Below are 72,089 nucleotides of genomic sequence, written 5' to 3'. Positions count from 1 at the left end.
CAGTCAATCCGACCTACGTCCTCGCCTTGAGGAACCCACTCAAGGATTCCACTAAAAATCTGCTCCTTTAATTGGGATGGAACTTCCCGTTACAATCCACTGCTTACAAGAGGCGTAGCTTCCTCCTCACCCTGATTCACAACCTGAACTGTTAATACAATATAATGATTACAATTTTTCTACAAAATTCAAAATGCTTCGAACCAAGCTAGTGAGTACAATTGAAATCTTAGTACATACTCATATGATATAACATGAAGCACTGTGAGTTTATGCGATTTGATGAATAAAGTCTTTTGCAATAACAACTATATGATCTTCGTATAAATATTAAATCCAATAAAAATGCTTCAAAGATCTAAGTCGTATTTATGATCTCTATAAAAATATTTACACAATAATTTTTCTCCAAAAATCTAAATCAAATATACGATCTTTATAAAATATTTAAACAATGAGTTTTCGGTAAAGATCAAATATATTTAACGGAAACAAGCTTAAGATGAAATCTTTGAATAAATAATGAACGTGATGATTTTCAAAGATTCAAGAACTTTAGCGAATCCTTTTCTCAAACAAATTTTTGCAAAACATATATATAAGAACACAAAATCTGTCTCTCAAATAATATTTGATAATCAGTTTGTGAATGAATAAAAACTTTGAGAGTAAGATTGAATATCAAACCAGATACTTTGTTCACCAAACTTCAATACCCAAGTTGTTTGTCAAAAGATTTGAATGAATGCTCTTTGATCTTGAAACTCAACGCACGAAATGCCCAAACTTGATGTGAATGCTTTGGAGTGCAGGCAAGATGTGTGTAATACGTTCAAGGCTCTCAAGAAGTGTGCAAAAGTGATGCTCTAGGGTTTAGAGCTTAAGTTTATAAGTGTTCTCAGGTTTTTGATGAAATTCTGGTCGTTGGATCATTTAAAATAAAGGTTTTTGTCTGTGTCCGCGCTAAGACACCATTCTGCGCCACGAGCTTCGTCGACGAGGAGATACATTCGTAGACGAGAACACAAGTTCGTCGACGAGAGGACTGTCTGAACTTTTGTGCTCTTGGTATTTTCTCATCGACGAGAATAGAAAGTTCGTTGCCAAGTGGCCTTCATGCGTTCGTCGACGAGACCATAGGGTTCGTCGACGAGCTGCCTTATTTAGCCCGATTCAACCTAGGATAATTGAATGTAGATTTTCATATAATGCATGTATCCTAAGGTTCATCTATTTGTTATTTTAAACTTCCAATTATATCATGCGAGATATGTAAATACAATCAAATACTAAATATCCATTACAATTGAAAACTTTGGAACTTCTTCATCCTTTAGCTCTTCTAGTTCCATGGAGTATGCTAGGTCGTATACGCTTTAAGTTTCTCATGGCTTCCATGACTTCCTTACTGTCCATGCATGCTAAGTAATGATCTTGTTCACAATCTCAATGCACAGGTAAGATACTATGTGATTTGTCCTTATCAAAACAGGATTTGACTCATAAAGTCAACAACCTCTTTTAAATTCAAGATTTATTTGCCCCATGTTAGAGTAGTAACCAAATTCTTATACGTGTGATCAGACACAAGTAGGGAATTCAATAGCATCAATGTCTTGTCTTCCTCCTCAAACTTCACATCAACGCGCATCAAATCACTTGTAATTTGATTGAATGCATTGATGTGTTGATTCAAATCCGAACCTTCCACCATCTTAAGCCAATACAATCTTTACTTAAGAAATAACTTGTTCGATAAAGACTTAAGACATATATCGACTTTTCAATTTCTGCCAAATTGTTGTCGGAGAATCCTCATCCACGACGTGATACAACACGTCATTAGCAAAATAAAGTCGGATAGTTGACACTACCTTCGCTTCCAATTCATTTTTAACTTGTTTCATCTATGTCTTCCGATTGAATTCCGTATAAAGCATTCACCATACCTTGTTGTACTAACAGATCCTTAACCCTTCTCTATCATAAACCTTTTCCGTTCCATCAACTTTACGACTTCAAACTTTGTAAAAGAAGTTTTAGAAACCATTACAACAATGCTCTAATACCAATTTGTTGTGAAAAACGAATTGCGTAGTGGAATAAATAGATCTTACGATGCAGCACTCAATGGTAAAATATACAAAACAACAATCACACAGATTATAATGAAAGCAATAAAACAAGGACACGAAAAATTACGTGGTTCAGCAATGCCTACATCCACGGGAGCAAACGGCAGTGTTTTTCACTATCCTCTTGTCCAAAGACACAAACATTATAGAGTTAGAACATATATATTACCCTCTCAGAAGTACCCCCCCCCCTCCCGAAACCCAACCTATCCAACGTCCCAAAATTCAAAATTCAAAAATTAGCGCCGGTAACCCGAGCCAAAATGTTGACGGTTTCAGATATACCGTTAATGATTTAATACCGAGAGCAAGCAGTCGTAGAAACAAACTCAGACCCGTCGACTGTTTCACTTTACTAGGCCAAACCGTTGACGGTTATAGGGAAATCATCGATGGTTTCCTCCTGCAAACCAACATTCTATTTTCAATCATGTTTTCTCTTTGTATATGTGTTCTACTCGGTATATGAGTCACATATCATATTAGATGGCATGCAATAACATTAGCTATTAACACAACTAAGGAGATGATTGAAAAAATAATAATTTAATGAGAAAAAACCTTTTAGGGTTTTCTGATGTAAACTTTTGCCGAGTTTTTTTATGAAAATATTAAGAAAAAAAATCAAAAACACAAATATGAAGGAAATGAGAAAAATTTACACAAATGTACCCAACCAACTTTCCAAAAGTCGATTTGGGCTTTAAAAAAAAAAGTGTCAGTCATCAATTCTTGTCATTCATAATTTAAAAAAAAAAAAAATAGAACCGACTTTTCAAAAGTCGGTTCTTTACCTGCGCACGCGCACACACACACAAACCCACCCCCCACCCCTCCCCTCTTTAAGACCCCCTCCCCCCAAATATAATTAAATAATAAAATACATATTATTTTAAATTTAAATAATTATAAAATATATATTATTTTTCAAATTTTAAAATTTAAATAGAAATTTGTAAATAAAAATATATTTTTAAGTGTCATTTAATATAAAAAATATTTTTTACTTTTTATTTATTTTTCAAATGAATTAAAAAAATTAATTATTAATTTCAAAATATTAAGACAAAAAATGACTTCTTACATCCTAATTAAAATATTTAACATATATTTTAAATATTTTTTAAAAATATGAATTAAATTTTAATAATTAATAAATTTAATTACTGTTATTAGTTTTTATACAATATTAATTATTTTTTTAATCAAACTCCGCCAATACATAAATTATCTTTTAAATATTGAATGATAATTTTATAATTTGATAAAATTATTTTTAAAAAAATAAACAGAGATTAAATTGAAATTTGAGTACTACTTGCATGCGTTCGTGAAACGGGTTGGTGCTGGTGACGAGCGAGATGGGAGTTTTGGGAGGACCGAGAATAGGATTACATTTGGTCCCGGTCAGATGCACTAACGTACAAGCAGCATGCACCAGCGCTCCAAATATAAATATGATTACTATCTTCATGACATCGATACTTCCCAGATCATCACTCATCCAATGCTAATCATCGTCAATCACTTTCCATACGAATCATCGATCGTCACTTATGGATTTTGAACAAATAGGAAAATTTTAATTTATAAATTCTAAAATTTATAATTATAAAATTTGACCTGTGTTTATTTATTTTTTAAATAAATTTAAAGCTACTAATAAAAAATTAAAAGAAAATTTATTTATTAAAATTTTCAAATAAAAAAATAACTAATTTATATTAAAAATAATAATAATTAAATTAATTAATTAATTATTAGAATTTAATTCATATTTTTACATGCATGCAACCTCTTTTTTTATTTTAATATTTCCCTACTCTATATATATATATATAGGCTTGATTTAAAGTAAATGTGCATAATCTTTTTTTGCATGCATGCAAAAATATGAATTAAATTGTAATAATTAATTAATTTAATTATTATTTTTAATATAACATTAGTTATTTTTTATTTAAAATTTTGTAATAAATACATTTTATTTTAATTTTTTATTGGTAGTTTTAAATTTATTTAAAAAAATAAATAAACACGGGTCAAATTTTATAATTTTATAAACTAAAATTTTCCTATTTATTCAAAATTCATAAGCGGCGGTTGAGGATTCGCAAGAGAAGTGATCGACGATGATCAGCATTGGACGAGTGATGATCTGGAAAGTACCGGCACCGTGAAGATAGTAATCATATTTATATTTTTTGTAACAAAACTTGTACGGTTTGGGACGCTGGTGTATGCTGTCTGTACACTAGTGCATCCGATTGGGACCAAATGTAATCCCGTTCTCAGTCCTCCCTAAACTCCCACCTCGCTCGTCACCAGCACCGACCCGTTTCACGAACGCATTCAAACTGTAATCAAATTTCAATTTGATCTCTGTTTATTTGAGAGGGGGGGTGGTTTGTGCGTGTGCGTGTGTGCGCGCGCGCGCGTGCAGGTGAAGAACCAACTTTTGAAAAGTCTGTTCTCTTTTTTTTTTTTTTTTTTTATTCTAATTGATGATTGACGTTTTTTTTATTATTATTGTAAAGGCCAAACCAACTTTTGGAAAATCGGTTGGGTACATTTGTGTAAATTTTTTTCATTTCCTTCATATTTGTATTTTTTGATTACTTTTCTTAATATTTTCGTAAAAAGCTCAACTTTTGCCAACCTAAGGACATAAACTATATATAATAATTAAGACCATATATTCAATATTCATCATGACATCTTACCTACCAATTCTTTAATTTTCCAATTTAATTTGGGCATGTAGATCATGGGCGGCAATGAGGTAATTCAAACCCCTTCAATGGAATTGCTTGTGTATGACTGTAAAGACAAGCCATGCATATCTTAAGGAAAAAAAATTTTAAGAAAAAAATAAGTCATTCAAAAATACTAAGGTGACTTTCTCTTTCAATAAAAAATTCTCTAAATAATGTATTTCACATAATAGGGACTATATATATAAGTCAACACGGTCCACTATTTAAAGTACTTTTATCAAATGAAAAAATTGAATGGAAGCACACGCTCATCTTGTCAAAAGAAAGAAAAAAAAAAAATTCTTAGCTAGCTTAATAAAATAAAGCGCCTTTCCCATGCTTAAAAGTGTTTTTGCCAAATAAAAAGGTTGGATGGAGCACCATGCTAGTCTTTTCACAAGACAGAATTTTTTCTCGGGAAAAAAATGAAACCGATTAAAAATATAGCGCGCCCGCGTGCATGGTGCAGCTGAATGTCTTCATAAGCATTTATTTTTTTTGAAAGGTTCTTCATAAGCATTTATTAACATGTAGTGGGCAAAGCATGCGTAGATGATGGCCATTGCAGATCCTTTACGCCACTCACTCTTCCTCTCCTCATACAAGATTTTTTTTTGTTGTTATAATTAATGATTATTTTGGGGGTTGGCGAGGACCGTTGATGGGCAGATGAGATATAAATATTTAATTTTTTCTATATATTTTACAAAAGAAGAAAAATAAGAAAATAAAATTATTTTCCAATGTCCAACCGGACCAGTTCAAGTGGTAAGAGCGACTTGTGACTTTAGAGATCCCAAGTTCAGGGGTTCAATTTGTTAAACAAGATAACTCAGAGATTGGTGCTATCATCGGTCAATCAACGTAATGTGTGACTAGACCCATAGTTTCCTTTCATGATTATATCTCCTTATTTAGAGTGTGTTTATAGCTAACATGTTGTCGGGCTTAAGGTCTTTCCTCGTATGTCGCGCTTATTAAGTCTTTTCTTGTATGTAAAATTTCGTGGTATAGGTTTTTTACAATTTTATAAATAAGACATGTAGAGAATGATGTAGGCATAGATTGCTACACCGTGTTTGTAGAATCTTTCATGGTATCAGAGCCTACAGGCCAACGCACTTTCCTGCGTACCTGTACACTTCTGCAAAAATGTCTTCCTCATCCACCACTTTTAATCCCCCGACTATTGAACAGCTGATTTTGGTACATATGGATGGAACGAACTACCTAAATTGGGTTTCCCGATTCTTCCGGCTTTACGAAGTAATGATTTGCTGGGTTTCGTGGATGACACTGAATCGTGCCCAGCTAAACTTCTTCCGGCCACGAAATGCTGGAACTTCCACTTCCGAAATTAATCCAGCTTTTCTCCTCTGGACAAAGAAGGACCAATTCGTTCTCAACTGGATGAATTCCACTTTGGATGAGAAGATTGTGTCAGTAACATTTGGTCTTGATACTGCTCATGCGGTCTAGCTTGCCTTAACCAACAGGTATACCTCACAATCCCATTTCCGCATTAATTACCTGAAGCACCAGTTGCAGTCTTTAAATCATGAAGGGAAAAGTTGCGGGGAATATCTTTAGAATGCAAAGTCACGGGCAGATCAACAGGCTGCAGTCGGAGAACCTATAGGGGATGATGATTTAATTTGTCACGTTCTCAGTGGTTTGAATTCCTCTTTTTCATCTTAATCTCCATTGACGTTGTTTTGCATGACAAATCAATGAGGTTTGATGATTTTTCCTCTAAGCTATTGTCTTGTGAAATTCAAATGCAAAGTCAACAACCTTTGCACGTCCCACAGTTGCACAATGAGGACACTTTTGCTATGATGACTCATCATCTTGGAGGCCAAAAGAAGCAGAACAAACCCTTTCAACCCAAGATTCACAATCCTCTTGGGTAGAATCAAAATCAAGGCCCTCCTCGATTCCAAGGAAATAATAATAAGCAAAAGAACAATCAATTTCAATTTCAATTTCAAAGGAATTTTTAGTCATTCATAAACAATCAAAACTGGAAGAGTGATGTTTTTAATCCCTATGTCTGCCTGATTTTCCAAATGGAAAACCACACTTTCTTGGATTGCTTTCACAGATTCGACTATAGCTACCAAGGTTGGCATCCACCCACTCAACTTGCTGCCATGGTAGCTCACTCGAACTCTCTGCTGGAAGATAATACTTAGCTGGCTGATAGCGGGACAAACAGGAACATCACCAATGATAGTGGTGATATGGCTTCTCCAGCACCTTATAATGGCTCGGACACAATTGTCGTGGGTAATAATAATGGTTTGCAAATTTCCAGCACAGGTTCATTTGCCTTAAATACTCGCAGCTTCCTTCATTGATGATTGTTCTAGATTCACTTGGTTGTATCCCATTGCTAATAAATTTGAAGTTTTCTCTTGCTTCATTCTTTTTAAACTGCTTGTTGAAAATTTACTTTCTCGCAAAATCAAACAAATCCAAACTAATAATGGGGGAAAGTACATATCTAGGCAGTTTAAAAATTTATTAACTTCAAAAAGAATTCATCATCGACTCACGCGTCCGCATACTTCCCAACAAAATGGTATTGCTGAAAGAAAGCATAGACATATAAAGGACATGGGGCTACCAATGCTAGCTCAATGTAATCTTCCTAAAACCTTTTGGGTTGATGCTTTTTCTACAACAATGTTTCTAATAAATCGCCTCTCAACAACTATGTTGCAAAATAAATCTCCCTACCATGTCATTTTCGTCAAAACACCTAATTATACTAAATTTCATGTTTTCGAGTGTGCCTGCTATCCTTTGCTTCGTCCATATGGTCATGATAAATTAGCCTACCAAATAAAATTATGCATTTTTCTAGGCTATTCATCTTAGTATGATGGATATAAATGTTATGATCCTATATCAAAAAAAAAAATCTATTTTTCTAGGCATGTTGTATTTGATGAGAATGACTATCCCGCCCGAGAGTCCTCTATCGCTCGATCTCAAAGTAGTGCTACAGCTGAACAAGATTTGTTACTCATTTAACCTCAATCTAGACCAACACAATCTCTCACACAGCTCGTCATGATACCTAACCCCCTAGTTCTTAATAATCTCATTATCTCATCACCTAAATTTGTCACGATACTTGATCCTTTGGACCTAAATCCCATTGACCGTCTCCTGAGCCTTACGAACCCCCCTCTCCACTTAACCCACCTACACAAAATAACCCTTAGCTTGAACTATCTCCTACGTCACAACCCATGCCTCTTGAACCACGTATAGTCACTAGATCCCAAGCTAGCTCCTCTCGTCCCAAGCAATACACAGACTATCTTCTCTTCTATGCCTCAAAACATGCCCATAAAAGCCCTTCACACTTTGCTCGAAATTTCTGAACCATCTTGCTATTCACGAGTTGTTGTGTCTAGTGATTGGCACGGGGCAATGTAGAAGGAGTATTAGGCGTTGATGGACAACGGAACCTGGGAGTTGGTTCCCCGATCTTTGAATAGAAAGGTGATTCCAGTATGCTAGGTATACAAGATCAAGGAAACTCCATTTGGGTCAATTGAATGGTTTATCAATGGAACTTTACAGGAGGAAGTTTATGTTGAGCAACCACAAGGCTTTCAAATCTCAGAGTTTCTAGATCATGTCTGTTGCCTTCGAAAGGCACTCAACGGCCTTAAACATGCCCCTAGAGCGTGGTACCTGCATCTATCACAGAGCTTACTAGAATTGGGTTTTGTTGCCTCACAAGTGGATACATCTTTGTTCACCTATCACAAGCATAACATATACATCTACTTTCTCATCTGTGTAGATGATTTGCTTGTTACTGGAAATAATTCTGTCTTCATTGAGGCTCTTGTCACCAAACTTCAGGCCGAATTCAAAGTTAAATACCTGGGTTCCCTCAGTTATTTTTTGGGAATAGAGGCAAGTTGAGATAATACAGGTTTGCATCTGAGGCAAACCAAGTATATCTTAGACATTTTGCATCGCAACAGGATAGTGGGGGCGAAGCCTTATAGTAACCCGAGTGTCTCTAGCCCCAAGTTGTCTGCCCTATCAGGTGATCCTCTCCATGGAATTACTGCATATCGACAGCTTGTAGGAACACTTTAGTATTGTACACTAACTAGGTCGGACATTACGTACACCGTGAATAAATTGTGCCAACACCTTCATGCTCCAACTTCTGAACATTGGAATGTAGCGAAACGGGTTCTTCGATATCTAAAGGATACGATTGATCATGGATTATATTTCACCCATGGTGCACTTGATCTTCAGGCCTTTTGTGATGCTGATTGTGCTGGAGACCTAGACAATTGGAGATCAACTACGGGGTATGGCTTTTCCTTGGTCTGTGTTTAATTTCTTGGTGTGCCGAAAAACAAACCGTGGTGTCTCGGTCTAGTGCAGAGGTAGAATATCGCGCTCTCACAATGGTAGTTGCTGAGTTATATTGGATTAGAATGGGGTTATGTGATTTACAAATTGTTCTCCCTAAGGCTCCTGCTATATATATGGTGTGACACTGAAAGTGCACTTGCTTTTGCTGCTAATCTAGTGTTCCATGCACGCACAAAACACATCAAGGTTGACTACCATTTTATTCATGAAAAAGTGGTAAATCAAGATGTTAACATTCAGTACATACCATCCAAAGATCATATGGGTGACATTTTCACTAAGGGTCTTACCTCGAATTGCTTCCAAGTTTCTCAAGTCCAAGCTCATGGTGCATGAACCCCCCTTTCATTTGTGGGGGAGTGTTAAACAAAACAACTCAAAATTGGAGCTATCATCGATCAATCAACGTAATGTGTGGTGATTGACCAGACTAATTTCTCTCCAACGGACACATAGTTTCCTTTCATGATTGTATCTCCTTATTTAGAGTGTGTCTATAGCTAGCATGTTGTCGAGCTTAAAGTCTTTCCTTGTATGTCACGCTTATTAAGTCTTTCCTTGTGTGTAAAACTTCCTTGTATAGTTTTTTACAATTTTATAAATGAGACATGTAGAGGTGTAGGCATCAATTGCTACACCATGTTTGTACGATCTTTCACGATTCCCCCTTAAGGCATTACGCTGGTGAATTACCAAGGGTGCATCAATGGGTAGAAGGCTTTCATTCTCTTGGGTTTAGTGCCGCACCATAGTGTCCAAAGTGGCGTGATGGTGGCTGGAGTTCTCGGATTATCAAAAAAAAAAATTTATTTTCCAATAATCTGTGTTATGATAGTTATTTTCTCCTAAAAAAGAAAAGAAAAGAAAAGAAAATAGAGAAGGACCCAAGAGAGGACAAGTCAATCAATATTTTTTTTTTTTTTTGTATTTGTAAGAAAAATAAGCAATTTTTTCATAAAAATTAATATTTTAGTAATACTTCGTTGTTTGTTTGTAGAAAGGAAGGTTTTTTTTTTTTTTCCTACTCTTATGCATGTGAAGGATAACTTAGTTTTGAAGTCTCCCTTTGATATCTTCCTTCGAGATGTATAGCCCACATTTGAATCAACAATTTAATGATGAGAAAAAAAAAGAGAAAGAAAAAATATATATCGTACAATGTTATCTATCTATCCCTCTCTAAAATAATGCTAAAAGTAAAATTTGCCAAAATATAATTCAAGATTGATTAATAAAAAAAAAAATGTCTAATGAAATACAAAATGGCTCTTGTCATATAAACTTGTTACCTAACCTTGAAAGTTGATCTCGAAAAGGCTTAATGAACTAGGATTTGCTAGAAAACACCATGGGTGAATTTGGTTTTCCCTAGAAGTTTGTCTAGTTAATTATTGTTAAATAAAACTAATAATATAAAATGATAAAACTTCGATACAAACAAATATAAATATAATCATGATTCACAAATAGGCTGAGGTACGGATATCTCACTCACTTTAAGGAGATTCAAGTCCTCTGCAGTTATTTGGTTTAGCCCACAAACCAGTATAACAGAACTCCTCAAGACTTGTCTCCCCCAAGATACAACAGTCCAATTTGAATCGTATAACTCTCTTCAATTCTGTACAAACGGAGGAGTCTAAAGCTCCACAAAAAAAAAAAAAATACCTTTCTTTTCTTGTCAAACTCTCTAAACTCAAAAGAATGATGATATGATAAGAATGAAGAGAAAAGATTGGTGTGTTGTGCCAAAGTCTCAAGGGTCTATTTATAGGTACAAAAATGACCCTTCATTCTCCATGTACTTAATAAATAAGATATGTATATATTAAGTAGATACAAACCTAGATTCAGGGCACATTCATATAATTAATCTTATGCATTTATGAAATACATGAATTAGTGACCATAACCCAATCAAAGGTACATCTTCTTTTCCAAGATAACAATAAAATAATAATAATAATAATAAAAATACACTAATAATTATGAATGACATCATAAGACCCAGCCTATCTATCTTATGGAATGGAATCCATCTTCGAAACTTTTCCCCTAGACATGGTCTAAGTCAAGGTGATCCTCTCCCACCTTACCTATTTGTACTTAACTAATTTGCACGAAAAAATTGTGATTGTTGATTGATCGAGAAAAAGGTTTGAAGGAAATAATGGAAACCAACTCAATGTAATAGACTGTACATTAATTTTCCTACTGATTGTTTGCCAAATGATGTTTTTTTAGTTGTCATGGTGTCAAAATAGAAGTAAGCTAGGACCATTGTTAGCACCAAAAATGAATTTCGTAATGTATCAAGACTCAAGACTTTTTTGACATATATTAAAGGTTATGACCTAAGATCAAATGTCTTTCATAAGCATCATCACCTAACTTTAATTAGTAGCAGGGATTTTGGTAACTAAATGAGGTTGTCAATTTCATTTATCAATATATATATATATATATATTCTTTTTTAATGTCTCAACCACATGCAAAAGAAGCTTTCAAATTCAAAGACTAATCTTCCTAGCTTCGCAAGCTAAGTGAGATTGGCTTAAACCACTCTAATCTTCATTCTTTTGTACAATATGCAACATGCATCTTGGTTACCTCCATCAGTTTGTGATCCCATCGACAAAATCTAAAAAATTTACATATGGTCTTAAAAAGAAAGATGAGAACCCTTTAGGCCTAGTTTGGAACTTGAAAAATATGAGGAAAAGGAAATAAAAATATTTAAAACAAAATTGAAAAAATAAAAAATAAAAATAAAGAATATATCAAATCAATAAATAAAATATTAGTCTTATACACCACTCACGTTTAATTTTTCTTAATTTTTAATTAATTAGAATAACCTTTTATTTTTAGTAATATTTGATGTAAAGAGAAAAATACAATGGAAATGAATTTCCTTCTTATTTTTCTTTCCTATTGTGCAAATTAATACGTAGCGAAAAAGCAAATCACACAATGCAGCAACCAACGATGAAATATACAGAAAACACAATCACACAAATTATATGAAAGTAATAAAATAATGACAAGAAGAATTACGTGGTTCGGCAATGCCTAAATCCACGGGAGCAAACGATTGTGAATTTTCACTATCTTTTATTCAAAGACATTGAGTTACAACATAGTATATATAACTCTCCTGGAGGTTTTCCCCCCAAAACCCAACCTATTCAACTTCTTAATTCAAAATTCGAAAAACTGCGCTGAGTAACTAAACAAAATTGTCGATGGTTTTAGACAAACCGTTGACGGTTTAATGCTGAGACCAAAGTATCGATTTGACTCTACAAAGTCGTCGACTATTTCCTCTCACCCTGAAGAAAACTGTCAACGGTGTCAGAAAAACCATCATCAGTTTCTTCCTACAAGCCAACTTCTCTGTTTCCACCATGTTTTCATTTGTACATGTGTTCCACTTAATATATAAGCCACATACTACAACAATCTCCACATTGGTGAATATACACCCCTTAGGAGAAAATTGAAAGCATAACCTGCAGTTCCACCTGGGACAATAGGTTGGGACCGCCTCCCATCTAGCAACTGGAGACATTAAGCAAGTCCAAGCAATTCTTAAACTTATCCATGGTAACAAGCTTTGTCAAAACATCTACTACATTCTCAGAAGTGTGAACTTTCTCAAGCACAAGTTCACCAGAAGAAACCACTTCCCGAATCCTATGAACCTCACATCTATATGCTTGATTCTCTCATGATACATCTAGCTCTTCACCAAATAAATGGCACTCTAACTATCACAACGTAGTTGAACTCCACCTTACTGAATACCCAGCTCCTTGACTAATATTCCTATAAGCCACAATGTTTCCTTGGAAGTTTTAGTGACTGTCATATACTCCGACTCAGTTGTTGATAGTGCAACTAGAGATTATACCATGGACCTCCAACAAATAGGTCCTCCCATTAGGGTGAATACATACCCTGTTGTTGACCTCCTGTCATCCAAGTCCCCTACATAGTCTGCATCCACATATCCCAGACTAACGGATCACTTTGTTGTTTGCCGAACATGATGCCATAGTGTGAATTACCTCGCTAGTTTCTGAAAATCTACTTGATTGCATCCCAATACTGTCTACCTGGATTTGAAAGAAACTTACTCACCACACTGACAGCTTGTGCCAGATCCAGTCTTGTATATACCGTAGCATACATTAAACACTCCATTGTACTAGCATAAGGGACCTTTGACATGTCACAAATATCATCATCCGTCTTTGGGCACTGGGCGATAGACAATTTAAAATGATTCGCTAATAGTGTACTTACAAATTTTGCATTAACCATGCAAAACCTCTCCAATGCCTTCTCCACATAACTACCCTGAGATAGCCACAATCTCTCTTCAGCTCTGTCTCTACGAATTTCTATCCCAAGAATCTTCTTAACCACACCCAAATCTTTCATATCAAACTCTTTACTCAACAGAGCCTTCAACTAATTTACCTCAGTCATATCCTTTGTAACAATTAACATGTCATCACCATAAAGTAACAGAAAAATGATTGAACCATCATCAAGACTCTTCACATACACGCAACAATCATACTCACACCTCTTGTAGCCAATCTAGATCATATAGGAGTCAAAACGTTTGTACCACTGTCTCGGAGACTGCTTCAGCTTGTAAAGTGATTTCCTCAGTTTACAAACCAAGTGTTATTATCCAAGTTGACTAAACCCTTCTGTATGTACCATGTAAATCAGATCCTCCAAATCACCATGGAGAAACATTGTCCTTATGTTCATTTGCTCCAAATGCATATTGAAATGCACCACCAATCCCAACATTACCCTAATAGAAGTGTATCTGGCAACAAGGGAAAAGATCTCATCATAATCAACCCCTTTCTTTTATAAGTAACCCTTTGCTACTAACTGAATCTTAAACTTTTCTTCTTATTTTTTTGATACCGCTTCTTTCTTCCTATATACCCACTTACATCATATCACCATTTTCCCCTCTGGAAGCTCTATCAACTCCCATGTTTGGTTCTTATGCAGTGATTCCATCTCCTCCACCATAGCACTCATCCATCTACTTTTCTCTTAGTTGTGCACCACCCCTTGAAAAGTAGTAGGATCCTTGTAATTGGTAATGAGAGCATAAGATATTAGATCATCAAATTCATACTTAGGCGGTGGCCTGATAGTGTGTCCGGGTCTGTGTATAGTTATACTATGATCTTGCTTGTCACGCCCCAAACCTGGTAGGGGTTTAGGGTGCGACTTTCTATAAATATTAATGAATATAAACAGCGAAAGTAAATAAACCTCAAATATTTTATATACCACAGTACTAAACAACTTTATTATAATAGTATTTCCAATATCAAAATTAACATCTTTTTAAAATTCCAAAACATTAAAAGCATAATCAATTTAATATTTATCCTAAATAGCTCTTTCTAATCTCACTCATGCTTCTGTTATGCCACTCTAATTTTTGGTATACTCCTTAAGGTCTCTGTAATGTATAACAATAATTGGGGTGAGACAACGCTCAAAGAATAAGAAAGATTATTATCAGTGTGTGGTTATAATGAGTTTTACGATATCATAATAAATAACATTTAATATTATAAGTCATGTTTACTTATATAAAAATCTATCTTTCGGTGACAACATATGGTACCTATCAGAGCACTCACCAAGCACCCTACCCCTTTTGATAGGCCTACTCAGCAAGCCTTCAAACTAAAGTCTCAAGGATTTGGGCGTTATGTATCGTCGTCCCCTTTTGCCTTGATATCACCAAACATATCCATTATATATGTAATAAAAACAACATCATATAATTTTACCATATCTAACATGCAACGTAATTAAATAAAAATAAGCTCATGCCGCACGATTTTCGTTTAAGTATTTATTCATTTTTAATAGAATATAATAATGTTATAAATTATCCCAAGATAAATAAACTTGGGAACATTTTAATAAAAAATTAACATAATCAAATTTATTTACATTGATTTACTCCTCTAACATGGTTAAAGATGAATTCCTAAAATGAGTTGGGAAAGAGTGAGAGAGTGAGAATCTTAAATATATAAAAATTCTCCATCTATCACTAAATGTTTTTCCTCACTTTTTCTTTAATTTTTTTCAAAAAAACTTTAATTTTTAAAAAAAAATTTAATAAAAATGAATTTACGAACTGATCCTATTATAGGGAATTGGATAGTAAGGATTAAAAAATAAAATATAATAAAATATATATTTAAAATAATAAAGGTGAGAGAGAAAGATTGAGATGGACAAATACAAAAGAGAGAGGGGGCTGCTGTCATTGCCATTAAATTTGGGGAACTCAATTTGAAATTTGGTTGGGCTTGCTTTAATGCAAGCATGGGAATGGGATTAAATATTAATAAAGAATAGGTTGGGAGTTGCTCATGTGTGCGCATGCATGGAAGTTGGGGGAGGGGGAATGTGGATTGTTGCTGCCAGTAACTTTTATATTGATGAGGATGGAAGTATCATCATCCATCCTTAACTCACGTCCATACCCTATGTATATATATATATTATATTATATTATATTATTATATTTATTATTTATTTATTTATTTATTTTGTATTATTATTATTATTATATATATCATTGTATTATTTATTTATTTATTTATATTAATTAATTAAATTTTAATTTTAATTTTAATTTAATTTTTTTAAGGATTTTTTTTTTTAGAGATTTTTACCCTAATCATGTATATATTTTTTGGGGGTCATTACATTCTTTTCTTCTTATAAAAAATTTCATTCTAGAAATTTTGGTAAATATAACTCTAATTAAAATATAATATTTAAAGCGTAACAAAATAATAGGTTTAAAAAATATCCTAATCTACTAATTCCTACTTTTATCATGATTCATACTTATATTCTGATAAAAGTTATTCCTAAAGGGCTTTATCTTGTCACGCCCCGAATCCGGTAGGGGTTTAGGGTGCGACTTTTTATAAATTATTATACAGCGGAAGTAAATAAATTTCAAATACTTTATATACCACAGTTCTAAACAACTTTATTACAACAATATCTTCAATATCAAAAATAACATCTTTTAAAAATTCCAAAATATTAAAAGCATAACCAATTTAATATTTGTCCTAAATAGTTTTTTTTCTAATCACACACACGCTTCCACTATGCCACTCTAATTTTCGGTATGCTCCTCAAGGTATTTATAATGAATGATAATAATTGCGGTGAGACGATATTCAATAAGTAAGAAAGATTATTATATATGGGTGGGTAAAATGAGTTTTACGGTATCATAATAAATAACATTTAATACTGTAGGACATGTTTACTTATATAAAAATATAGCTTTCGGTTACAACATCTGGTACTCATCAGAGCACTCACCAAGCACCCTACGCCTTTCGATAGGCCTACTCAGCAAGCTCTCGGGTTAAAGTCCCAAAAATTGGGGTATTACGTATCGCAGTCCCCCTTTGCCTTGATATCACAAAATATATCACTTATATATGCAATTAAAACAATATCATATAATTTTACCATATCTAACATGCAACGTATTTGAATAAAAATAAATTCATGTCACACGATTTTCGTACTAAAAGTATTTATTTATTTTTAACAGAATATAATAATACTATAAATTATCCCAAGATAAATAAACGTGAAAATATTTTAATAAAAAACTGACATAATCAAGTTTACTTATATTGATCTACTCCTCTAATACGGTTAAAGATGAATTCCTAAAATGAATTGAGAAAGAGTGGGAGAGTGACAATTTTAAGTATATAAAAATTTTTCATCCACTATTAAATTTTTTTTCTCACTTTTTTTTAAAATTTTTCTTTAAATTTTTTAATAAAAAAGAATTTAGGTATTTATAGGGAATTAGGTAAAGAGTAAAATTATAATTTAAAATTCTTAAGGATTAAGAAATGAAATATGATAAAATATATATTAAAAAGAATAAACGAGAGAGAGATTGAGACGGAGGAAGACAAAGAGAACGGGGGGCTGCTGTCAATGCATCTAAATTTGGGAACTCAATTTGAAATTGAGTTGGGCTTGCTTTAGTGCAAGCACGTGCGTGCATGCATGGAAGTTGGGGGAGGGGGTATGTGGATTTGTTGCTGCTAGTAACTTTTATTTTGATAAGGATTGATGTTATGTGTTGTGTGTGTGTATATATATATAAATTAATTATTTAAATTTTATTTTAAATTTTAATTTTAAATCTTTTTTAAAGGATTTTTATCTTAATCATGTATATATATTTTTGAAACCATTACACTGCTGGTTTCTTGAGTAGAACCCCTTGCATTCTCAACAATGTCATCTCTGTCCTATGTTTCTAACTTCACCTACACCACATGCTTATTGCTGCTATAGTTTTCTATCATCTATTTCTCTTCTTCTTCCTCCTAAGTACGTTGTACTATTGCTTTTTTTATCAAAAATCATGTCTCTATTAATTACCACCTTTTTTTCATTGGATCCCATAGTTTGAACCCTTTCACACCTTTATGATACCCCAAAAAAATGTACCATCTAAACTTTGCATTAAACTTCGATCTCTCCTCATCCAAACCCTCTCAAATCAAAGTAGTCTATCGCACTACGTATCCACACCTCCTCCGCAACTTTCTCATCTAGTGATGTCTGTGGTGATCGGTTAAACCAGAAACATGACATACCACTGCCACTGCCTAGAAGTTCTTTGCAAGTCTTGCATTCAACCTGAGACACCGAGTACTTTCAGTTATAATTCAGTTCATCTTTTCTGTCACACCATTCTGTTGTGGTGTCCTATGTACTGCAAAATGTCTCCTTATGTCATGTTGCTCGCACAACTCCATGAACCTCGAATCAGCGTACTCAGTTTCATTGTCTGACCTGAGGCATTTAATCTTCCTCATAGTCTGATTTTCCACCTCATCTTTCCCCAATTTAAACTTGACAAATGTCTCTGACTTGTGCCGCATGAAATACACCCAGACCTTTCATGAGTAATCATCGATAAAACTCACAAAATACATATGTCAACCCCATGATGCTACCCTCACTGGCCCCCAAACATCCGAATGAATGTAGTCAAGAATTTTCTTCGTCTTGTGAGTCGTTGTTTTGAATTGCACCCTATATATTCTATTTTCCAAGAACACAATACCTGCAGAAATTCAGCTTACATGTTTTGACACCCTTCAAAAGATTTCTCTTATGAAGCTCCTTCATCCCACACTCACCCATATGCCCTAACCGCATATGCCACAAGACAGTATTACTTGACTCAAATTTTGTAGCTGCAGCTCCACCTATAACTGTAGTACCCAATAATACATAGATATTCCCTGCTAACCTCTACCCCTTTATCACTATTAAGACACTTTTACACACCTTCTGCGCTCACGTGTGTGCATGCATGGAAGTTGGGGGAGGGGGTATGTGGATTTGTTACTGCCAATAACTTTTATTTTGATAAGGATGGATGTATCATCATCCATCCTTATCTTAACTCACATCCATATCATATGTGTGTGTGTGCGCGCGCGCGTGTGTGTGTATATATATATATATAGGATTTTTACCCTAATCATGTATATATATATTTTTGGGTCATTGCACTACTAGTTTCTTGAGTTAGAACCCCCTGCATTCTGAACAATGTTATCTCTGTCCTCAGTCTCTAACTCCACCTACACCACATGCTTATTGCTGCTATAGTTTTCTATCACCTATTTCTCTTCTTCTTCCTCCTGAGTACGTTATACCATGGTTTTTTTATGATACCCCAAAAAAATGCACCGTCTAAACTTTGCATCAAGTTTCGATCTCTCTTCATCCAAACACTCTCAAACCGGAGTAGTCTATCACACTACATATCCACACCTCCTCCACAACTTTCTCATCTAGTGATGTCTTTGGTGATCAGTTAAACAAGAAACATGACATACCACTGCCACTGCCTAGAAGTTCTTTGCGAGCCTTGCATTCAACCTGAGACACCGAGCACTTTTAGCTATAATTTAGTTCATCCTTTCCACCACAACATTTTGTTTTGGTGCCCTATGTACTATGAAATGTCTCCTTATGTCATGCTGCTCGCACAACTCCATGAACCTCAAATCAGCGTACTCAGTTCCATTGTCTGACCAAAGGCATTTAATCCTCCTCCTAGTCTGGTTTTCCACCTTATCTTTCCACAATTTAAACTTGACAGACATCTCTGACTTGTGCCGCATGAAATACACTCAGACCTTTCAAGAGTAATCATCAATAAAACTCACAAAATACATGTCAACCCCATGATGCTACCCTCACTAGCCCCCAAACATCCGAATGAATGTAGTCAAGAATTCCCTCTGGCTTATGAGTAGTCGTTTTGAACTGCACCCTATTTTGTTTTCCAAGAACACAATACATGCAGAAATTTAGCCTACATGTTTTGACACTCTTCAAATGAGTTCTCTTATGAAGCTCCTTCATCCCACGCTCACTCATATGTCCTAACCACATATGCCACAAAACAGTATTATCTAACTCAGATTCTGCAGCTCCAGCTCCACCTACAACTATAGTACCCAGCAATACATAGATATTCCCTGCTAACTTCTGCCCCTTTATTACCTCACTTTCACAAGCCCTTCACCTTGCGAAAACTCATCGCTAGCTTTCTTTCTTTGATGAAAACCTAGCAGAGCGCTTGTAACCTTTTTCAAATTCAAGGTTTCTTTTCCCCATGTTAGAGCTGTAACCAAATTTTCATACGAATGAGACGCAGGTAGGGAATTCAATAGCATCAATGTCTTGTCTTCCTCCTCAAACTTCACATCAACTCTCATCAAATCACTTATAATCTGATTGAATATATTGATGTGTGTTTTTTCAAATCAGAACCCTTTGCCATCTTAAGCCAATACAATTTATGCTTAGGATACAACTTGTTCATCAAAGACTTGGACATATACCAATTTTCTAATTTTTATCAAATAGCTGCCAAAAATTCCTCATTCATGACATGATACAACACGTCATCAGACAGACAAAGCCTGATAGTTGCCACAGTCTTCGCTTCCAACTCCTTCCAACTTGTTTTGTCTATGTCTTCCAGTTGACTTCTGTATAATGCCTTCACCATACCCTGCTGCACTAACATATCATTAACCCTCCTCCGCCATAGTCCCAAATTACCCAATCCATCGAACTTGACAACATTGAACTTCATATAAGAAATCCTAGAAGTCATTATAACCAATTGCTTTGATACTAATTTGTTGTGCAAATTTATGTGCGGCAGCGGAAAATCGAATCACACAATGCAGCAACCAACCATGAAATATACAGAAAACACAATCATGCAGATTATATGAAAGTAATAAAATAATAACACGAAAAATTACGTGGTTCGACAATGCTTACATCCATGGAAGCAAACAGTTGTGAATTTTCACTATCTTGTGTCTAAAGATATTGAGTTACAAATACAACATAGTATATATAACGCTCTCGGAGGTTCCCCCCCCCCCCTCTCCCAGTGGAAACCCAACATATTCAACTTCTCATTTCAAAATTTGAAAAACTGAGTAACCGAACAAAACCATCGACGATTGTCGAGACCAAACCATCGATATAACTTTGTAAAGTCGTTGACTATTTCCTCTTACCCTAAACAAAACCGTCACCGATTTTGATATCAAACTTGATTTTAGGAGTTTCATGGAGGACATTAGATGCATGCTTAAGGAATTTAGACTCACAAATATGAAACACAATCACTATTGTTATGACGACACGCAACAACAAATGGCCAAACATGAGGTGCTTGTCCATTGAAGTCTTTTCCCGTTGCTTGTCCAGTTTAATGTATACTTTCTTTTAATTAATTAGTTAGTTGCTTTTTTTCACTTTCATTGTATTTAATTTTTTTAATTAAAATAAAAAACTTGTTGGCAAATCCTTAGTGGTTATATTCATCTTATAGTTATTGACTATTAAACGGATGCATTTGTGGAAAAATCTTAAATGCTTAATCTATAGACCTTTTTTCTTGGACCACATTACCCATTCTCATCTCTCGTGGAAAGTTTTGAAAATGATGAAAACTAACAATGAAATAAATTGAGGAGAATGGAATTAAACATATCACTTGAGTACTTGAGTTCATCATACTTTACATTCAACTATGGGTATTTTTTTCAAAACATATATATATATATATATATATATATATATAAATTTATTCACTTGTTGAAATTGTTATTTGGATTGTACAACTTGGAAATGGATGTCAATAGAAAATTATGGCATATTTCCTTAATTAATAATACCTGCATGTATCTTCATTATCCTATTTTTACTAAGGGATACTTAATCACGATGCTCCTCACATCTGTTTGTCGATTCTCAATATGCACTCTGGATGAATTTTACGTTGATAAAATTCAAATGAACATGAATCGTAATGTGATCAAAATAAAAATGAAAATTATGTTTCTTCAATTATTGTGAGATGAATAAAAATAATGTTTCGTCAAGATACAGGGCAAGATGTATCAGGCAAGTCATCAAGGATGAACGGACCAAGTTTACCCGTCCTAAATAAAGTGAGCAACTTCTTAGCTACCATAATGCGGGCTTCAGATGCCTTCTGGGGTATCTTCAGTGCCTTCTGCAGAGCTTCAAACTGCTGTTCAATGAGATTCTCCAAGTCACTCTCCTCCTCCAAACTGCCATTGAATTCTGAGAGAGTTACGTAGAGTGCACATTGAACTTCTGTCACGACGTTCTGTAAGCAGGTACATGATTTCAAGTTTAGATACAGCCTTCAAATTGGTCCAAGTTCAGAATTATTAAGGAATAAAATTTAAGCGAAACCTAAACCCGTATCATGACCAGTTTTCCTCACGCTAGAGGCGTCAGCTTTGGACAGGTAAACAAGGCATCAGGTTTGCATATGACAATATTCTCTTACCACATACAAACCTACCATCTTCTTTCTGTCACAGAAGTTCATTCACTGTTTTGAGTTGCACGTTTATGCAAGCAATTAAGTTGTAATAATAAAAAATAATAATAACTAAATTAAATTAGTGAAACAATTACAATAGAGAAGCAGAGGCGTGGTAGGACCACTGTCCTTGAAACTGATTTCGGGTCTGATCTCTCGGTGCAAATAATCACAAAGCGCACAATCTCCAAGATTACTCAGCTAGGCTCGGGTTTGTGTCCACTCACAAACTTCCGAGTTTTAGGAGTTATAGTATACGGTTACTCCTCCCCCTTGATGTTTCTTTTACTAGCTTTCTAGCTAGTCCCTTTGTCAGAGGATCTGCTAAATTTCTCTCTGATCTCATACAACTTAAAGTAATCACTCCAAGTGAGGTTAATTCTCTTATTATCTTCTGTCTTAGGCATACATGCCTTGTCTTGCCATTATAGGTCTTATTATTTGCTCGAACTATTGCTGCTAGGCAATCACAACATATAGACAGAGATGGTACCAATTTAACCCATGAAGGAATATCTGCCAACACATTCCTTAACCAATCAGTCCCATTTAGCTGTGTTTTCCAGAGTTATTAACTCTGCTTCCTTGGTGGATTTTGCTATGCATGTCTGTTTCTGAGATTTCCAAGAAGCAGCAGCACCAACTAAAGTAAAAGCCCGGCCACTTGTGGACTTGACATCATTTGTGTCTAATATCCAATTACATCAGAAAATGTTCTACAACTATAGGAAATCTACAATAAAATAGACCATAATTTATAGTATCCTTGAGATATTTCAATACCATTTTTAGTGCTATCAAGTGGTCATGCCTAGGATTATGATTGTAATATTAAGTCTATATACTGCCAATGCAATATTTGGGTGTATATAATTCATTAAATTTCTTTAATTGTAGACCAGCATCATATAGAGTTTTAACATGTGCACAATCTATATGATCAAAATTTTTTCCACATAATGTGACTAAGATAGACAAATACCAACCAGAGCTAAAGATCATAGTTCTCGAACGAGCAATTGAAAAGAATTGCAGACACTTTTTTTTTTTTTTTTTGAATTGGATCAATACTTCTTGTACTCATGTATAACTCCTAAACCTAGAATTACATCTGCTTGTCCCAAGTCTTTCATTTCAAAATTTGAGGTAAGAAACAATCTGGTTGAGTTGATAATTTCTAAAATAGTGTCAAATATTAACATATCATCAACATATAAACATATTATTACACAACTATTACCAAAATGTCATCAAACTTTTCATGTCATTATAAAGATACTTGTTTAAGTCCATACAAAGATCTAATTAATTTACAAACTTTATGCTTAGCACCGTATACCTTATAGCCTTCAAGTTGTTCCATAAAAATTTCTTCTTCTATATCACCATTCAAGAACACAGTTTTTACATCCATCTGGTCTTATGTGTAGGATACATATAGAAGTTAGGGCAATTGAAATTCTAGTAATTGTGACCTTTTTAACTGGCGAATAAGTAGCAGAAACATCTTCTCCTTTTTTATTACACCCTTTGGCTACTAATCTAGCTTTAAACTTATCAATACTACCATTTTGTTTCGACTTCTTTTTGAATACCCATTTACATCCCTATTGTTTCATGTCCAAGTGGTAAATCTACAAAATCTCACGTGTTATTTATATTTAGAGATTTAAATGCATCTTCAATTGCTTCTTTCTAAAACATAGCATCTAGTGAAGTCACAACTTGTTAAAATATAAGTGAATCATTTTCAACTAGAAAAATTGTTACAAAGTCAGATTCAAAAGTTGTTTCCTTCCTACATTTTTTTTTACTTTTCCTAGGTTCAGAATTTTTTACATCGTTGTCAACAATTACTTTTCCACAAGATGTTTTATCTATTATTTTATCTACTATTTCTTATTTATGTTTTAAAGGAAAAATATTTTTAAAAAATTCTACATCTTGTGCTTCTATTATTGTATTTGAATCTAACACATTATTATCAGATCTAATAATTAAAAATCTATAAGCAGCACTATTTTGAGCATATCCTATAAATACATCATTACTAGTTTTAGGATCAATTTTCTTTTTCTTTACTTCTTGCAAACCTACTTTAACTAAACGCCCCCAAAGTATCAAATATTTTAGAATTGGATTTATAGTCGATTCATAATTCATAAGGCGTTTTATCACTTTTCTTACATGGTATTCTATTATGTGATTAGCAGATAGAATAACTTTCCCCCACATATTAAAAGATAAACATTAACTAACACTACATTCATCATATCTTTCAATGCTCTATTTTTCCTTTCAGCTAAACCATTCTATTCAAGAGTATAAGGAGTTGTTACTTCATGTATTATTCCATTTTGATCACAAATTTCACTAAAAAGTATTGATTCATATTCTCTTCCTCGAACAGTTCTTAATCTTTTGATTTTCCAATTTTTTTTATTTTCCAACTCTACTTTTAATTTTAATAAAAGTATCTTTAACATCATCTTTTGATTTTAATAAACAAATTACTGTATATCTTGAGCAGTCATCAACAAAGGTTATGCAATATTTTTTAATGCAATATTTTTTACCACCTCTACTCATCTAACTATTAAAAAATCTCCTAAATCACTATGGGTGAGTTATAATAATTGTGAACCTAGTTGTCACAAATTTAAAAGGTTTTTTTAGTAGATTTAGCTTTTACACAAATTTCACATTTTTCTTTATTAGAGTTAGTTGAGCTTGCTATTAGACGTAGATTCCTCATTTTTTTAACAGAAGCTAAGTTTATATGTCCTAATCTATCATGCCAAAGATCTAAAACATCAACTACATAAGCAAAAGAACTAACATTATCATTCAACACCGTTACAAGCCAAGATCAATTTCTCTAACTCAAAAACTAGTTTAATACCAACCTTATTTAGGATGGATCCCAAAATCAAGTTTCTCCTAATATTAGGTACATGATGCACATCAGGCAATCTTAAGATTTTTCTAAAGGTGAGCTTCCCCTTCCTAGCATAGGTGAGGATTGGGCGTTACCCATAACTTCTTCTTCTTCTTATTGTTGTTGTTGTTCTAATTATTATTATTATTATTATTATTATTATCTTCTACTATATTGGCTTGGTCTTAGATACCACAACAACGATCACCTTATCTTCTGTTGTATTATTATTATTATTATTATTTTCTATGGTCTTAGATACCACAACAACGACTACTACTACTACTACTATTATTATTATTATTATTATTATTATTATAATCTACTATATTGGCTTGGTCTTAGATGCCACAACAACGATCACCTTATTGTTGTCGTTTATTACTACCATCCCTCTGGTGAAACCTACACTAAGGTGCATGATGTCTAGGTTTACCACAACATAAGAGTGTCAAACCTACACTAAGGTGCATGATGTCTAGGTTTACCACAAACATAACAGTTACCTCGTGTCTTCTTTATGTTGGAGGAGTTGTATCTCAATCGATTGTTAGAATGGTTGCTATTCTAATCGCCTCCTCGGTTGTTGATTCAGTTGTGCAGTCGGTTGTTGATTTGGTTGTTTCCTCTAGCATTGAACCTTCTCTTGTCATAGCTGCCCCTAGCTTGGTTCCCAATTCTGAAGTTTCCCCTAGATCTAGCATGGTCATCTTCCACCAAGTTTGCCTTTCCCATCACTTCATAATTTAGAACCACGATTTTTCTAGCTTCTTCTATCCTCAAATAGAAGATAAGTTGTTTTAAGTTCATATCCTTCTTCTTGTGCATCAAAGTTCCCTTCTTCTCATCCCAAAATGATGGCAATTTATCAATCAGAGAACCTGATTGAAATACATCATTTACTTTTATTCCCTCTACTAACATATTGTGCAACAATTTTAGAAATTTTCAAATTTGGTCATCTACTATTTTTTCGTCTGTTATCTTGTAGCGCACGAATTTGTTGCAAGCAAATTTCTTGGTTCCAACATATTTCGTGAAGTAATTCTTGTTGAAGATATCTCATATTTCCTTCGTAAGTATAGTCATACTTACGATAAACATCATAAAAATCATTCGCCAAAATATTGAGAATGTAGTTCTTGCACCTCTTGCTATCTCCCTCCCGCTTTAATATATAATATAATTATTATTTCCTTCTGGTTGAGGCCGAGGAGTTCCTACAACATAGACCACCGACAACGTTTTCAAGGCAAAATAATTTTTTGCTTTCCAACACTTGTAATTGGTCCCATCAAAAGATTCCACACTAGTGAGATCAACTAGTAGTTTATCCGGTGTAGGATTGAAGGCAGTCATCTCGATTTTAAGATTGTAAGAAATTAAGGTGTAATAATTAAAAAAATAATAACTAAATTAAATTAGTGAAACAATAACAATAACCAATTTCGCGCCTATAGAGAAAATATCTCTGTGCAAATAGTCAAAACGTGCACAATCTCCGGGATTACTCAGCTAGGTCAGGTTTGTGTGCACTAAAAAACTCCTGAGCTTTAGGAGTTATAGTATATGGTTACTCTATGTGGAGGAAGAAAAATAAATAAAAAATAAAAAAATAAAAAAACAAAGATAAGATTATAGAAGGAAGAAAAACAAGATACTAGAGATTACTGGATGATGAAGAGAATAAGAATCTAAGAAAGAGAAGACATGTTTCTTTAGTTATGTTTTGGAAAGGGCTGGAGGTAGCCTTTTTATAGGCAGCATAAAAGATTAACTTCCAGCTGGTTGTTGCAGTAGATTAATGGTATTTGACCATTCAAATACCACCATTAATATCTAACTGTTGGGGGAAATTAAAAAAAAAAAAAACAGCCAAAAATAACACCAAGAAAAAACTGTTGCCATTAATCCACAAAATAAAGAAAGAAAAAACTACTAAAATTTGAAACATCTCCAACAATATAGACTCTAGGTACTGTGTGTGCACAAAAAATACCTCAAATATCAACTTAATCAGTTTCTCAACACCATTTGTCACTAGACCAAATATTTAGGCTTGAGTTTTGGGAGGTTCAACTGTAATCACTCACAATTTTTTTGGAGATCTTATTAAAAAGAAGACAAAGTGCAACAATGAGCACAAGAAATTCTCCTTAAAAGACAACACAACATCAAAAGAAATCAAAACAGCCCAGCCAGCCAATCACACTGTAAATAAGAAAAAGAAATCCATTTGAAACATCCAGCTAGAAGAGCCCACAAGGACGCTTGATAATCCTATTCCAAAGAATAATTGAAGACACCTCTTCACCATAAAAATACAAGCATTACGCTCCAACCGAATCCCCTAAAAATTGCAAAAATCGCACACTAAACCATCTTTGCCCCTTCCAACACCTGAAATGAAATGGCCAACAAATCCTCGAACTCCAAATACATCCAACTCTCTCCAAATAAGCCAATAAGGTTATTCCACACCCTCCATGAAAAGGAGCAATGAAGGAACAGGCTAGAAGCTGATTCTGAAATTTCAAAACAAAGAGAATACATATTTAGAGACCTCCTCCTACTCCGCGGCAGATTGTCAAAGTTGACTCTAAAGAACAACCAACCAAATAAAAACCATAATCTTAGAGAGGACTTTAGCCTTCCAGATAGAACCATGAAGTGGAAAAGACAAGTTCCCCCTCAGGGGATACTATCAAAAAGGGTGTCTCTTTACTCCATTCCTTCCTAAAGTTAGGAATAGTAGGACGACTCCTAAAAAAAATACAAAAGGAACATTTTTATATGTTAAATGCTCAAAAAAAAAAAACCAAAACAAAAAAGGGAAAGAAAAAAGAGACTAACAAGAATACTCCCTAAAAGAATCAAGATTCCAAGAATGGTAATAAGGAGGTTAGCTCCAAGACCTCCCTATCATTAAGAGCCCTACGAAAATGGAAATCCCAAGAGAAACCAGCCCCATGGGAAATAAAGCATAAAGAAATAGATTCACTGTGCAAAGAAGATAATCTAGACAAACGGGGAAAAATGAACAAAGCAAAGAACCCCCTACTCAAATGTTTCACCAAAATTGAATACGATACCCATTTCCCACAATAAAATTTGTATAAGGAATAAAAAGGGGATATAACTGTGAAATACCCTTCTAAGGATTTCTACAAGAACATCTCAACCTCAAATCGGCATGCCACCCATTACCCTACAAAGCCAAATTTACTTTTAATTACTTTGTGCCAAAGGGAAGGCTCCTCTAAGGGAAACTGTCACAACTATTTACTCATTAAAGCAATGTCCTTAGACACCAACTTACCAAGACCCAACCATCCCCCACCTTCCTTTTTAAACCTACAAACACATTCCACAACCCCCCCCCCCTCGCCTTGCGGCCCCAACCCAGGGACTAAACAAATTATCTTTTTCTCCCCCACCTCATACCAAAGTAAATCTCTCATGATTTTCTAAATATTACTGGCTACCCTGACAAGAATTCTAAAGATGAACAAGAAATAAAGAGGAAACAGTATCACTTTTTCAGCAAGTCAATTACTGCATCCAAGTCAGGAAATGAAGTGTTACATTAACTAAGGAAATATATTCCCAGATAATGGATGAAGATAGTTGTTTCCATTAGTCACTTGCTTAATTCTTTTTCTTGAATACAAAAATTTTATTAAATTAGTCACTCGCGCTTGAAGGCTATCTAGCTTATAAGCTGGTTGTTGAAGAAGAACCAAAAATGTTAAAATTATATTGTTTTCTACGGCATAATAAACAACTAAACCCAGAAGAGGAAGAAATTTCAAACAAGACTTTCAAGAAAATCACAAACACACGGAGATATTGAAATAGTGGAACATCCAATAACTGCAAAGAGAATATATCACGAAGTTCTAAAATCTGTGCATTCTGGCCTCTCTAATAAAATTCTTTGTTTATTTTAAAAGAAAAAAAGGTTCTAAAACCAAATGGCTTCTTGCACTGATAAAATATTAAAAGAACTCAAACATGACTATTTTGAAGAACAAGACATTCCAAGTTATGCAAGACAGAGAGATGACTCAGGATCTAGAATCAAAGCAGAATAGATTAAAGTGACTAGGAAACATTAGTCGAAACAAAGTGAGTATAACTATTTTTAATGGACTTGGTTATTTTATATTAAAAAGTTACAGATCCTTCATTACCTCAATGTACTGCACATCAGACCCGGTTGGTGGCTTCCTCCTTTTTGGAAGAAGATCCTTAATATTATATCTTTCCTCAGATTCATGCTGAATCTCTTCAATTTTTCTGTTACTGAAGCGCCTCCAGTGAAGAGGAGTGGTTCGAGTGTTTAAAACCGCCAATAAGTATTGAGCAATACGCTCTTCACCAACAACTGAGTCTTTCACGGACCCTGTATGTGAATAATAAGCACAAGAGATCAAACCCCAAACTGAAAAGGAAAATAAAAGGCCAAAACAAATTGAAATTTTGCATGACATTGAGTAAATATACTAGAAAGTCTAACTCAATGCAGACAATTTCCAGGATATTTAATTCCAAAAAGATTTTCAACAAAATGAGTTATTGTTTTTCCCAGCTCAGGGAATGTTGTGCATATATATAATAACCAAAAGAACACAAAATTAACTAACACAAACCACTAAACTTCATAAAAGAAACTTAAAATATATGTACCACATCAATAAAGACCGCCAAAATTGCAGTAAAACTAAAGCTAATATTGATAATATATTTCCAAAACAACACATATCTTTTATAAATTAAAAATAATACATTTTCAAAGCATTGCAACAAAGGAATTAATATAAAACTGAATCAACAACTTGTAGGGCACAGCTACACCAGTGTTGACAATTTACTACCTGTAGCACACGCGCCTGCATTCCATGAAGGATTTCATTCTTACTATCTAAAAATTTTTGCACAAGAAAATCAAGCTACACAAATTTAACCTATTCTGCTACAGTACATGTATTTGTATAAATTTATATATGCATATGTATATATTATCATCCATGAACATGTCACATTTTTTTAAGATGCATGTATAACTCTCCTACTGCCTTAATCATAAAACACATCCAAGGTTGTGGGATAGCACTGACCCAAAACTAAGTAAGATATTTAATTTTCTATTTTCCTAAAATGATAATGAAGGATAGATGGCCACAAGTTGGTCAGAAAGGTTTGAGCCTATCTAGAGGCCCCATCCCAAGGACAAGAAGTGCAACCAAGATTGCTTTACTTCTTAGATAATTTAATTATTTTATCTTTTGGGATTAATTTTAAATAGTCTTGGTGGTTTTAGTGTCAGGTCTATTCGTAATTTTTGTCTTTTATGTTCCATATAGATTCTCATGATGTACCAGGGATTGGCAAGCTTGAGATTAATGAATTTGAATTCAGTGTGTTTTCCTCTTTCCTTTCTCCTCTTTCTTTCATTGGTTGATCCACGACAACTAGCTTCAAGTCTGAAGGATCCTTCCTTCCTCCTCCTTTCTGCTCTTCCTTTCTCATGACCATCCATTACCCCCATCTTCTTCTTAATCTATCACAAGCAAAGTCAAATATAGAAATAAATAATCATTCATCATCCTTACGGGTCACCGCTACCACCTAGAGCCTTCAACTGCTTCACCGTCACTCAATGTCCCCTTGCCATTGCAAGCCCTTGACAATTCACTTTACTACCATAATCTAACTCACAAAACCGTCTATCCTCACTTTTGTGCTATCAATCTACCACCGATGTTGGGTTATTGTTGCACACCTAACACAAGATGTTGGCACACACCATAGACAACCACTCTAATTAGATCTCAATTGTTGGAACTTGTTTCTCTTCATGGAGCCAACTAGCCGGAACAATTCCCCACGCAAAATTGGAGCCACCACTACAGCGAAAGGTCCTTTGGAAGAACACTAGCCAGTCTAGCCCCCTCAAACCTTCTTTGGTCGTTAAAAATAAGTTGTATCAACAGGCACTTATATCAAATTTGCATCCATCCAAATCAAAACTAAGCAAACCAATCTAATCTAGACTGGTTCAATAGGTTTTTTGTCTTTTCATTTTCCCATTAAGTTAGTTCTTATTTTCATTTTTATCTAAATTTTCCTCTGATTGCCCAAAACAAGGAAAAATTAGTAGCCTAGAAAAACATCAAAAAAAAAAAGAAGGTAAAGAAATTGAAAAAAAAATAAAATAAACTAAAATAAAAAAATAAAAAAATGGTATTGTAACCCAAATGACCGTGTTGTTTCTTCAAATGTCAAGTCCCTAGTTGAACGGAAGACTCCATCAATGAGCTCAAGGCTATAATGCAAAGTTATCATCTTATCTCTCCAGTAAAGCTCCAATTGGCTATTCATCTCATTAAAAAAGCAATACCACCACTACCGCATTGTTGTTTTTTGTGTTTAAAGGAAACCAATTTGATTTCAAGGTATTAAATTAGGTTTTCTTGATTGTCATTGTGATGTGAGTTTGACGAGCAGATTTATTCATTGGAAAATTAATTTCATTGATATGACATAAATTTAGACCAATGTTGTATCACGCATAATCCAGAATCAAGGGCAAGGCTGGCTTTGGTGGCTCTAGTAGCATGAAATATTTTAAAGATAACATTATGGAGTCATCCAAACATAGGATGAGATAAAACCAACTGTCAACAATAAATTCATCTACACCATTTTAGTGTCTTGGACTACTATATACACATCATTAGGCCCCTCCCCACAAATTCTTCTATCTTTAAGGGGCCAAAGCACAATTTAGCAAAATTTAGGGACCCCATCGCAATAGTGGCAACTTGGTTATTTCAAGGCACTTTGAGAGCCCTCAAATGAGGCATTAATGGCAATGACCATCTTGCCCAAGCACACAAATAGCAAGGAGGGACAAAAGGAATTAAAAAGGGTCAAACTCACAAGCCGCTTCTGAAGGTGTCACCATGGCACCAAGACCCCATAACATGCACTTGCACAATACCCCTTCATGTAGAAAGGTGCCCACCCCCTTGTACCCCCAATCATGGTTATTAAAATTGCGATCAGGATCGTGGGATCATACAATACAATCCAGATTCACCCACACAATCCAAGCCACAACAAAAATTGCAATCAAGTAGAATTGTAAAAAGAATCGGAAAAATCAAAGAATCATATTGATCCAACTTTGTTACCTGGATTGGGTTTTTTTTATTCTTTTTGTGCTTTAATAATAAGGCGCAACACATGTTTTTTCCTAGACCAAAGGCCCCAAAAGACTTACATTTGGCCCAAAGTCTTCAAAAATTGGGGCAAAATAGCTCTCAGCCTCCCATGGATGAACAGATTCAACAGAATCTGCGCCTGACTTCCCTGGAGTTCGGCACCTCACTGCCACAGTCCTCTACTCTTATTTGAAGTTCAACAGCCCAGCACCAGAACTTCTCTCCTGTTCAACAACCAGAGAGCCCTCCATCTGGTGATTCGGTGACTGATGTTTTGATCAGCAGCAATTAGAAGTCTTGGTGTTCAATCAAAAGTTCTTCACGTTTTGGAGTTCGACAAGCAAAGTTCTTAGCATTTGACAAGAGCAGTTCTTCACAGAGTCAGTGATTGGTGTTTGATCAGCAGCAGCCAGAAGTCTTGCTGTTCAATCAGCAGTTCTTCAAGTCTTTGGTATTCGACAAACAAAATTCTTTGTATTTGACAAGAGCAGTTCTTCATGTCTTTGGTGTAGTCGGTGACTACGTCTTTGGTGTTCGACAAACAAAGTTCTTTGCATTTGACAAGAGCAATTCTTCACGTATTTGGTGTAGTCAGTGACTGGTGTTTGACCAGCAACAGCCAGAAGTCTTGTTGTTCAATCAGCACTTCTTCTTCTTCTGCTTCTTCTTCTTCTCCTTTACCCCACACTCACATTGTATACAGATGGTTGATCCACTGTTAGAGAGTTTGTCATTATTGTAACCTATCAAACCTTAGATCTAACTGCTATAGGAAGCGAATTGTTCCCAAGGGTTGTATCTCTTTTAAACTCCACCAAAGGGGTCCCTATGAGCTTCAAGTGTCCCATACAATCTTCATAGACTCCAAATCCAGCCAAACTAGATGTCTATCAAGCTGCCAATGTCTATTAGAATCCTCCTTAATCCGTAATTCACAATTATCAATGACACCACCAGAGCATCATTATGTGGTGTCTGAGAATCTTTCATGTTGTCTTTAGTAAAGGTGATGACTTCCTCCTTGTGTGCCTTCTTCACAATTATCAATGACACCACCAGAGCATTATTATGAGGTGTTTGAAAACCTTTCATGTTGTCTTTAGTAAAGGCGATGACATCCTCCTTGCGTGCCTTCTTCCATGAACTTTGCCCTTCCCGGGACTTTGACTAATCGTGGAACACCTTTTGTGCATATGCAAGTTGTACCGGCAGTACCACTATTCCCTCTACTAACCAAACCCGTAAAATATTACCATAATTTCTCCTATCATATGATCCTCCTCTTATTTCACCATTAAGGTCTAATTCTCCTCAGAAAATCTCTTTACTCCTTTTATACAAAGTTGTAAAGACAAACCCCATAGATCAAGAATTCAATCTTATTTTTTAGGTGTATGCATTCCCCTATGTCATACCCATACTCCCCATGGTACTCATAGTTTCATTATATCTCATGTTGGGAGGAGCCTTTATAGGTTCCCGACCATGTTAAATAGCTTTTCTTATTGATCTGCATAAGCACATGAGTACAAGAAGTAGTTAAGGGGGTATATTTTGATGAATTAGAGTTAGCCTTGCTTCTTGGGTGAGATTGGGCAATTTATAATTGTCCTTCCTCTCTTCTTCATCTTATGAAAATTCTGCAAGATCTCTAGTTTCCTTCCTCTTTAGATCCACTTTACTTCATTAATGGATCATGATTTCATCTGAAATAATATACTTATGAGCCTGAGCCACTAATTCTACTATGTCCATTGGTGGACTCTTTCCTAGCAAGACCAAGAATGCGTCCGAGGCAAAGCCTTCATTGAGGATGTCATTGCCACCCTATGATCTAGGTTCAATCATGGTGTGGGTAAAATGCCGCATAAACTTCCTCAATGATTCCTCTCACCTTGAACTAGGTTTATCAAAAGAGCTAAGGTCTTTACCATCTTATGGCTACTAATAAAATGGCTAGCAAATTGCCTTTCCATTTCTTTAAAGATTGTGGCTTCAGTGCCCGATACTGTTATTGCATCAATCCTCCTAAGCTAGTTGTGAGACTCTAAAAACAACTGCATCGAGAGGTCCCCTAAAGTTGCATCATAGTTTTGAATGACTCTAGATAATCCAACAGATCTATGGAGATTTTGCATTTATCTAAATTTGGCATTTTGAATTTTGCTGAAAAAGGATCCTCCATCACCTCCCCGAGAGTAAATAGTTGCATAAATTAGAGGGATTATTCCCTAAGCACTGTCTATTCTCAGCCCCTTTTAATCATTTGTTCAAAAATCGATCATTGATTTTCTTGAGCCTTTTTCTATGTGTCATTAGATGAAATGCATTAGCATCAGTGCTAACGAGGAAGAACTTCCACTTCTGCAACTCTTTTACTCAATGTCAGAGGTGTTGTTGGACTTTGCTCCTATTCTACGAAAGTAACAAATTTTTTTTTCCTTACTTGAAGGGGCCAAAGGTGCAAATTTGTTTCGTTTTGTCATGGAGTCCTCCTTTTGGTCCAAGATTTATCCTAGAATCACTTCAATTTGTCCACAGAAAACCAAGAACTGCTCCATTAAAACCATTTCCTTTCGATGTGTCATGCTAGTTTCTAGTGAGTGCACCAAGATGGGGTAATAGATTCCTTCCAATTCTACAATCCGATCCTGCAGACCCCTCCAAAGATCCCACTTAGGATAGATATTATGACAACCTTGCCCCAAGATATGCTGTCCTACTCCTGCTGTGAAGGCTTCGTTGTTTTTCCTACCTTCTTCCTTCCCTCTGAGGCCTATAAATGAGATAAATGTTTTAAAAGGCTCAATCAAGGATCACCTTAAGATAAGGCATGCCTAAAATGCCTTGAGGTTCAATATAGAATACCAAATCCCAAAAAATCCAATGCACTAGGGGCTATGCATTTTTACAAAAGGCACAGCTTTTGCACCTTTTTAATTTAGGCTTGTACATTTTGGGTGGATGAATCTCAAGTTAGATTTGGCAAGATTCAACCGCATGTTTATATGAAAGTTATGTACTAATATGAATCGATCCCTTAAAAACTCCTGAACCTCAACCACTTCAAGATAATTAAGAGTTCCATCTCACCTCATGAAAATAATTTGAACTTTGTAATGTTACAACTTTTTTTTTGGCACTATTTACTTAATGAATTCAAGATTTTTCTTATTTTTCTGCATGGCCCACAAGTAATTTACAAATTATATTTGATTTATGAAATTGAATTTTTTATTTTTCTTTTACGTTTAAAAATATTTTTTTTATTTATTTACATATTTTTATCTAAAGAATAAAATTATCAAAGGCTTATGCCTCAACACCTTGTGGCTTACGCCTCACCTTGTAGGTGTTAAAACAAGCCACCCTACACCTTCGTCTTTTAAAAACATTGATTGGACCTAGGGAACTCTTTGAGAACACCCAAGAATGGGAGAGGAGAAAGGGTGCTGAGAATTAGACAAATGCGAAGAGATTGAGAGATTGGAGAAGGCTCATGAAGATTGACTAGAGAAGAATGAAGAGTTCACGAAGCAGTCTTTTTCATGCATGCTAAAGTCAGACAGTATTCTTTTCCAACTCTTATTTTCACGACATTTTAGTAACATTTTTTCATCCATTTTAAGATTCTAGATCGATCTTTCATTAATGTTTCTACCATCACCATGAATGGATTGTAAGAGCATATTCTATAGTGTATCATGTGATTACTACTTGAACTCTTTGTTTAAAGATGCAATGATATATGCACGTTTAAGTTCATGTCTTCAACATGTTATTGACTCTCTCCCCAATAAGATAAGTGCATAGTGTAGGTGATATCATGTGAAATGATTGCAATCTAGAAAAATATGATAGGGATAGTTGTGTGGTCACATTTGTGTGCCCATTATATCATGACATGTGGAAATCCATGTGCTTGTGCATGTGCGTGTGCATATGCATAATCCTTGTTTCAATTTCGTCCTTTACAATAAAGATCAACTACTACTTATCTCCCACTGAAAAGGGGATAGGTAGGCAACTTGGGATCTTACCCCAAGACCAAATCTATGACCAGAACATTTTCATGTTTTTTTTCTTGGTTTTTAGATTGCTATTTTATTTTCTTTATGCTTGGTTTGCTTTGATTATTTACTTGCTTTCTTCCCCATGGCTTTCTCAACTTAGGCCTTCCATATAGGCCTTGGCATCAAGTCGTAGTCCTAATCAAAAAGTCTATCAGTATGTTTTGTCGTGTCATCTCTTGTTTATTCAATTATATTTAAAAGCATTTTTACCGATTGTGTAAAACAATGTTTTTTGTTTATGGAAAAACACAATTTAATGTGTTGCTCCTTGTTTTCTTAAAATATATGTGCTAAATTGAGTATCTTGTGCTTATAATTATTGTATATTTAGGATAGAATAAGAATCCTACAAATGCTTTTGCCAAAAAGAAGACAGGGTAAATTAGGGTGCTTAATGGACCTCTTAATGGACCTCTTGCAACATCCAATAACCTTCCTAATTTGTCGAATAATTCGCAAACCCTAGTCTTCTTGAAATGCTTGTCAAAGCTTTGAGGTCAAAATTGATTTTTTCTTATTCTTCCTAAAAAAGATTAGATGGAGAATCCTTCATGATAAATGTGAATTCCTACTATCTACAATAGGGGTAGTGGCCCTAACATTGAGGTGAGCTCCTACAATTCCTTTTTAAGTTAGACATAGTGTCTAAAGGCCCTTGAGCCGAAGCTCCTAACGCTTGACGTGTATGTTTTAGAGATAGTGGCTTATCCATATCCTGGAAATCTTGGAAAAGAATTTAAATCCTTTTCCATTGAAAAATCCACATTTCCCAACATTTTTTTCTTTAAAAAAATTTATTAAAACCTAAACTTTTTTATTTTTTTTATTTATTGCAAAATTGGGATCCCCTATCCAATGATTTCCTACAAAACTAAGTCTACAAAACAAGCACACCCTAAGGAAGCATTTGTTTTAAGGCATCAAAAATATTCCCACGACATTCTCAGGAATCTCATTCCTCGAAATAGGGGAAATGGGATGCCTACCTCATGGAATATGTTTGTTTGGTTCACATTGCAAGATTCCTAGGAATGTACACAAGATTCCTATGGAAATATTTGGTTGAACATGGAATCCATGCATTTCAAGAAGATACCATTATAACATTGATACGAGTACAAATAATACACGAAAAATAATTACATTTTCAAAAAAAATCCATGTCCTAAAATTCTCACTAATCATAAACTTTAAAAAAAAAAATAGCACTTAAATAATCCAATTAACAAAAATATTAAGGCAATATGGTTTCTATATCTAAATATTAACAATAATTTCATTCTATTAATAGTTTATTATTTTAAATATAATAATTGCGTGCAATACTACTACATCATAGAGGCATTGATATCGCCAAAATAGTGAGCGCAATTCAATCCCCAAAAGTAGGATTCTAATGAGAATGAAATTCCATGAAACTTGCCCGTGGATGAGGATGGGAATGGAATGCCTATATTTTGTGGGAATCTTTCATTCACATGGATGATAACATACTCGCCACATAGGATTCCAATGCCCAAACAAACATGGGAATGAGATGCAATGGGCATCATATTCCTAGGAATGTTGAAAGATGTTGCAAGCCAAACACCCACTAAAAGGCTTGAAAATAATTAACAAAGGCAAAATAATTCAGAGAGAGAAAAATGAGTTAGGCATAAAAATTCTAGGAGGGTTTAGCAGACCGAATAAATGCAACCTTAATAGTTTGTGTTGAGATTTTTGGTAAATTGAAAGACCACATAATGATAGGTCTCTTCATCTATTTATAATATATAACAAATACATTTTAACAACCATAATGCCCTTACTAACTCTCACTTATTAACATAACACTAACACAATAATAATACTAAATGACTAAAATAACCATTAACACTCTCCCTCAAGCTGAAGCATAGATATCATATGCTCCCAGCTTTTTACAATAAATTTAACACAAGCACTCCCCAAAGCTTGGGTAAACAATCAGCACTCTGCATATCGGACTTTACATAAGGATCGGTAATGAACTACACTAGTTTCTCCAAAACAAAACGGCAATCAACTCACATGTGTTTTGTTCATTCATGAAAGACCAAGTTGGAGGCAATATAAAGAGCGGCTTGATTATCAATGTTGAAAACCCAATTCTTCCAACATGATTTTCAACCAAACAAACTGACATGTAGTGTGAGCCATGGCCCAATCCACTTGACTCAGCACTTGACCTGGTTACTACAATTTGTCTCTTACTCTTCTAGGAAACCAAATTACCACCAACTAAGATACAGGTACCTGGTTGTGGATCTTCTATATGAAGGTGATCTGGTCCAATCTACATCAGTACATCCCTGAATATATGTGTGACCCTAATCTCAATATAAGAGACCTCCTCCAGGTGCACCTTTGAGATATCTCAAGATGCAAACCACTGCATCCCAATGACTTGCCCTCAAAGAATCTAGGAATTGACTCACAACACTAGCTGCAAAAGATATGTTCAGCCAAGTGACTGTGAGATAATCCAACTTTCCAATAAGTCTCCAGTATCGTCCTGAGTTTGGCAACAAATCACCTATATTCGACACTAAATTTATGTTCGGATCCATGGCCGTATCAACCAGTTTGGATCCCAATAGCCCCATCTCATCCAAAAGATTAAGATTATACTTCATTTATGACAAAACCATTCCCCTATGAGATCTAGATACTTCTATACCCAATAAGTATTTCTATGTTCCCAAATCTTTGATTTGAAACTTAATATGTAGAAAATGTTTTAGACTCTAAATACCTTGATCATCATCACCTGTAATTATAATATCCACATACACAATAAGAAAGATCCTATCCAATGAAGTATGACAAGAAACAAAGAGTGATCCATTGCACACTATCAAAGGCCAAACTCAAGTACTACAATACTAAATCAACCAAAGCATGCTCTAGGAGACAATTTTAAACCATATAATGTCTTCTTCAATCAACACACTAAGCCGGACTCCCCTTAAGCAACAAACCCAAGTAGTTGCTCCATATAGACCCCCTCCTCAAGATCACCATGCAAGAAGGCATTCTTCACATTTAGCTAATGCGGAGGCCAAGGACAAGTGATGGCCAACGAGATTAATAGACATACTGAGGTAAGTTTGGAAACCAAGGAAAAGGTGTTAGAATAATCCAAACCACAAACCTAAGTATACCCCTTAGCAACAAGTCCTACTTCTAAACAAGCCACAAAACCATCAAGGTTGACTTTCATAGTGTTATCCAGTGACAACTAACCACAAATTTGTCAAAAGGAAGAGACACCAATTCCCAAGTATCATTGTCCTAGAAGGCATTCATCTCTCCACCCAGAGTGGGCTAAGGCTTTAGAAACAGATTTAGGAAGGGCAACAAATGATAAAGTAGTAACAAAACAATAATAGGAAAGTGAAAATAAGTCATAGCAAACAAAGTTGGAGATGGGATGTTATTGTTGGCGTGAGTTTTCAATTAAAAAACAAATCATAGAGATTATAGGAATAGTCATAACTGCAAAATCCCTTCCATCAACGGATTAACCATGACTATGATTCCTAAATTCTGTATCATGATTTTTAGCATGATTATAGTCATAAAATTTGTATGGTCAAGGATAGGGTTGTTAATCTCTATATATATATTTGTACAATACCTCTGTAAATTGATGAAATACAAAGATAGAGAATTTGACATGGTATCAGAGCCACATGATATCTGGCTCTCGATTCACGTCGACCCCTAGCTCATAGCCTCCTTCCGCCTGATCCCTTCTCATATGGGAGACGACGACGAAATTCCAATGAAATCTGGTGACTCTACCACCAATCCTAATACGCTCCTCTCTAAATTATTTACCACCAAGATGGCCGAAGCTCTATCCAAAGCTTAAGCCCCGACCATGCCTCCTGAACCTACGGCTGTCCCGATTGGCATCAAGTTGGATGGTTCCAACTATGCTTTATGGTCCCAAGTTGTCGAGATGTACATCTCCAACAAAGACAAGTTGGGCTACATCAATGGCGAGTTACCTCCGCCATCTCCAACCCACCCATCCTTCCGCAAGTGGCACACTGACAACGCCATTTTCAAAGGCTGGCTCATCAACTCCATGGATCCGGCGTTAATCAGCAATTTCATTAGATTTCCCACAGCCAAACTGGTTTGGGATTTCAGTGCTACCACCTATTTTGATGGTGGCAATACCTCTCAAGTCTATTCTCCTGCGGATCTAGGTAACATTGGTCATGCCTTATTTAGTCATCGTCGCGATGTGAACAGTGGTGCTTGGCTCCTCAACTGTGGGGCCACGGATCATATGACTTTTGATCGCGTAGATTTCTCTCAACGCTCATCTCCAAAGCACACCAACATTTCAAATGCTAATGGAGTGGTCTCACCTGTCACAAGGGCCGGATCTATGACCTTATCATGCTCTCTTCATTTATCCAACACTCTACTAGTTCCCTCTATATCTGACAAGTTATTATCTGTTAGTCAAGTTACTACAAATCAAAATTGTGTGGTACTAATTTATCCCAATTTTTCTCTTCTTCAAGATATTCTCGTCAAGGAGATCATTGGGCGTGATACTAAGAGGGGGGGGGGGGGAATTGTACTACATAAAAGATTTCAACTTGGGTCGTGCGCATCACGTGTCTTCTTCACCTGGTTCCAAAGCTCAACAGGTTTGGTTGTGGCATCATCATTTGGGGCATCCATCATTCGATTACTTACAGCATTTGATTCCTGATGTATTCTCCAACGTGGATATTTCTAAATTTAAATGTGATACTTGCATTTTAGCCAAAAGTCATCGTGCTACTTATCCATTAAGCATGAATAAAAGTGATACACCGTTTGCTTTAATTCATTCTTATGTATGGGGACCCTCCCTTTTATCCATAGTCTCTAGGGTACGTTGGTTTGTGATATTTGTTGATGACTGCACCCAAATGACCCAGCTATATTTGATGAAAAATAAGGATGAAGTGTTTCGTGTTTTTCAATCATTTCATGCTATGGTTCAGACTCAATTTTTCGCTAAGATCCGGATTCTCCACTCCGACAATGGTGGTGAATATGTTAATCACCACTTTCAGTCCTATTTTCAACATCATGGCCTCATCCATGATACCTCATGTCCCCAAACCCCTCAACAAAGTGAGGTCGCTAAACAGAAGAATCGGCATCTTCTTAAAACTGCACGGGCTCTTTTCTTAGGCGCACATGTCCTCGCATGACATTGGTACGATGCTATTATCACTGTCATGCATTTAATTAACCGACTTCCATCAAAAATCTTAAATTTTAAGACCACACTCCAGTCCCTATTAGCCTCAGTCTCCCTACCTATAGCCCTCATGCTCCCACCTCGCATATTTGGGTGTGTGGCATATGTGCACCTCCTTAAGAACCAATGCACCAAACTTGACCCATGAGCTCTTCGGTGCCTCTTCTTGGGCTATGCTGCGCATCAAAAAGGCTACCACTGCTATGATCCTACTACAAGCGTACCTATGTAACTATGGATGTAACCTTTATGGAGTTTGAACTGTCCTATCCTTCTTCGGCATCCAATTCTTCCCTTCAATGGGAAACACTGGATGAAGAGTTGAATTAGCTAAGTTTTGACTGCTTGAATATCGGAATGACACACCAATAATGGGTGAGGGATCAACAGATACATCTTTAGGGTCGAACATATCCTCTAAATCTAGAGGGCCTTCAACGATTGAGCCCACACCATCAGGAAACGAACCAGAATCCCCCCGTCTCTCAGTGCCAACAGACCCATCACCTAAGATTATTCCTGAGGTAAGCAATTCAACTACGCCCTCATTTATGAATAACATCGATACTTCTACTAGGTATATCTTACCTTTCAGGCATAATCGTGGCAAGCCACCAAACAAATACTCTCCAGACATTGAGGAAAGGAGGTCAAGGTATCCAATTGACGACTATGTCTCCACCAAAAAGCCACCTAAACCTCTAAAGACATTTGCACATGAGCTTTCCACATGTCATATTCCCACAAGAAGCATTAACGGATCCCAAGTGGACTAAGGCAATAGAGGAAGAAATAGGGGCACTACTAAAGAATCAAACATGGAACTTGATTCCACTGCCCAAAGGAAAGAAAACAGTCGGGTTCAAGTGGGTCTTCTCTATCAAACACAAGGTAAATAGATCTATAGAACGATACAAGGTGAGGATAGACTCAAACATATGGCGTAGATTATCAAGAAACATTTTGTCGGTAACCAAGTTAAATACAATCAGGGTCCTATTATCTCTCGCAGCCAACTTAGACTAACTACTATGTCAATTTGATGTAAAGAACACATTTCTCCATGGTGACCTTGAAAAAGAAGTCAACATGGATATTCCTCCAAGTTTCACAGCATCTTCAAAAGCTGAAGTTGTGTGCAAATTGCAACGAGCACTATATGGACTAAAACAATCACCTCGAGCATGGTTTGGATGGTTCAGTCTAACAATGATGATGTATGGCTTCCACCAAAGTAATGCAGATCATACATTATTTCTGAAGCACCAACAGGGCAAGGTAACATTTTTAATTGTATATGTCAATGATATAATCATCACAGGGAATGATACGGAGGAAATCGCTAAGCTTCAAAAACAATTGGTGACTGAGTAAGAGATGAAAAATCTAGCACTTAAATATTTCCTAGGAATAGAGGTTGCTAGATCAAGGCAAGGTATATTTCTTTCCCAGTGAAAATATGTATTAGATTTGCTAGCTGAGGTTGGAATGCTGGGTTGTAAGCCAGCAGACACTCCAATCATTCAAAACCACAAACTCGTTGAATATCCAAGCCAAATGCCAACGGACAAAGGAAGGTACCAGAGATTAGTTAGTAAACTTATTTACGTCTCACATGCCCGTCCAGATATTGCTTACCCAGTAAGTGTAGTAAGTCAATTCATGCACCAACCTAGCAAGGATCATATGGAAGCAATGATTCGGATTTTATGGTACTTAAAGTCCTCTCCGGGAAAAGGGCTTATGTTTTCGAAGAAAAAAAAACCATCTCATAGTTAATGATTATACAAACGCAGATTGGGCGGGGAATGCCACAGACAGAAGATCCACCTCAGGTTACTTCGTGTTTGTCGGGGGGAATCTTGTTATATGGAGAAGTAAGAAGCAAAAGGTGGTGGCATTATCAAGTGTCAAAGCAGAATTCCGTGAAATGGCCAAGGGACTTCGTGAACTCCTGTGGCTCAAAAGACTTCTAACTGAAATTGGGTTTGCTCCTACCTCTGAGATAGACCTCTTTTGCGATTACAAGGCAGCTATCGCCATTGCTCACAATCCCATCCAGCATGATCGTACCAAACACGTGGAGGTTGACAGACACTTTATGAAAGAAAATCTCAAAAATAAAATAATTCGGATTCCATTTGTGAAGTCCAAAGACCAACTGGCAGATATTCTTACAATGGCCGTATCAAGCAAGAATTTCTACAACTCACTAGACAAGTTGCGCATTGAAAAGTTGGATGCTTCCACTTGAGGGGGAGTGTTGGTGTGAGTTGTCAATTAAGAAACAAATCAAAGAGATTATAGGAATAAACCAATCAAAGAGATTATAGATATAGTCATAACTGCAAAATCCCTTCCATCAAGGGATTAACCATGATTATAATTCCTAAAATATGTATCATGATTTTTAGCATGATTATAGCCATAAAATCTGTATAGCCAAGGATAGGGATGTTAATCTCTCTATATATATTTGTACAATACCTCTGTAAATTGATGAAATACAAAGATAGAGAATTTGACAGTTATGTACATATGCTTTTACCTTTTCGGGCAGCAATGGGAGGATCAACATGGGAAATCTAATCACCAATCGAGAAAACCAAAGGCATGGTAATAGAAGCTTGAGTGGGCTCTCTTCTTTGGAGTCTTCATCATGAAAACACCTACAAATTAGGGTGATCAAGACAATGAGAACGACATAAACTACATGGAGATAGGTGGGTGATTAGGTAACAACAGCAAAGTAGAATATGAACGATTAGGCAGAGGAAGAGACTCATTAAGGTCAAAAGAACTCAAGGACTAAGAGTAGTATCGCATAGACTCAAAGAAGGTAACATGGGCAAAAACAAAGAAGCAATGACTGTAACAACAATATCCCTTTGAGTGCACAAGTAGCCCAAAAACAAACATTTTTATAGCACAAGGATTCAACTTATTCACCCTGAGAGTTAGCTCTAGGAAGAATTGGACAAGCTACCTACTGGCCATAAAAGACACATTGCATATGAGATAGGAAAATGTTTCAGCACATTGTTCTAAAATGTAAAACTCCAGAGAAAATTTAATACGAATTTCAAGGACAACTTAAAAGGATGTACATTCCACTAGCAATAAAATATCAAAGGTACTTATATTGAATACGGATACAAACTTCAAGAAATGTGATTTTAGAAAATAATATATCCACTTGTATCAACAATTCGGCATCCTAGGAGCAATTAACTGAAACCATGATCTAAGGCAGCCCTAGGGTAAGACAGTAAGAGTACAGCAATCTGATTGACAGGTATGAAGCCCTCACGCTTCTAAGATCTCAATACCAAAGTTAAGTAATATGAACGAAAAATTTTTAATCTATTAGAATATAGACAATTTACTTTTCTTACCAACAACAAAGAACCTTGCCACTAATGCTTGATTTTCAATTAACGCTTGATTTGCAATAGATAGTTATTAAAGACCACTGACCACATTATCACCACAACTATTCTAGTGTAGTCATATAAGCATCTCACTGCACATTTGCTACTAAGAATGCATGGAAGCAACAAAAGCAACTCTTATTGGAGCTACATGGATGCTACCAAGTTGAGAAATTGATACTCTACACTAATGGATCTAATCAAACATGGATTAGTACGAACACTAAATAACTAAGCGGTCGTTTGATATCATTGCCACAAATTATGAAAATGAAAACCAAAAATGAAAATTAAAAACCACGATCAAAAACTAAAAACTAGAAACTAGCAACCTGTTTGATAATATTTCTAAAGCTAAAACAAATTAAAAACTTTATTAAAAAATGAACATTTTTGTCTTTAATCAAATAATTTTTTTAAAATATGATTAAAATAATAAAAGTGAAAAATAAAAAAAATTAAAAATACTATAATAAAATAAAATTTATCATTATTATTTTACTTAATTGTTATATTTTCAAAATTCAACTTACAATAACAATCTTATTGTACATGACAATTGAAAAATAGTAAAAATATTATGTACATATCTTTTATTTTTTTTATTTTTTTTTATTTTTATGGTTATTTTTGTTTTAATTTTATTTAAATTCATGTAATCAATTTATTTTAATATTAATTAAAATTTGCATATAAAATGAATGATTTAATCCAAAAAACTATTTCTGGGTATTAAAATTTTCTAACAGGTTGTCCAAACAACTAAAAACTATAAATCTGGTTTTCAGGTTTTTCGCAAACTGAAAACCAACAACAAAAACAAAAAAAAAATGTCAACATAATCAAACGCATTTTTATAATCTATTTCTTAACTATGCAGACATGGAAAAAGAAAACGAAAAAGCAGCAACTGTACCAAACAGGCTCTAATATTTGCATTGATATTCGAACATAAATTGATTTTTTATCCATAAAACTTCTTGACACCAGTGTATTCGATGGAAAAAAAAACGGTTGAATTAGTAAGCATGTGCACAAAGACAGCCAACAACCATAACTAATAGCTTTTGGTTAATTATACTCAATAAAATGCATCAGTTTTTCTTTGAGAAAGAGGGCTTCAGTCCCATGACAAGAATGCTCCATTGATCATAAAAAAACAGTATCAGAGTACATAGTGTAGAAAGATGATCTGAATGAAAAACCAGTAGAGAAATTAACTCTGAGAGAAATAGACCTGCTAGAGCTAGCTTTAAACCTGTCTCTATGTCTTGAATACTTGGAACCAACACCCCTGGGGTGTCCAGAACATATATGCTAGGCTGATGTGCTATCTGTTCATTCATAGACATTCAAGCACATTATAAAGGAATAGTATATCACCAAATTAGATAGGTGATCAGGGAGGAGGGGACGTGAGCATTGAGGACTTCCAGCAGGAAATACATATATATGGTTTTCAAAAGGTCATGACGTAAAAAAATTTAAAAAAAATAAAAAGTACTGTATGTTATATGTTGAAGTTCAAATATTATTTGTTATTTCTAAATATAGGCTTCTGCATTCACGTCCTGTTATAAAAAATATATATATATATATATATAAAATAAAAATATCCTTTTCTCTTCTCCTCTCCTGTCTTCTTTCTGCAGTGTAATCTGTTAAATACTATATCAGGCATCAGAAAATGGAAAGATGAGAGAAGATCATTCAGGAAAGATGAGAGAAAATCATTTAAAATCGCAGCAGAGACCCTTAGATGCACCAGTAAGCAAAAGAAGTTTGATTACACATGGAAGACCAACAAGAACATGGGTCTAGGCAGTTTAGACAATTTGATAAATATAATTTAACATGGATTGCCCTAAACTGAATTGAATGGAAAGATATAATCCACGTAGCCAACACAACCCCCAAATATTTGGAATAAAAACTTAGTTTGTAGAAGTGGACGTGTGGAACACACTATTTGAAGTTTACGGTGAAATGTGGGTGTGCCCAAAGTAGATAGAAGAATTTCTGAGTATTTCCTTGTTGGTTTTGTGAAGGGTAAGGATGTGGAGAGCAATATGCGTGCTCTTTGAGCTGTTTTATGGGGAACTTGGCGGGAGAGCGACGCTAGAACTAACTATAGAGAGAATGTCAAAGGATCTTCTTTGGCACAGAGCGCAGTATTTGAGAATGAGAATTTTTTTGTATTCTCCTTTTTTGTATTTCTTTCTCCTTGCTATTTTTAAAAAAGCATTTTTTCTATCCAAAAAAAAAAAAAAATCTTGGTTGTGCTGTGTTGTTTGCATTACATATATATATACAGGTGAAAAATCTTAAAAATTTAAAATATCTTTAAGTAAGATCCAGCAGATAATACATACCCTTCATAAAGAGTTTACCTTGTATCCTGCAATATCTTGAGTGACCCCAGGCAATGGTCCCACTCTAGCTCGCTTAATCTTCTCCTGCACTATGAAAAATCACAGAAACATTAATCCTTAAGGCCCATGGCCTTGCTTTGAAACCACAAAACACTGATAACTAAATTGACTCAAATAGCTCCAGTTTGCTGAAATTTATAAAAATAACAGCTAGTATCACAAAATAAAGTATCATCATACCAGGAAAGTGAGATGATGCTATATGATGCACAGAATTAATTAATGCAGACTTCCCGACGTTGGGAACACCAACCACCATGACAAGCAGAGTAGGTTCCCTTGAAATCACTTCCTTCAATTTGAACTCCACAAGTTCTAGAAGCTTGGAACATAAACCATAAAAAATGGCATTATGAACAAGAACAAAACTATACAAGCACACAAGATGGATAATTAAACAAACGAAGATATATGTGTTAAAATGTTATAGAAACAATAACTCCATAATCTTGCTTTTGAATATTATAAATCCAACCACATATCCAGTCACAAAGGGTAAACAATTATAGTACAGTGCCAAAAAATACAAAACATACAAACTACCTTTTAGAGGGGGGGGGGGGGAAGCAAAATTGGATGCTGAAAAATGTTGATAAGCTTGCTTTAGTCAGTCCAAAGCCAAAAAAAGTTCCAAAATGCAATAAAACAATTTTAAAAAAAAAAGATAAAAATATTTGTTTGGTATCATTCCTCTCTTCAGTTTTCGGTTTCCATTGCAGTACAACGAAGAAACAGGTGCCAACAACACCTTTGTTTGTGCTGCTAGTTTTCAATTTTCCATTATCAATTTCAGCAGTTATAGGCAAAAAATAAAAATCAGATTTTATAATTTTCAGCTGTTGTGGCAACTAGAGGTGTTCATGGTTTGAATGATCAAACCGAACTACTAAATAACAACCAAAGTATATTAGTTCAGTGATTTTTTATATCAAAACCAAATCAAACTTATTGGCTAATCGATAGTCTTGTTAAACAATATTTCGACTCAACTATACGATCCAAACCTGCTCTCACAACACTGCAATTTAAAAAAAATAAAAATATGACTTTTTCTTGGGTTTTGATTGATGTGTGCAGTCACATTTTATTTCTATAGACCAACCACTCAAAAATAGCCACGTGTACTATTTTGTAATTTTTGGATATATTTTATATGCTGTTATAAAGTTATAAAGAAAATAAATTTGTATTAAGAAAAGAGAAGAATTACAAACTAAAAGAGGACAAGAAATCCTCAAGCAAAAATAAATAAAAAGAGAAAACAAAAAAGACAAAAATAAGGAAACTAGTTTAAAAAGACCCCTCTTTAACCCTTTAGCATGCAAATTAGCTAATTCCCGCAGGCCTTTATTCATCTTCCTTTTACCCCCATCCAACCAAACTTCATAACGTCCTAGATCAAAGTCATCAAACATCCACAAGCCCAGCCCATCCAACAGTTGTTGAGCTTCTGGGTCCTTCCCATTTATCTCTTCCCCCTGGAGTTTGCAAAATCCCATCCATACACAGCTGCTTTTTGCCCATTCCATCATCCTTGAAGATAAGGATACCTTTCAAGCCTTCCAAGAATGATGGAGGTACATACGATAAATCCTTAATCAATATCTCGTTCGAAGATATTTTAAGTCTAACCTTGCTCCTCATAGTAACTAGCTCACTCCTTCTAACGAGTGCACTTTTGCCCTACGTAGCAAAAGCCCAAACCATTTGACCCGCCCCTCCCTTATCTTATCTTCTACAAGAACTATGCCCAACATACCGCGAATATGTTCATTCTTTAATTTATCTTTTAACATTATACTACTCATCCACCTTAGCCTTCTCATTTCGGCAACTTTTACTTTTTGAATGTGTTGTTTCTCAATTGCCCAACATTATGATCCATATAGCATAGCTGATTTTACAGCTCTCCCATAGAACTTTCATTTTAATTTTAAGGGTATTCTATTGATCACGCAGCCTGAACGAAGCACTTTTCCATTTTACCCAACCAGCTTTAACTCTATGTATTACATCTTTTTCAATTTCTCCTTTAGCTTACATAAAGGAGATCCAAGGCATCGAAATCTACTAGTGTTATTAGTTACTTTTGTTTTTTTTTATAGAAAAGAAGATATATTAAAAAAGATACTGAAAACCGAAAGGAGGATAAGAAATCCTCCTAAACATTACTTTAAAAAAAATCCTCCTAAAGCAAAAAAAAACACAATAAATATAAACACTACATCAAAGCCACTCTCGTATCCCCGTGGAGATCGGATAAAAGCATTCCTTGAAAAGAACACAAAGAATGAGCCCAAAAAAAAACTCTAAAAGCGACTCTATCCCAAAGGAAATGCACAGAATTCAATTTGCCATTGAAAATCCTTGCATTCCTTTCAATCCACAATGCCTAGAAAATGCCAAAAACTGCACATCTCCACTTTTTGTTTTCCTTTCTTACTCCTCCCAAAACCATTGTACCATACCATTAGGAAAACATCCACCGGCACAAGAAGCACCAAAGCCTCCCCAAAAACCAAAAGAGAAAAACCCAAAGCTGCCTAGCCACCCTATAATGTAGAAACAAATGATTGCCAGTGCTATTAATTTCTTAACCATCACGTTTAATCTTTTCTCCAATATTCCTCCTACTATGACTAAAATTACATTTCATATATTATGTCTTATTTCTACTTATCCTAAACTCTAGATTCTAAATCTTCTCTCTATAATTCTAACTTAGATTCTATTCCACTCCTAGTTTTATCAATAAAGATGATATCATCTGCAAACAACATACACCATGGAATCTAATTTTTGATACTCCGTTCATCCATCACTGCTGCAAAAAAATAAGGGCTCAAAGCATATCCTTGATGTATGCCTATTATGGTTGGAAACTCCCTAGACTCTCCACCTATAGTCCTAAGACTAACACTAGTCATTACTCCATCGTACATATCCTTAATGACATTGACATCAATATACCTACTACATACTCTTTTTTTCTAAAATCAACCATAGAACTTCCCTAAGTACCTTATCATACACTTTCTCTAAGTCAATAAAAAACAATATGCAAGTACCCCTTCTTTTCCCTAAACTTTTGCATTAATCTTCTTAAAAGGTATATAACTTCTACAGTAGATCTCTCAAACATAAAACTAGACTGATTTTTCGAAGACCCTTGTTACTAACTTTAATCTTTGCTCAATTACTCAAGGAAAGTAGTGGCAACCAATTGCCACAGTATCATAATTCACTTTTTTGTTGATTAAATCATTCCATACACAATTTTTTAGTGCAAAAAAAAAAATCAATGTTAGTTTAAAATAAATAAAATAAAAATGTCCACAAATTTTGAAATTTGAAAAAAAATTAATAAAATTCAACCAAAAAAAATTTTCACCATTTTTCGCTTCCATATAAAATAATATTGTTCTTGGAGCACTAAAACAAGAGTTTAAAAATATAATAATTAAGAAAAAATATTATAATTATTTTGTTATCAGTAAAGAAAGGATTTCCTTAAAAGGCACCAAGGGGATACCACCCAAGTATAAACAACAAAAAGAAAAATACTCACACTGCAGGGCGTCAAACAAGTGAAGCATTACATTAGTGTCACTCGCAACCAAACCACTGTGCCAACTAGTACCACTAGCAATCCATGGGTCTTTAACAACATGAACGGTGGTAGTTGTTCCTTCGAAATCTCTCCTATTCCTTCCCTCCACACAACCCAAAAGATAGCAAGGGTAATGTGGGACAAAACCTTCATCGTTTCCTTGCTTGAGTGATTCCTTTCCGAGCCCATAAGTCACCTTTTGTTGTCTACCGCCTGATTAGAGAAGAAGTCAAATTCCAAAAATGTCTAGTCAAAGAGCAGTGCAAGAGGATGTGCTGGACTGATACAGCATTATTTAAAGACAAGTAGCACCAATTGGCAAGGGCCAGACCTCCTTTTTTCAAGTTGTAAATGGCAAGAATTTTCCCAAAGTGTTGCCTCCCATGCGAAAAAACAAGTGACCTTTATGGGGGCTTCTGTTTTCCAGACAGTAAATCGTTGGTATCAGCAATTGCAACGAGTGAATGAAACTCCATTAAGACAATCAATGATGGAAGCCATAGTGCCAAATCCCCTAATGGATTGCCTACAGAAAATAACTAGCCATGAAATCTACAAGCTAGAGAAGCAATCCTAGGCTCCATCCACTCCCTAATGGATCTAATCTTATCAAGGTCAACTACTATACCCTGTGCACAAATGACAAAACCTAGAAAAAGCACACTCGGCTATAAAAAGTTGGACTTCTTGCAACTAGCATACAAACTTAATTTCCCTCGGGTAACCAAAACATGATTATCATGAATTAAGTGCTCCTCCCTATTGTTATAGGCCAATATGTCATCAAAATAGACCACTCGGAATTTCCTCAAATGCAAGACATGTAATAACCTTCATAAAGATGTTAGGCACATTGGAGAGTCCAAAGGGCATGACCAACAACTCAAATAAAGCATCCTCTAGGTCTTAAATGCAGTTTTCACTAATTTCCTAGTCTAATTTTACTTTGTTGTATCCAATCAGAAAATCCAGCTTGGAGTACCAACTACAGCCAACTAACATATCAAGCATGTCCTCAAATATGAAACCTTCACTTGATAGTGATTTTATATATGGCTCAACTGCTCAACTAACTATTCACATTCCTCTAAGATCCATCTTTGCTAGGGGTCAAACAGGTTGGTAGCTGGAACACTGCAAGGACTAAGGCTACGCCTTACAAAACCCCTATATAAAAGCTCTCCTATTTACCTATTCAATTCAACACACTCCATTAGGTTCAACATAGAGTGGGGAAGATTAGGTTGTCAAGATCCTTGAACCAAATCTATGGCTTGCTAAATATCTCTTGCATAACGACTCAAAAGGAGCTCATTTGGTGCAAAATCTGAAAACAGATAAAAAAAATCTAGTACACCACAAGATAACTCATGTGGGATCTCTCACCTCCAAACTGGTCCCCCTAACAACAATAGGTACTCACTTTTCAAATTCTATGTTTCAAATGACCAACAAACTATAACTTGGATTTGTGCGCCTAACTTCTAACTTCTTACCCTGAAGTCCTTGGGGATGAGTTTGGGAAAGTTGAAAATTGTGTTCTTCCCTTTGTAACTAAAATAAATGTTCTTCCTCGTAGAGCACAGGCAACATCGAAAGGCGAAATGTAACAATAAACTTTATCTCTATAATCTCCTAACTACATGGCAACTAAGCAAATCTTCGTGGCAAGAAAAGTGGTCCTATTAACCCAAGATATCCTTGGGTGCGGCTCTCACTTGATATTTAAGTATCTAACCTAATCAAAGCAACCTTAACACAGTTATACTACTACTAACATCCACCACAAAAACATGCAAGAGATAATGTCACAGACTAATGAAGTGTGGAAGATAATGGTATATTTGCGTCACCATTATCCACGGCAGTGAATAGAACACATTTGAAAACACCAACATTGATCAACATCGAAGCCATCAAATACCTCATTCTCATATCCAATGTACTAAACTACAACCACAACCTAATCCAACTCTCCTATGGTCATCTACACCCTAATCCTCACTCTCCTATGGGTCATCTACACCCTAATCCTCACTGTCCTAGAGCTCATCTCGCTCACGCTCCCGCGACTTGCTCATGACAACAAACATTAACATGACCTCTAGCATGACATCAATAACTTTGAAATAAAGTAGAACTAGCATGAAAATCACTAGAAGATGCAGTAGAACGAGCATGGATCAACTCTGCAGTCCACATATCGTATTTGAAGCTGGGGAATGACCCTAGACCATGAAATATACATACACTTTGTAGAAGTCCTAGTTTGTCATGATTCACTCTCCTAGACGAATGTCCTTTGAGAAGTATTGCCCTTTTATTGAATGAGCAGTCAATTCCACAATATTTTTGAATGTGATAAATTATTACTTGATGAAAGTTCTTAGTATGGTTATAATTTGGACTTCTCTTCGATTGGGGTTTTTGTGTGTTGGACACCCCAAAAGTCGACTAGGGGGGGGGGGGGGGGGGGAAGCTAGCTATTTATAAGGACGAGGAGATTAATTTTGATATAAAAATGGTCAGCAAGCAGGAAGAACATGAAAGTTCTCAAAGGGGATGGTGTTTTATCAAATCCTATCTACCCGTAGAATTAATGAGAAGGATAATGAAGTTCAAGATCTTCTGAACGAGATGGATTTCTTATAGACTGATATTGGAGGGCATGAAATTAGTTTAGCTTGAGAGAGAACTAAAAAAAGATGGGATCAAAGGGATTTGGAAAGCTTAAAAGTGTTCAATTAACTATATTGAGATGGGTTTGAAGAAAGGTTTCTAGAATAAGTTGACTTGATTTTCTTTATTATTCTTCTTTTCGTTTTTATTTTACCTCAACTCTTGAGGACCCACACTATTTTGGCATTAATATTTCTCTACTCTTTATTAATAAAATTTCTTTCAGCAACCAAAAAAAAAAACACACACACACATTCACAAACACATTTTCTATTATAAAAAATACAACATATTTTATAAATTAGATAAATCTAGTTCTGAAGACATCAATGAATTAAGAATTCATGGAAATAAATTGAAGACAATATAAACCATTCTTGCATATATATGCACGAAAACTTTATGAAGAAAACCATGATAAACATAACCATCAAACTAGGCAGTGAAATTTCAAACATGATATTACATGAAAGTTCGCCAATTCATATATGACATCAAATGGTCAAGTCAATTTTGCATATAATGTATTAAAGAAAGCGCTTTTTTATAGGAATTTTCCAAAAATTACCCCTTCCCTTTACGAAAAATCTCCTCCAAACCAAAAAAGATAAATTAATGCCCCTTTCTATCCATCACACAAGCATGCTGCTCTCCGTGTGTGATACATTAAAGAAAACACCACCAAAAAAGATGAAAATTTTTTACATGTGTTTTTGTTTTCCAAAACCAGCATCCCAAGTATAAATTTACTATCAAAATATTTTCTCTATGTTTCCAAACAGATCTTGTTGAAACTTATGGTGAGGCTCATGTTACGGTTGTACTTCCGGTTGACAAAAAACTTAACTGAAAATCTAACCAACTATTACTCTGTGTAAGGAAAAGGTAGGGTGAGTAAAAAAGGATTAGAAGCCAAAAGGACTAGGTCAACCCAAGGCCCAGCAAGAAATTTTACATAGCCTGTATCCATTCGAAGCATATTCAAAAATGATAAGATTACTTACTTTCTTAAATATAAACAGACTCGTTCCGTGGTATAAAATTTGCTCAGGTCTCTATTCTCGGATACCCCAAACTAGCTAGCTACAAAAAAAATGGGACGTGCCACCACCTAAAAGAGTATTTTGGTATTCATATAGAGGTCAATCAAGCTATTAAGGATTCAAGATTCGATAATTCAGATGATCTCAAACAACATGGCTTAACTTTCACCTTTAACTTTTTTCATATTAGAAAAAAACTGTTGGCTATTCAGTCCGCAAAAACATTTCATCAAAATGAGTTAACAAAGCTCTCAAGTATGACTTGTGTGCATTTGAAGCAACAATTTCTAGCCTAACCTCCAACGAAATTAAGAGTTCCTTAACTACAAAATACACAGCATGTTACTGGTATTCAAGACTCCATAATTCAGATTATCTCAAACAACATGGCTTAACTTTCACCTTTAACTTTTTTCATATTAGAAAAAAAACTGTTGGCTATTCAGTCCGTAAAAACATTTCATCAAAATGGGTTAACAAAGCTCTCAAGTATGACTTGTGTGCATTTGAAGCACCAATTTTTAGCCTAACCTCCAACGAAATTAAGAGTTCCTTAACTACAAAATACACAGCATCTTACTGGTAAAATTGAAAATAACCAAATTTATCAATTTCTGAAAAATTACAAATCATTTATGATTGGGGGATTCAATAAATATTTTATGCACCCTTGATTGATGTCACAGCCTCCACCAAGCAAGGTTTTGCAGATGATTTGCACTAAATTCTCACTCAGAGAAAAATTAAAGTTGTGCAACACTGTTTTAATGCATGGACTATAAACTAGTGTAAGAGAATCCATTCTCATTGACAGAGACATTTCATTTTTAAAAATAATACGAAATATTTGAGCCCTCTATGAGTTCCAAAGCAGCATTTAAAACGGATAAATCAGATAATTCCTTTAAAAAGCTACAAATAAGAAGGGTCCTCAACTTCAATTAGCCTGTGCAATCAGATTCCAAAGTCAATGCAATATTTCTAACTCTCTACATTTCTCCCAAAAGCAAACTAGCTGAACTAACAAACTGCACACAATTGATCCCAATATATAAAACCGTCAGAATATGTGAATATATGAAACAAAAACTGTACCAAGAAAACGGATACAATAACAACAAATTGTAAGCATAAGTTTTTTGGGAAAAAAATAGCCCATACATTATGAATGACCACTAACCTTCTTAACGGAACCCTTGCTGTGTGCATTAATGGACAGGCAGTCATGATTGCAGGATTCAAAATAATTAATCCATTTCTACAAAAATTTAACCAGTAACTATTAAAATCAAACCAATTACCATTGTAAGTAATAAACACATGTATAATATTCGAATTACATACATGCATGATATTAGGGTTGGCCAAATCTTTTTTATTTAGAGCAATGACACGCCTTTTGCCAGAAAGAAAAGGTTGGAGATCTCGATGCGCAGAAGACATTGGAATCTGTACGAGCAAAATAATAGAAAATGTAAGAAAAAGTGTGTGTGCGTGTGTGCGGGAGAGAGAGAGAGAGAGAGAGAGCGAACACGGGCGTCCCGAACTTCGATGACGAGATCGGCGAGCTTAAGGCGATCGCGAATGGCACGAGTAGCAGCAGCCATGTGACCGGGGAACCAGTTGATGATACCTCCACCCATGTTGAACTTCATCTCTCCCAAAGCCTTCTTCGCCATCCTTCTCACTCCTCCTCCCATTTCTCTCTCTCTCTCTCTCTCTCTCTCGCGCGCGCGCAACTCTGAACTCTCTTTAAAAGAAGAAACGGAAGATGTGAAGAGATTATTTGATTTCCAACAGCACAAACTATTTTATTTTTTCTTAAAATTATTTATTATTTAATTGCTTTTTTTTAATATAACTATTTTTTAATTCAATTAAAATGTTGAAAATAGATCTAAGAAAAATTATGAATAATTATGAATTAATTTAGATACTTATAGATATTTAGTAGATAATAAAAGCACTTTGTAAGTTTTGCAAATTATGATTTATCATCATAAAATTTTAGCCAAATATATAAATATTTGAAATTGTTAATGTTTTTTTTTAGTTGCATGCCTTGCTTTTTTGTATTTTTATTATTTTTAAGAATTTTCTTTGGGGGAAGAAAAAGGAACAAATTACAAATAGGAAAAATAAATTTCAAAGAACGAGTCAGTCAATATTGCACAAATTAATTAAAAATTTGGTTTACTATAAAATATATAATTAAATTAAAATAGATCAAGCACAACACCTATCTTGTAGGATTTATGTTTTTCAAGTTCGGTGTCAACATTTTTATAAAGTAATTACGGAAATTTTGCATAACAAAAACATATCCTTCAATATATTATATCAAATTCGACAATATACTCGCGATTCTTACTTGTTGAAAAAGTATGAACTAATTAAATACAATTCATTCATTTTATCTATGTCCACACTGCATGAAAGCTCAAGATCGAGTTCATTGTTTTTAGCCTCTTAATTAGTTTATTAATAAATTAGTCTTTTTCCTTTATAACCAAAATACCATAGTGATTAATAAAAAATTTGAAAATTAAAAGAAGAAACATTTATCAATCCTAATTTAAGATATCCTTCTTTCTAACAAACATCCAACTACCGATTATAACTGTTGGTTGCATGTTGCCTACTTCTTGCATATAATTATAGTCGCAAAATATTTTTTTTCTTTAATTTGCTCTATCATTAAGGATTTTCTTGCTTTTATTATTGAAAAATGAAATTTTTATTTCATTATTTATTTTGTTTTTTTAAAATTGCATTTTTTACTATTTTCATATCTATTTTAGTTGTTCAAAAATCACATTTTTTGTAGTTCTTTTTTTTTATTTATTTTTAGAATTCCCAGATAAATAAGTAGTTAATGAGATGCTAAGAGTGGTAGAAGCCAATTCAAACTAAATAAAATCTAAGTCAAACCTAATACATAAGTTATTGATACACTTGTAACATTTTGACCTTTCCTTTAACATTTTTTTAAAAATTAAACTAATAAATAACAAAGAGATGATAATGAAGATGTGTTAATGTACGTAAATATAATCAGAAAGTCTAAGTCACCACGAAGTTGTGCGGCATTTTATGTCCAAAATGTAATACCCCAACCCGAAGGATCTGAGATATTTACTTTTTACCATTGATTTATAGCGAAAGTAAATAAACTCAATTATTATTAAACCAAAGCGCTAATTAATCGTATTACAAGCATTTATTTCCAAAGAAGAAAAATTACACAATACATAATCATCTGGCATCATACTAATATTTCTAATCAATATTTATTTTTTTATCCCCACCCGCATGCTTGCTATGTCTGATTTTCGATATGCCCTTCAGAGTTATCTGAAATGTAAAATATGATTGGAGTGAGACTACGCTGAATAAGTAAATAAGATTATTATTAGTGTGTAACCAAAATAAGCTTTTAAAATTTCGTAAAATAATATTTAATACTATAACTTCAAAACTGCTTCTAAAATAAATATAAATTTAAAAATTTCTGCATAAAACTTTTACCATCAACTATAACAGTAAAATTTAATAATCATATACTGTGACTATTAAATTAAACTTTTAACTTTGAAACTTTAAAAATATTTAATTATATACATATATATATATATATATATATATTTTTCCTTATACGTTTTCTTTAGATCATCATTTAGACACAAGAATGACTCTTTTCATATAAACATATATTTTTCCTTCAAATCATCAATAACTCTATACACGTAATTAAATATGTATAAACATATATTGTAAAAATCACTCTTAGGCCTGTTAGCCGTAAGTCATGTTTACCCCCATGACTGAGTTGTGCGGTCTGAAAACTGGACTTAGCTGGTAAGCTGATCAAACTAAATCAACGTACATAATCATTAAGTGAAATTTTCCTTATTAAGTCCTGATCCGAAATCAGGTGTACACTCAGGAGAAATCTACAAACATATAAAATCACTTTGTAAATAGTGTGGGTGCACTCTGATCCATTTAAACTTTAAGTTACGGTACCGAACATTTGTAAATTTGAACTTCCTTTGTCATAAGGGGTTTTAAAATCATCTTATTATAATTTATGCAATTTAAAATAATATCGTGAAAAACTAATCTTTACTCATATTTTCATGAAACATGCAATGTAAAAATAAACTTATACCACACAATTTTTATGTTAAAAATATATATTTGAATAGATTAGAACATTTCTTAACCCAAAAATGAATATAAGAATATTAAAGATTAAAAATAGTATAATTAAATATGCGTAAAAATAAACTCAGGGAAATTTTATGAAACTAAGTAACATAATCGAAATTTACTTACAAATAAACTCGAGTATAAATTTTAAATGAAAATATAATATAATCAAATTTACTTATCTCTTCATTTACCTTGTGCTACGAATACAACAAATATCTTTAAAAAATGAGATCGGAAAGAGTGGGTGAGTGAGAATTTAATTATAACCAAAATTCTCCCTCTACCACTAATTCTTTCACTCACTAATCCTTCTCTTCCTTTGAAATTTTTTTATGAAAAAATGAAGGTTGAGAGCTTCCTATTTATAGGAAAATTTTGGGGAAGAAAATGAAATTTATAAAAGTGTGGGGAGACGAGAAAAATTATAATTTTTTTAAAATTAAGGAATGGACATATGATGTGTTAGGTATGGGTTAAGTATGAGATGGAGATGAAGATCATGTGTGGGAAATAGGAGTGCTTACTGACACTCCCATTTAATTAATTAATTAATTTTTATTTTTTTATTTTTTTAAAATCATTGTTATTATTTTTAAGTTATGTTTTAGTATTTATTTATTTTTTATATTTTAAAGAATTAAGTTCAAATTTCGAAAACTCATGTGGGCCCCACACAACTTTAAGACCTGATTTCGGGACTCATGTGGGCCCCAGATGGTCTTGTGGGCCCCTGTATAAGATACCTATATTATTATTATTTTATCATATATTTCTACAAATTATGTCAGTCAGAACATTATTTTATATACTTATTTACGTATACAAACAGTGTCTACCTTGTTTATCTTATGAAATACCATTTTGATCAGGCCGACCTCTAGGGAGCGACTGAATCGCAATGATCTCTGAGCACTCGCTTAGATAAGGTCTTTCTTAGACATTAAACATAGAATTAAGGATCTTAACAAAAAAACATTTTCGTTTTAATACTAACTATATGACCATTACTCTACACATTTTTTTTTTTTTGGTTATTACACAAAGAGCGTTTGAAATCCAAAGAGGTGCTCCAACATTAGTAATAAATTATAAACACTTAAATAAAGCCTTGAAATGGATTAGATATCCAATACCCAATAAATTTGACCTTATCAGAAGAACTTAAAATGCAAAAATATTCTTAAAATTCAATATGAAATCAGGATTTTGGCAAATTTAAATTGCTGAAAAAATATAGGTATAAGACTACTTTCACCGTACCTATTATGAATAGCAGCAGCTCCCAATATTAGTTATTGAGTTGTTAGTTTAGTTATTGAGTTGTTAATTTTCTATTATTGATTAGTTCATTCACTTGAGCAGCTCAGCTCATTGTACAATTGTATATGTAAACTTATTGTAAGCTACATTTAATGCAATGAGGCTAAAAAATTCATAAAATTTGATATGGTATTAGAGCTCCTTTAGAATGTTTTCTCTCGAGCTTCTCTAATGGCGATACTCCAATTTCCTCTTCTCCTTCCGCATCTATTATTCCACCTTCTTCTTCTCCTTCATCAACCATAGATGATTTTGTCAATCCATATTATCTTAGTAATTCATACCATCATGGTGTTGTTCTTGTTTCTCATGTCTTGACCGGAGATAACTATCATACATGGAGTCGATCCATGCTCACTTCTTTGAATGCAAAGAATAAGATAGCTTTCATTGATGGCTATCTCCCTTGTTAGAGAGCTCGTCCTCAAAACCTAAGTACTATGGAAAGAGGGCTAAGAGGATCTTATATTGACTTTAGAACTGCTCACATAGATGATGTGGGACTAGACGCACATTAATACTCCCTCTCGAGCCCATGGGGGAAATGAGGCGATGATAGCCCATGGGGGGAAATGAGGCGAGGAGAAGTCCAACCCACAGAGGAGCCAAACAACCGAAGGCCCAGCTCTGATACCATGTTAGTGAGCTCATCCTCAAAACCTTAAGCTTTTAGGTAAAGTGGTAATCTAACATGGTATTAGAGCTGAGTTATCAGAAGGTCCTAGGTTCTAGTCTTGTTTCCCGCAATTTAAAAAAAAAAATTCCATTCCTTATTGTGGGTGTTATTTATCATATGTTTATCTCTCCACGTGTTGTCAGACTGCACGTGCGAGGGAGTGTTAAAACTTGATATACATTGTTGGCCCACAACTTAACAGCTTAATCTTTCAGGTAAAGTGGTAATCTAACATCCCTCAACCTCCGATTTCTGATTGTCTTCACTATCCATGGAGCCGCTGTAATAGCATGGTTGTGGCATGGCTTTTTAATTCAATTTCTAAGGAGATTGCAGCCACTATCATATGTGCAACCACTGCTCGTGCGATTTGGTTGGATCTCCTTGATCGTTTCTCTTGCAGCAGCGGTCCTTGCATCTTTCAACTCAAGAAAGCTATCTCAGATTTATCTCAAGGTCAATTTTATGTTACTCAGTTATACTCGATTGAAGGGTTATTGGGATGAACTTCAAAGCTATTGTCCTTCTCCTTTTTGTTATTGTGTTCTTGCTTGTTCTTGTGGTGCTATTCTATTTTTTGTGGATTTCCAACACTATGATCATGTTTTGCAATTTCTAATGGGGTTGAATGAATCCTATAGTCACATATAGGGTTAGATTCTTTTATTTAATCATCTTCCACCGATCAACAATGTAGAGACCCGGAGAATTTATAGCAATTAAATAATAAGAGAAAGAAAGAAAAAGGAATTTTAAAGGGGGGCGTAGTAGGTCCTCATCGACGAACGCAGAGCATTCGTCGACGAACAGTCTTCTACGGGTCGTCGACAAGAGTTTACCGAGGAGCTGTTTTCAGGGTCTGAAACTCGTCGACGAGGGTTATGTGCTCGTTTCTCTTCTTGAACTCGTCGACGAGGTGACGTGGCTCGTTGACAAAGCCACGTGGTCAGCCACCTATATATAGCCAAAAATTCATTTTTCAACATATAATTTCGTCCAAACTTATTTTCTCTCTCTAAAAGTCAGTGTTCCCTCCTTCTCTCTAAGTTTTCGGCTCTGTATCTCCCTGATTCGATGATCAGAAGCTACCGCAATGATTCTGGGGAGATTCTCTACAACATAGCCAGAGCGAAATGTTGATTTGAGAAGTTTGAGAACCATCCCAAAACTAGGGTGAGTGGATTATTTGGGTATTGTTAGTATTACCAAGTTCATTTGAGCCCAAATTTTGAATTATATGAGAATATATTGGAGATTTGTGAAGTAAAATTAGGGTATTATATTTTCAGGAATAGGGTGTTTTTGGACCCTGCAGTCAAGGGTTGATGTAGTGACTCGAAGAATAAAATTATTTAAATAATAAAAGGGCGAGAAAAATAAACAGAAATAGAAACAGAAGGAGGCCGTAGACTTCGTCGACAAATACAAGGGTTCGTCGATGAGTTCAAAAGGAAATTCGTCGACGAACACAGGGTTTCATCTACGAAGGTCTTTAGAATTTTGTCGATGAACACAGAGTTTCGTCGACGAGAAAATACTGAGAGACGGTGTGGGTTACTATGAATTTCATCAACGAATACAGGGTCTCGTCGACGAATTTACTGAAGGATCCGTCGACGAAGTGACGAGTCTCGTCGACGAATCTGGCCCTATAAATAGCTAAAAATCATATTTTTATTCATTTCTCGTGCCGCTCTCTCTCTCTCTCTCCTCTCTCTCCCTACGTCTCTCTCTCCCTTCTCTCTTCGTTTTCGACCTCGCCAGACGCTGGATAGACGATCTGAAGCCGCCACGACGCTCTTGGTGAAGTTCTCTACAAGACTGTCGGAGAGGATCGTTGGGAAAACAAAGTAGGATTTCATCCCAAATTCATGGTAAGGCCTATTAGCCTATTTTTGGCCTTATGGTAGTTATAAGAAATGGTGTAGGCGATGAAATACTGATATTTAGTTCTGACAAATTTTGTTTTCAGGGTGTTTTGTAGGAGGCCCTGCGAGTGTTAGGCTAGTATTCCATAAGGGCTTTCTAATAGTCAGGTAAGGGAAATATGCTATGTTAGGTATTTTTTAAAAATATTATACAGTTTATTAAATTATGAAAATTATGTATTACAGTATCGTGTGGCTTGTGAATATGAATATAGTACGAATATATGTTTTACGATATTTTAGTATTCTGATTTTACGATATTTCAATATCATGATTTTATGAATCTCAGTACCATGATTACACGAATATCAGTATTATGATTATGCAGTTTCAATATTATGATTATGCAGTTTCAGTGTTATGATCATATAGTTCTCAGTTTTACGACGTATGAATTATAGTATAGTTATGCAGTATCATGGTTATTACGATTATTTCAGAATCATGGTAATTCAGATAGTTGTATATAGAAATATATTATATAGTATCAGACCCTGTTGGACTTGCAGCTACAGACAACGGTACCATTGCTACAGATATTATGTTACTTTATGAGTGCAACCACCTATTTAGATAATACGTGGTAAGGTCGATCACCTAGGCCCTTGAAGAGGTTAGACTCCCCATCTAGATATGGGTTGAGGTGGGCAGATCGACTGATGGAGTATAGTGATTTATTCCTGGTTGGCCAACCAGGGTAAATCCTGCCTACGGGCCGCACAACCCTGTCATGAGGGGGTAAGTCATGACACACAGATAGTCACAGGGAACAGTTTCAGTTATTATTACGTATGTATAGATTTGCAGAAACAGGGAACATACTTACTTGTACTATAAGTATTTTGAATAATAAACTCCAATACTGTCATGTTAAGCAATAGGGACAAGGGTGGTGGATTTTATCACTTATATTTTATTTATATATTCAGTTACACATGTTTATTTGAAAACAGATTTTCATGATATAGTAGCTCATTTGCCACACACTAGTAATAGCATATTTCTTCTTACTGAGCGTTGGCTCATCCCAGCGTTGAATTATTTTTCAGGTGATCTAGGTAGGCGAGTAGATCAGGCTCGCAGATAGAGGGGCTTCAGTGGTGCCCTATCAGAAAGTGAGTATATTTTGGGAGTGTTTTTGTATATCTTAGCATGGTTGAGGGTATTTTGGAGAAACAGTGATATGTGTATATTTTTGGAGAACATGTAGCACTCTCGTATTGTATGGTATGGTATTGTAATAACATATGGATATGCTTATTCAGTTTCTGCTTCTTGCTGCTTAAGTTCATGGTTGGGTTTATCCCAGTATGGTATTAAGCAGGTCATTACAGTTGAGGACCCCAGTGGGTGATATTTTAGGAGCCCAGTTAAAATGATACATGGTTTATAGTCTAGAAATTATGTACATATGGATTTGGGGAGAATATGCATGTGATAATTATTTAGGTGAATTCAATTGTTTGATTGGGAAATTATACGTGTGTTATCTCAGGATGTTGAAATTACGAATGTCGCACGCGTGAGGCTATGAATAGCATCTAGTGCTCATATAGTCAAATAAGGGAAATATGTTATGTTAGGAATTTTAGTATAGTTATCAAAAGAAATCACATGTTTTATCAGATTATAAAATATTTGTATAGTAGAAAATACAGATTTCAGAATATGTGAATTTATTTATTTAAATCGTGTGGTATAAGCTCATAGCAGATTAGTATAGTATTTATACAGGTTACAAATACCATGTTTTACAGTATATTAGCAGAAAATGTCAGGGAATATATATATGCTCTACAGAATGATAAATTTTCAGTATACATACTGATAGAAATTTTACAGAATATTCAGAACCTTGATTTGAATAATTGTCAAGATAACATGATTTACAGTATACGTATTGAAACATGTATTTTCAGTATTTTTCAAAATACCATGATTTTAGAACCATAACACCCAGATTCTCAGATACTCAGACAGATATACAAATATACAGATATTAAATATTCAATCAGTTATTCAGATTTTCATATTAGTTTTGTAGTGTTATGGTTATTTCAAAATCATGGTAAAACAGTAATATAGATATATCAGTTACATATATAATATCAGACCTTGATGGACCATATTCAGTCAGTAGAGCATGGTACCATAGTTATTTTTAGTTCAGAGTGCAACCACATAACTCAAATAGTATGTGGATTTTCAGCAGTCAATCGTGCCTATGTCGTGGACAGGCTCCCCGCCAGTTAGGGTTGAGGAGGCCGATCTGACTTTCGGAATTCAGTTGACTTATCCTGATTGGCCAGCCAGTGATAGGTCCCACCAGCGAGTCGCACAATCCTATCATGAGGGGTTAAATCGTGACTTTCAATTATCCATCTAGGAAATTTTATCAGTTATTATATATATATATATATATATATATATATATCCAGATTTACAGAAATTGTAGACATACCTATGAATATTAGAAGAATTATGAATAGAAAATTCAGATAAACAATTTATGTTAAGTAACATAGGTATGAGCTATATTGTACATTATCTCTATGTGTTTTCTCAAATTCAGTTAATTATCGTATTTCTAAATTAGATTTTACAAATATGTAAACTCACTTGCCACACACTAACAATAACATATTTCGTTTTACTGAGCGTTGTCTCATCCTAGTGATTTAACATTTTTCAGGTGATCCAACTAGTCGAGCACATTAGGCTCGTAGATAGAGGGGACTATAGTGCTGCCTTATATGTAGGGTGAGTGTTTTTGGGAAGTCATTTTTGAGTAGTCCCTAGGTCCATATAAGGGTATTTTGGGAATGATTATGTATGCATATTTTGGGGAAAAATTCTGACACTCTAGTATTGTATATATTGACATGATTGTATGTATTCGGCTTCCCGCTGCATAGGTAGTTTATTGGGTTCCAGATTCCATGGTCCCTATGTGGTCCATGATGATGGTTTGGTTTTATTAGAAGGTATTGGAGTAGTAAAATTTCACAGTATATATTTATAAAGGAAAAAAAATGGCAAGTAAAAGTAGGTCGTTACAAACAAAGTATTTTCTCTTTTGCTTCGAGAAGAGAGTCAACGAAAGATTGCAGTTCCATCTACTCCTCTTTTTTATTCAATTGCAATGAGTAGTTCCTCTGTTTCAGCATCTTCCATACGCAGTAATACAAAATCTTCTCTTAAGAAAGATCGTCTTATTTGTTCGCATTGTGGTATAAAAGGCCATACTGTGGAAAAATGTTACTGGTTGCATGGTTTCCCTCCCGGATACAAATTTACTAAGTCCAAATCTACAGCACCGAGTTCAGCTCCTAATGTTTCTACTGAGCTTACTTTTGATTCTCCATCATTGCCTTTTACTCAAAAGTAATGTCAGCGGTTACTAGCTTTCATTCAGCCACCAGTTTCACCAGAATCTTCCTTTACTTCTGCACTTACTGCTATTTTTGGTACTTCTTTGACCCCAACTCACATGACAAGTGTTCTTTCTTATCTTTTTTGTTCTTCTTTTTCATCCCAGTCTTATACTTTTACTTCTCTCACAATTAACTCTCCTTCCACTTCATGGATTATTGATACTAGGGCTACTGATCACATGGTTAACTCGGTTACTTTCTTTTCTTCCATTACATCCTCTGTTCGAGTTTTGTTATGCTTCCTAATGGTTTTCAAGCACCTGTTACTTATGTTGGTAATATTGTGCTTTTTGATTCGTTAGCTTTAAAGAATGTTTTGTGTGTTCCTTTTTTTACATTCAATCTTATTTCTGCTAGTAAGTTGGTTTTGGATCTTTCTTGTCCCTTCATTTTTATTTCTTCATTCTGTTTTATACAGGACCTGCAGCAATGGAGGACGATTGGATTGGGTAAATTGTTAATGGCCTTTACCATTTGATATCGCTCTTTGTTTCAGGTCCAAAGTGTCTCACTGCTAGACATTCTTCTTTCATTGTTTGGCATAAAAGGCTTGGTCATCCATTTGATTCTAGGCTATTGTTGCTTCATGATTTGTTTTCTCTCTTTCTTTTAAGTCTGCTACTAATTGTCCTTGTAATGTTTGTCCCATGGCTAAGCAACATCGCTTGCCATTTCCTTCAAGCACTTCGGTGACTACTTTCAGTTTTCAACTCGTTCATGCTGATATTTGGGGCCTTTTTTTGTGGCTTCCTTACGAGGATTTTGTTATTTTCTTTCTATTGTAGATGATTTCTCTCGATGTACATGTAATAATCCGGAAAAAAATATTAAAAAAATTATTAATTAATAAATTAAAATTATTAATCAGTTAATTAGTTAAACATTATTAAATTAATGTATTAAATAAACAAATAAAGGAAATAGAAAAAAAAGAATTAAATTAAATTAAAATTATTTATTAGTATATATATATATATATATAATCCCCAATTTACTTAACTTAATTAATTCAACTTAATAATATTTAATTAATTAATTACTAATAAAAGTTAAGTTTAAGTAAGTAAAAAAAAAAAATGAAACATCCCTGAAATAACTAGCATGCCTATCCTTCTCTCTCTGTGCTCTCTCCTGCTCGTCGCCTCTCTGTCTCCGCCTCTCTCAGACTTCCACTCTCCGTCTCACTCCTCCGTCCTCCTTTTTCTCTTCGATTTCGTCGGCCTAACGAGCGTCGATTGGAAAACGGAAGGTGTTGTTGGATTCCTAACTCCGCCACCGACATTTTAATTAGAGCGGATTTGTCGTGAGAGTGGCATAGGCACCATTCTTGGGATAAAGTAATTTTCCCTAATTTCTCAATTTCTCGTTAAATCTTCAATTAAAACAACGATTAAGCACCACCATGGGGTCCTAGTCGTGATTGTCGTCATTTTGACATGAGTAAATTTCCAATTGGGATTTTATAGGCCTCACTCCAAAGCGAGAGTGAGATTTGGGAAATTTGACAAATTTGCTATATTTGAGGGTATAACCATTTATTTGAAATTTATGGCCCTAGGAAATATTTAAATAATATTTTATTTAGGGTTAATTTAATGGAATTAGGATTTTTTATTCAAGACTCGGGTGAGCGCCGCAGGTATTTTTCGGGGTCCCTATTGGTGTAGTTCAAGAAATCAGGTAAGGGGAAAAATATATATTAAATCAAAATTTTTATGAATTTAATGAAAAATAAATTGTGTTATATGTATGTGTATATATTTCGGTATGAGTTTAAAATGTCAACTATTTAAATTATGTTTTTTCGAGTTTAGGGTTGTTTATTAGATACGTATATGTGAAAATAAACTGATGAAAGTAGAAAAATATTTTCAGAGTATTACATAAGAAATGAAAGGTATTTTCAATATATAAACATTAAATGTTGATTGACTTATTTTACAGTAGTGTATGAATTTTATTGCTAAATTGTGTGGCATGAGTAAATAGGAATGTTGTGTGGAAATATATGTTAAATGTATGAGATGCATGTTAAGTAAGTAATACATTGAGAATGAAATATGACATGATCTATGTTCCTTGTGTGTGTTAATGCTACCATGTAAACAGCTGAAGATGTTGAGTAAATGTATGACAGTTGAAAGATGCTGGGTAAAATAGCTGAAAGATGTTGGGTAAATGTATGACAGCTGAAAAATGTTAGGTAAAACAGCTGAAAGATGTTGGGTAAATGTATAACAGCTGAAGAATGCAGGATAAAATAGCTGAAAGATGCTGGGTATGAAATAAAATGAAATGAAAATGGAAATGAATGAATTGGAAATGAAATGTGAAATGTGAACAATGTAAAATAGGAAAAAAGTCAAGTAAAGAGAAATGAAATGAAAAGTAAAAGATGGAAACATGAACAGTTGAGAAATGTAGAGTAATGACAAACAAAATAATGTATTATGGTATTATCAGTATTTATGCTAGTAGCACATATTACATTTGAGCGAGGCAAACTCTTCGCTCGAGGGCTTGCTGAGAAAGGAGAGTGCCCTGGTTGTATCAGGTGTAGCAGTAGGCTGCATAACGTGCTAGGGCAGAGGGAAACTACTTGTATGGGCGAGTAGATTTCCCTATTCTTGGGAGCCTTCGTTAGTAAACTTTTGTATGAACTGTGTGAGTACGAGATTAATTTCTCACTTAAGCGCTTACTGAGTAAGATGAGTGTCCAGGTATGCTTTAGCTGTGACCTTTGGGTTACCTAAGTATTAGAGCAGAGGGGTGCTACTTGTATGGGTGGGTAATCACCCCTATCCTTGGGTAATCTCGGGGGTTAAACTTTTGCATGTGATTGTTTAGATTCAGAGAATGATTTCAATGTTTAAGAAAATGCTTTACAAATGTTATTAAAATGATATTTATATACCTCATGTTAGCCACACACTGTTTTAATATATTGTTTCTTCCCTTATTGAGATGTGTCTCACCCGAATATAAATGTATCTTTTTCAGGATTTCCTCGAGTTCAAGCTTAGGGAGCTCGAGGGTTTTAGCCTTTTTGAGAATCATAAAAGAAAAAGAGTATATAATGATAATACTTTGGGGAATGTAAATGTTTATGTTTTATGTCTTTATGTTTTAAGTTAGTTACGAAGAGAATGATTGTGAAAATATTGGAATGTTTAAAGAGGTATGTATTTATGGTAATGCAGGTGTTGGATAGATAATGTGGATGTTATATAGGGATGGTAAACTCTGGTATTATTGATTATGATTTTTATGTTATATGGAGATTATGTTTATGTTTTCCACTGCATATATTATGTATTATGAATTATCAGGATTTTATTAGGTATAACACACCAGACCCAGGTTTAAGGGTTTGGGGCGTTACAATACATGAATTTTTTTAATGAAGAAAAAAAGTGAGACACGTATGCTTCTTCAGAATTTTTTCATTCTTATTGAAAACTAGTTTCATGTCTACGTCAAAATTCTTCGCACTGATAATGGGCAAGAATTTATTATGCATAATTTTCTTGCTTCAAATGGAATCATACACCAACACACTTGTGTTGCCACACCTCAACAAAATTCATTTGTTGAACGAAAGCACCAACATTTGCTTAATATTGCCCTTTCTCTTCGATTTCAAGCTCACCTCCCTTTACCTTTTTGGGCATATTGTATTCTCAATGCAGCCTATCTTATAAATCGAATGCCTACTCCTCTTTTGTCTAACAAATCACCTTTTGAAATTCTCATTTCTAAACTTCCTTCCTATAATCATTTACGGGAATTTGGTTGTTTGTGTTTTGCATCGACTTTATCTTTCTCTCGTAACAAGTTTGATTCTCGAGCTCAAAAGTGTGTATTCCTTGATTATTCTTTTGCTGTCAAAGGTTATCGTTTGTTTGATATTTCATGAAATTTTTATTCCATGAGATGTTATTTTCCATGAAACCCAATTTCTTTTTTCATCTTTTCCTTTTAATTTTCTCACTTCTGTTTTTGATTCTATTTCTTCTTCTTTAGTTCTTCTGCATCCTTCTGGTGATATTTTTTTTCCTTTTCCATCAAACACCTTGGTTTCTCCATCAAACACCTTGGCTTCTCCATCTAATTCTACTTATAATGCTTCTAATGTTCCAGTTTCTATTCCTCCTCGTTGTTCTACTCATATTCGTCATCCTCCATCATATCTACGCGATTGTCATTGTAATTTGGCCAATATTTCACAACCAAGCCCATATGTTCTTCATTGTTCATGGCCTTCTTCAGGTATGCCCTATGATCTTAGTTCAGTTCTTTCATATACATTACTATCTCCTTCCTATCACTCTTTTGTTCGTAATGTTTCTTCCACTGAAGAACCACAGTTCTATCATGAAGCTGTTAAGTTTTCTCATTGGAGAGATGCTATGGCCGCTGAGATTAAGGCTCTTGAAGAGAATCATACATGGATTGTCACGGCTTTGCCTCCCCCACATAAACTCATTGGCTGTAAATGGGTATATCGGGTTAAATATCGTTCATATGGTTCCATTGAACATTATAAAGCTTGTTTGTAGCTAAAGGGTATACTTAACGTGAAAGTCTAGATTACATTAAGACTTTTTCACCGGTTGCTAAGCTTGCTAGTGTTCGGTGTTTACTTGCCGTTATTGCCTCCCGGAATCTCTTTATTCACCAGCTTGACGTGAATAATGCTTTTCTTCATGGTGATTTGTCTGGGGAAGTGTATATGTAGCTTCCTCCCGCATTTGCAGCTTAGGGGGCGAATATAGTTTGTAGATTAAATAAAAGCTTGTATGGTTTAAAGCAAGCTTCACATTAATGCTTTTCCAAGCTTACTTCAACACTTTTCTCTTATGGATTCACTTAATCAAAGGTTGATTTCTGCTTTTTTTGTAAAGACCTGCTTATCTTATCATATAGTAAAATATATTTATTAATATAGTCAATCCAAACTCGGGGGTAACGGGAACACATCTGACATTCACAACGGAAACCTAAGTAGCAGTAAATGTAAATCACATTCTCATAGCCATAAAATACATAATACCAGAGTCAACTAAATTCCAAAATATTATGTTTATATACAATCTCCAAAAATACAAAAATATATACGTATCTAGGAACCCACAACACAAATTTCTTGTTCCTAGATCAAAACTTACCCTCCTAGCGGGGTAGTATCACACTATCTCAATGACGGCCTCGACCCGATGGTATTTCTGGGTTTCTTGAAAATGATTTAATGTTGGGGGTGAGACACCTCTCAGTAAGGAAAAATAAATTAAATACAGCTGTGTGACAACATGAATATATAGTGCTATAACACACATACAACACATTTCATATTCTAGAAAACATTCATCATAGCGTAACTGAATAAACATATACCTTCATAATTTCTAATAAATCATACTATTCATGAAATGTCTTA

The 72,089-nt window shown here is 34.7% G+C and overlaps 1 protein-coding gene across 2 annotated transcripts; it reads right to left on the bottom strand.

Moving 5' to 3' along the window:
* Nucleotides 1–21,801: 21,801 nt before the first annotated feature.
* On the bottom strand, nt 21,802–56,856 carry LOC131167323 (short integuments 2, mitochondrial). Of its 2 annotated transcripts, none has more exons than XM_058126089.1 (8): nt 56,611–56,856; nt 56,423–56,527; nt 56,259–56,336; nt 47,927–48,068; nt 47,705–47,775; nt 46,552–46,648; nt 29,476–29,687; nt 21,802–22,122 (listed from the first exon to the last, which is right to left on the bottom strand). In XM_058126089.1, the coding sequence occupies exons 1-8, from the start codon at nt 56,776–56,778 to the stop codon at nt 21,868–21,870; spliced, it is 1,128 nt and encodes a 375-aa protein (XP_057982072.1). In that variant the 5' UTR covers nt 56,779–56,856; the 3' UTR covers nt 21,802–21,867. The 2 variants fall into 2 exon arrangements, with proteins under 2 accessions (XP_057982072.1, XP_057982073.1); XM_058126090.1 differs by having other exon boundaries at nt 47,927–48,061; nt 56,255–56,336; nt 56,611–56,831.
* Between the last annotated feature and the right edge of the window lie 15,233 nt (nt 56,857–72,089).

Source organism: Malania oleifera, chromosome 11, assembly GCF_029873635.1.
Source record: "Malania oleifera isolate guangnan ecotype guangnan chromosome 11, ASM2987363v1, whole genome shotgun sequence".
NCBI classification, from domain to species: Eukaryota; Viridiplantae; Streptophyta; class Magnoliopsida; order Santalales; family Ximeniaceae; genus Malania; species Malania oleifera.
The sequence above is the reverse complement of the archived record's forward strand: the minus strand, read 5'-3'. Positions and strand labels throughout refer to the sequence as shown.

What these genes read in the sequence shown, in the direction of transcription:
- LOC131167323 (XM_058126089.1), bottom strand. Translation starts at nt 56,778, where the DNA reads ATGGGAGGAGGAGTGAGAAGGATGGCGAAGAAGGCTTTGGGAGAGATG. An exon ending in TCGAAGTTCGGGACGCCCGT is followed by an intron (nt 56,528 to 56,610) that starts GTTCGCTCTCTC and finishes TTGCTCGTACAG; the next exon opens with ATTCCAATGTCTTCTGCGCA. An exon ending in TTTAAAGCTAGCTCTAGCAG is followed by an intron (nt 29,688 to 46,551) that starts GTCTATTTCTCT and finishes ATTCACATACAG; the next exon opens with GGTCCGTGAAAGACTCAGTT.